This window comes from Gallinula chloropus (assembly GCF_964237585.1).
Source record: "Gallinula chloropus genome assembly, chromosome: Z".
Taxonomy (NCBI): Eukaryota; Metazoa; Chordata; class Aves; order Gruiformes; family Rallidae; genus Gallinula; species Gallinula chloropus.
Window position 1 is genome coordinate 30416164 of NC_140089.1, and position 70874 is coordinate 30487037.

The window sequence follows — 70874 nt, forward strand, 5'->3', positions numbered from 1 at the left end:
CCTGCCACATCAACTCAGTTGTGTAACCTCTCATCCAGGGCTCAGTCCTGAAAGACTGTTCCCCGGCTGTCACAGAGCTCAGAAAAGGAAGAAGCACTTGAGCAGAGCACTTGTGAGCTTAGAACATTCAGAACTGTGGTTAACATCTCAAAATCCCAACTTCTGTGGCAGCTTATTCAATTAAACCTCGCAAGTATCTCAGGTCAAGAGACTAATTATGGGGGCCAAATGCAGCACCTGCTACTCAAACAAAAGTACCTCATCTGCCGGGAGTGTTTTGTTCTGGCAGGGGGGGCAGACTTTTGTCCCTGCAAGATCTCATCCAGTAGATGACCTACTAAATACACAGCCAGGAAACAAGGCACAGCAGGCACGGACAGCCCTTTCTCCAAGGGGAGGACTGGCTGGCTGCAAGTCAGTCAGAATCGGGGGGTGCAATGCCAGGCGGGAGGCGCGGCTTCACTGAGCACGGCACGCAGGGCGAAGCGCTGCTTGTAAAAGCCGGACACAAGCCTCTGCCAGTGAAAGGCCATCAAACCAAATCAAGAGCTCGGTAGCTGCTCAACCCTTACCTTGAACAGTAAAGCAACACGAGGACCATTTGTCTCTGTGGGCTCTCTCTGGAACAAATTCCTCACTAACTGGGGACTGTGAGGCTCTGGGATAGCAGCTAACAAACTGGGAACCAGGTGGCTTTGGTTCAGGCCTTCAGATTTGCTGTTGTTCCGACAATAGCAAAGCCAGGACCCCTCCCATGGCCTGAAGCCTTCTAGGCCTGTGCTGCCTGCGGTATCTCGATGCCAACAGTCAAGCTAGACTCAAGCAGCCTCCGTCAAAGGTCCTACAATCGTAACCCGTTCTGCAGCCTTACCATAGATACTTCCATAGTTCTTCCTGCCATACTGAAGTGGAAGCTCTGTAGTGGCTGTTCTTGAGGAGAACTCTATTTTTGGTGCTCCTCCCTTAAAAAGAACAGTTAATGGGGAAAGGATTAAAAATATCATCACTGCATATACATTCCTCTTGTAATCAGAACACTTCAAGTCCTTCATTGCAACCACAGTGACTAAAGAAGGAATTGCAGTTAAAAATTTCATAAGCAAAGAACATATGTAAAGCTATTTTTCTAGGAAAATCAGTAAATTTATTTTAGTCTGCTCTCTTAGTAGGTATAAACTGTGCAGGAAAGGAGGAAAGATGAGGCCACAAGGCTAGCAAGATTACAAAATATGCCTGAGGCACTAGCACTGCCCCAGAGCATTTCCTCATAATGGCAGTACTTTGAAGAGAGGAGAGTAGAATTATTTGAAGTACAGAGAAAAAACACAGTTCTTTACTGTTTGATTATTAGCTCCATTTGCACACTAGTCTTGCTGGTGGATCAGGATGACCCACAGGACACTTTCCAAAACGGTGTGAAAAGGGAATGCCAGTTTGCCTTTCAAGGCAGGTAATGCCATAACAAACCCTGTAAAAGGCACTAATGATCTCTGGACTAAAAGTAAAAAGTAAAAATCTGTTCACTTGTCTTCAACTTTCAGCTGCACATCTCTACCAGTTCCTCCTTCTTCTACCAGAGTGACAGAGAAGTCACAGTACAGTACATTCAAGCAGTACTTGCCCCTACCTGTGTGCAATGAGGAGAAGCAGAAGCAGTAGTGATGAAGCAGCAAATACCTGAGCTCTCCATATGAAGGGAAAGTGATGACTTGTGAGTAAAGGAATAAGTGATTTGAAGACAACATCTGACTGGCTAGATCCAGACAGAGAAGCGAGGTGATACTGCCACTTGTCTGGCTGAATCCACGCTAGTCTGAGGGTACCCCCAAATCACCTATATCTTTACCAGTATGTCATCACCTGCTTTGCTTTCAGCTGGTTCTTAAGGACCAAGTTAAAGAATCATACAGTGTAACATTTGGTTAACCAGAGCTCATATTTCTAAACCTCTGTTTTAAATGTATATAAAATAGCCTTGTATTAGACAGAACTTTCTAGTAATTCTATACTAGATTTCTAAAATAGAATTCTAATTCTATAGTATTTTCTATACGTACAATTTATGCACAAATCCCCAGCTTTTTCTGTGAAATAATAGTATTCCTAGTTTGGAATTAAAAGACCTTTACAAATGAATCAATGCAAATTTGAGTCTACAAGAAGGATGCTCCTCTCTATTCTATTCTATTCTAAGCTGCAATAGACCCAGGTTAAAATTCAAGTCAGTTGCACTGTCTTTCTCACAATCCAATCCATAATGCAGTGAAAGGAATGAAAACATAATCATTTTAGGCTGCTATTCCTGCTTCAGGAAACAATGAACCCTAGAAAGAATAAGCACTGGAAGGATTACAATGAAAGACCCCCAAGAGATGAGTGAGAACAGTCAGAGTAAAAAAACAAGGTCTGTACATGAGGGAAAGAAAATGGATAGAAAGCTGGCATCTTCAAGGGCAACTAGTACAAAGAAAGTTGATTTTTTTTTCTGAGAACCTGGCCCTTTCACATGATCTTTGCATGGCCATACCTAAACAAACACAATATTTTCCTGTTAGGATTTCTAACCTGCCTATGCAGAGAGACTGTCTGTAACAGATTTGTTAGGATAGCACAAACCCAGCACATTTTCTGAGGCATCTTCTATTCAAAAGAGCACATGAGCATCTCCCTCTACTCAACAGGACCAAAGGGATAATCAAACTCCAGTATTCACAAAGTAGAATCACAGAATCACTAGATTGGAAAAGACCTTTAAGATCAAGTCCAACTGTACTAGTCCTCTACTACACCACTTCTCCAAGTACCTGATCTACACTTTTTTTAAACACATCCAGGGTTGGTGACTCAACCACCGCCCTGGGCAGCCTGTTCCACATCCTAACAACATTCACAGCAAGAAACATACACAAGTTTTAGGAATATGAAGTGATGTGTTGTTGAAGAACTTTTTCCTAACATCTAACCTGACCCTGCCCTGGCACAGCTTTGTGCCATTTCCCCTTGTCCTATCTCCTGTCACTTGGCTGAAAAGACCATTGCCCACCTCTCTACAACCTCCATTCAGGTAGTTGTAGGCAGTGATAAGGTCTCCCCTCAGCCTCCTCTGCTCCAGACTTTCAACCCCAGCTCTCTCAGCAGCTCCTCATAGGATTTGCCCTCCAGCCCCTTCACCAGCCTGGTTGCCCTTCTCTGGACTTGCTCAAGGACCTCAATATCCTTCTTAGAGTGAAGAGCCCAAAACTGGACACAGTACTCAAGGTGTGGCCTCACCAGTGCCAAGTACAGGGACACAATCACCTCCCTAGACCTACTGGCCACACTATTTTTGGTACAAGCCAGGATGTCATTGGCTTTCCTGGCCACCTGGGGACACTGCTGGCTCTTATTTGGTCTGCAGTCAACCAACACCCCCAGGTTCTTCTCTGCCTGACAGCTGTCCAGCAGGTCTCCCCAAGCCTGTAGCGCTGCATGGGGTTGTTATGTCCCATGTGCAGCTCTCTGCACTTGGCCTTGTTAAAATTCATCCCATTGGTCTCAGCCCATTGGTCCAGTCTGTTCAGATCCCTCTGAAGAGCCTCCCTACCCTCAGGCAGATCAACACTTCCTCCCAGCTTAGTGTCATCTGCAGACTTACTGAGGGAACATTCAATCCCTTCATCAAGGTCACTAATAAAGATGTCGAACAAGACTGGACCCAGGACTGAGCCCTGGGGGACGCCACTCAAGACCGGCCTCCAGCTGGATTTGGTTCCATTCACCACCACCCTTTGGGCCTGGCCATCCAGCCAGTGTTTAACCCAGCAGAGGGTCCACCTGTCCAGGCCAGTGGCAGCCAGTTTCTCAGTCAGAATGCTGTGAGAAGCCATGTCAAAGGCTTTCCTGAAGTCCAGGCAGACCACATCCACACCCTTCCCCTTGTCCATTAAGCGGGTCACCTTGTCATAGAAGGTGATCAGGTTAGTTTGACAGGATCTACCTTTTGTAAACCCATGTTGACTAGGCCTGATCCCCTGGCCATCAGGCATGTGCTGCATGATAGCTCCCAAGATAACCCTCTCCATGATCTTCCCTGGGACTGAGGTCAGACTGACAGGCCTGTGGTTCCCCGGATCCTCCTTCCAGCCCTTCTTATGTATGGGTGTCACATCTGCCAACCTCCAGTCGATTGGAACTTCCCCAGTCTGCCAGGATTGCTGTTAGATGATGGAAAGGGGTTTGGCCAGCACATCTGACAGCTTCCTCAATATGCTCCAGTAGATCCCATCCAGCCCCAATGACTTGTGGATGTCCAACTGCCCAAGTAGGTCTCTAATTATTTCCACACTGATCATGTGAGCTTTGTTTTCTCTCCCTCCCTGTCAGCCAGCTCATGAGGCTGAATATCCAGGGAATATCTCACCTTTTTATTAAAGACTGAGGCAAAAGAGGAGTTGAGTACCTCAGCCTTTTCCTCATCCCTTGTCACAATTGTTGTCCCTGCATCCAGTAAGGGTTGGAGATTCTTCTTGACCCTTGTTCTACTGTTGATGTATCTATAGAAAGATGTTTTTATTCTCTTTCACAGAACTAGCCAGTCTGAGCTCTAGTTGGGCTTCAGCCCTCCTGACTTTCTCTCTACATGATCTTAATACATCCCTACAGTCATTCCAAGATGCCCCCCTTCTTCCAAAGCTCATAGATTTTCCTTTTTTTCCTGAAATCTCCCCACTCAGCCAAGCTGGTTTCCTTCCTCGCCAGCTCCTTTTCTGGCACACAGGAACAGCCTGTTCTTGTGCCACCAAGATTTCCTTCCTGAAGAGCATCCAACCCTCTTGGGCTCCTTTGCTCTCAAGGGCTGTCTCCATGGAACCTTATCGAGCAGCTTTCTGAACAGTCCAAAGTCTGTCCTACGGAAGTCCAAGGTGGCTGTTCTGCTGACCCCCTCCCTTCCTTACTTCTCCTAGCACTAAATTCCTAAGCAGAGAAATTCCTTCCTTCTTCAGACACACAGAATAACTAACAGTTTGGAACAACTTACTGGGAAATGAGGAGTTTTCATCAGTAATTCTCTATCCACACCAGGATATGCAGGAGTCAGCTTGTGCTCTGGGAACAGAAAGTCTCATGTATTCTCTTCATAAACTGCCAGGTCATCCTCTACTGAAAGAACAAAAAACCACCACAGAAAAACAGCTTTCAGGGTTGCTACATGGAATTTTCATTAATGGCTGCACAAATGAAAATTCAGTAAATTATGAATGTCCTTGACAGAATGCTGCCCCTCTCATGCATAAAGATGCTGCCAGTAATAGGCAGTGGTTGGGACGTTAGTAGGCCTACTGTGGTACAGGAATGGCACACAGATTTAGAACCAACATTGGAAACCAACATTTAAAACAGCAGTTCCCTTTTAGTACGCTGTCCTACTCTCTGTCAGCAAACCTTCCAGTTCATCCTTCCTGAGGGCCACAGCAAATAAAACCACAGAAAAATGAGATAACCCAAACCATTTGGTTCTGTATTTGTATATAAGAAAGAACACAGAAACATCAGGTTTGTTTTTTCAGGTTCTTTTCCTGCTTCTCCAGCAAATGGCTTATTCACTCTATCTCCAGCAGTGTGACTATGTTGCACCTGACTACTTTGTCTTCTGAACATGAAATGAAGAGGGCAAAAGGGAAGGAAGCCATTTACATTTTTATAAGTTTTGAAAGGTTTGACTTAGAAGAGCAGCACTAGAGTTTGATGCTGTCGTCACTTTCCAGTCGTCACAAGTGCTCTGGAGTATTTTGGGGTTGGAGGTGACTGCAAGGTCTGAAAGCAGAAAGAAAAGAGTTACAGTCCAAAACAGATGATGTTTTCATAAGCTCCCACCACAGGAGGTAAGCTACAAGCCTTGTCCGGTTCCTGGCTTAGAAACTACAACAAGGGTTTTGCCTTCCTGAAATGAGACACTAAGGTGCCCACAATGCATACAATGCTATGAAGACTGCTACTGCCTTCACTTGGATGGGCTTTGTATGTTCACTTCTAACCAGACTGAAAACAAACCCTGCAATTTGGTGATTTTTAGCCAAAACAACAGCATAAGGAAGAAAATTTTCAGGAAAAGTTAATAATGAGAGTTACACTTTTGATGCTACCCAAAGGTTCATCTTTTATAATCATGCTAGTAAAGGTTGTCTGTCTAATGGATCCCAGCTCTATAGTCACCAGGAAAGACTCTTCTGTGATCTTTTGACACTACAAAAAGAAGGCAAATAGTCAGTTTTGCAATCGAAGTCTGGTTTCTGATCTTGAAGGACACAGGCAGGCACTGGTTGCTCTCACAAGGAACACGCTAAGGTTTTCTTTACCAATTTTTAATTTAGAAAGTTGAAAGAGGACAACATACCCCGCTGCACAAAAGGCAAGCAAAATCTTGAAGGCGCCTATGAAAGGGAAAACACTTGGAAGCTGGAGTCATGAAAGGACTGTAGGTACTATACAGAATAACAAACAGGTGTTCTACAGGGCCCCAACGTGCTGCGACTATTAAATCCTTTAGTGCTTTTTAAAAAAAGCCTCACTCCTTTTAAAGTTATCACTTAAGAGTCTTTTCTGTCCTAACACACACAGGGACAATTATATGCTACACCTACCTACATGACAGCATGCACAGAAGTAATCATGTGAGAAAATAAGCACCCTCTGGACTACCAGAGATCACACTTTTTGGGGGCCTTGTTTAAGCTTATATGTAGGGATAACAGTAGATTTTCTCATTGGAGTGTTTGCAACTTTTTTTTTCCAGTATCAACTTTTTTGAACCTGAGATGACATCACAAATAACCCTTTTATATCAGCAACCTTTAAAAGCAAAAAGAAGAAAGGGAAAGATGACTATCTGAAGCAAAACATTTTGAAAAACAAATACAAAATGTACAAGCAAAATTTATTACACAGGGAACATAGAGTATATTTTGAATCTTCCATTACAAAACCACAAACAATTTTAACAAATTACCTGCAGTTTTAGAACGCTCCGTAATGAGTGACCTTATCAAGAGCATTCATCTGTCACCTGGTGTCCATTTGCGTTTTCCCTCTAAAAAAAACCAACATCAAGTCTGCAGAAGACCAACACTACTATCTGCCAAGATGCACTCTATTAATTTGTTCTCTATCTGAATGTTACTAGCAAACTAAACTACTAAACTAGAATACTATTAGAAATAAGTAAATCAGGGTAAAGAAACCAAAGCGACACGACTGATCCTAATAAATTATTCAATAAGTCTAATCAGAAGAAGGGTTGTGGGTTTTCTTCTCCTCGTGCACACCCAGGAACATATGGGAAATGATAGAGGAGAAGGAAATAGCATTGGAGGAGGCCCTGAGATTTCCAAGGGAGATAAAGCTAGAGGACATGACATAAACCTAACACCCACTAATATCCTTTCCAGTCTCAAATTAACTAGCATGTGGAAAAATATTTACTTGCCTATTACCTGAAGGCAAAAGCTGAGTTAATTCGATATATATACAGGAAGGGCTGGTGGAAGGACAGCAAAGGAAACAGAAGAGCAGAGAAAAGACAGAAGAGAAAGAGGGAGAAAACTTTTAAATTAATACAACACCCCTCCTGTATGTATGACTGAAGAAGTCTGGCCAAAGGTTACTTGCAGTGATGAAACAGAATGTAGACAAGCTACGGGTTTTTTTCCCCTCTCCCCACACCCTCTACAAAATATAAGTAATATTTTGGCCCTTAAAAGACTGCCTAGTCATTAAATTAATGACTTCTCACAGACTTAAAAATAAAGAATTGATGATGGAAGAAATAAAAAGCAGACCTGTCAGGTCAGCCCTGTGTCACACTAGGTGTCAGAACATAGCCTGGCTTCAGAATAGAAAACTCACGTAATCAAGAGGAGGCAGTAGAAGTTGACACTCAAATGGCTCAATTAACAGCATTGTATAAAGGAACCAAGGTGTACCAGGTCATACACTGTAGAAGAGCAAGAAGACATACAGACATTGTGAATACATGGACTACTTTATCATTTTCAACTATACACACATTTTAAAAACCATACTTTCTTTAAAGCATTTAATCAACGGCAGCAGGACCTATGGTACTTTCAAACACCTTCAGGAAAACAGTACAAAGTAAACAAATTAATTTTAACACCAATTCATTTAATAATCTAGCATTCACAGGAACACCTATTCAAAATAATTCCCCTATTCTTTGTCAAGCTGACACTAAGCAAAATCAAAGTTAACTGATTATATATATATGTATGTATGTATGCTTGTGTACTTTAAGATGTCTTTTACATTCTTTTGGAACATACATGTTTCAAAAGCATACATGTTTCAGAAAAAACAGTTGAAAGCTGAAACTGCACATTATGGATCCATGTCTGCACTGACTTGAGAACACTCTGTTCTTGGTAGGAAGAATTATGGTGTTTACAGTACCACGCACGCAATTTTATGAACTGCGAAACCGCAGAACCACAAGTCCAATTAGGAAGTTTGGAAAACACTTGAATTCTTGACATATCTTGACTATGGGACACATCACAACAAAACCCAAAACAAACCAAAACAAATTAAAAGCTTTAACTGCAAGCATCTTAAAACACAGCTGATCCTCCGTGGGGGTTATAGACAAATGAGAAGGTTTGAAGAACTTTTCCTGTATGCTTCATGTATTATGTGAAGATCAGCCTAACACCTTGAAAATTTTTTAGATAATTAAGATATCTTCTATGAAATGTCTTTTAAGAAACAAATTCAAATGCACTTGCTACTCTTGTCTGTTTTACTACAATGAATTATGTCTTATCCAAAGATAACTCTATTTATGCCTTGCCTTGGACTGAAATTCTGACCTGTTTGAAGTAAACGGGAACTTTACCACTGATTTTACTTGGGCATTCATGCTGGGCATTTTACCTGCCTAAAGAAATGCCCTTAGCTGCACCTTGCTGCTTTTTTGTTTCTTTCAAATGTGCCAATGCCTTTCTTCAAATAGTATCAGTGGTTTTGGACAGTATCTTAGCAATAGCCTTTTTTAGGAGGGCTGTGCAAGGTCATGTTTTCCCTAAGAAAATACATTGCTTCATGCTAGTTAACACCTGCAAAGTTAACATGCAAGGTCACAGACACAGAAACACGTTACTGTAAGACAAAAAACAAACTCATTTTATAATATCTACTTCATGCCATTATGTCAAGGCTCCTCTTAAGACCAGGCAAATGTACAAGAAACTACTCTTCCAGAGAAGTCCTTTGTTACCCACTTCTGGTCAGAACTTGGCTATGGGCTTTCATTGCACAGAGACCAAAGAGTCCTGTGTTCAGATCTGTGTTTACCTTCAAACTGGGTAAAGGCATTAATGAAAATTATACATTGCAGCTTTCAGATGTATTAACTATGTAGTTTTCACTTGTGTCAATAATAACCACATGTAGAAACCTAAAGTAATCCTGTCCCTTAACCAGATGCCAATTTTAGAGAAACAGACATGTTTGGAAAAGAACAGATAAGTCTGAAAGAAATAGGGAAGAAAGATAAGTGTTCCTCTGAACTTCATCTATTCCTGTTTTTCAATGACTTCAGCATGGTTTTCTTGTCAATAGACATAGCCATTCTCTCTTATATCACTTTTAAAAAACAATTTTCAAACAAAAAGCACCATTCACCAGAACCGTACCCAATGAGCATACAGTAGAGCACAGGAAACACACGCTGAAGACTCCTGTTCTCATAGTTTCAGCTGTTAGTATAGCAAGTAAAATGGCAGCAAAACCATTTGAGTATTTATTTGAATCTTCATTTATGTCATGTGCCTGCTGTAATGACAAAAATCTTGAATAAATGATAGCTGTATTAGAATTGAGGTATCATATTGCTTACAGACCCATCATCTGAAATAGAACATACCACATATCCATTGCTGGCATCACTGAGATTAGGTAAGAACTGTCCGTGTGGAGATGACCTCTCATAACCACTGCTGTCAAAGCTCCAGAACATGAAGTCTTACAGAAATGCTAAAATTCCAGGAATTGGCCTAATACTCCGTCTTACATTGCAGTACATGTACAACAATAATAACCTACCAGTTATTATAGAAAAACAAGACTATTCATGAATTGCAGCCTTTACAAGGCTTGAGACATTAGACTTTCTAGCCCAAGGCATCTAGCGAGTGAAAGTCACCTTTTCAAAGCGTACTGTCTCATGAAACAAGAGGGAAAGCAGGAGGAAGTCATTCTGCCTCTGCACTGACCGAGGATGCACACGCTGAAAAAGATGTCATATTTCTCAGGCAGAACCAGAGGAGGAAATGTAACCTTAGGGAAATAAAAACCAAAGTTTCACATGAAACTTCTTAGTCCAGCCTTAGATACCAGCATCAGTCCAAGTCTGCAGGGCTCTATCTCAGAAAGACTCTCAGTAGGGCCTTGGCTTTATTACTGTCAATCTCAAAGGGGTGCCGGATTAAGATCCATCATTGGGAGTTTGCTGATTCTGTACTTTTGACTTTTCTCTTATGAAACGGGGACTGACTTCACAGACCTCAGCACAGGAGAGAAACGTTTGATACCTACAAGGAAACAAACGACTGAAACCCAACAGTTTTTTCTTCCATCTGATGAGAAGACCTGCTGTGAGCAACATACCAGCATGACCCACTTGCACAACAGCAGCAATCCCCTTCAATGCACAGAAGTCTCACAGCACGAAAACCTCTACATTTAATTTATTTTTTCCCTTTTACCCTATTTCTAGCAGGCTGTACAACCCCAGAGAACCAGCTCCTGTTGGGAGGAAGAGCTGAATAACCCAAGGATGAAAAACTACAGCTACAAGAAGGGCACACCCTAACCTTCCCAGGGGTATTACCCCTGGAAGCGTATGGCCCCGCTTTACGTTAACTTCCATTCCCAGAGGAGAACCAAGCTCTTCAAACCCGACAGCTGCCCAGGAGCGCTGACAGCTGTAGGTGCGTATGCACAGGGTATACACAGACACACACACACGGTGGGTGCACACCTGTTCACGCACCAGCGAGCAGTTTTGTTGTGCGGTGCGGCACTTCAGGGTCCCGAATAACCGCGGCGACAACCTTCCACCCCCCCGCGCCCCCGCCGCCCTCCCGCACCGGCTGTCTGCGGCAACCCGCTACTCCCTCCCTCCCTCCCTCCCTCCCTCCCGCCCGGGCTCCAGGCTCTGCCCGCCGCCTCACCGCGCCGGCCTGTAGCTCGACGACCACCGTCCGCAGCCCCTGAGCCGCGGGGCCAAGGCGGCCCGCGTCCCCCCACCCCCCCCCCCCGGACCGTCACGGCACCGCCCGCCAGGCGCCTGTCACACGGCACTCGGAGCAGGGACGCGCCAGAGCCTCTCGGCACCGTGACCCGCAGAGGCCACACTTCCTCCCAGGCACGGGGGAGCCCGGCCATAGCCCCGCCAGCCCAGCACCAGCTCCACACTCCACCCGGGCCCCAGCCCGGCACCACACTCGCACGAGCCCCGCCCCCCCCGCCCCCTCCCCGGCGCAGCTGGCGCAGGCCCCGCCCAACGGCGCCGGGGGCGGGAGCGCGGCGGCACGCTTAGATTGCCGGAAGTGGTGCCCGCCTCATTTCCGGTGAGGTGTATAAGCACCGCGGGCGGCTGCAGGCGGTCACCAGTGGTGCCTCGGCAGCGGAGATGGCACTGTGGCTCCCTCGCTCCCGGGCTGGCGGCTCCTCTGAGGAAGAGGACAAGGAGCACGGGCTCTTCCCCGGCTCCCTCCAGCGCCCGTCCGAAGTACAGGTACACGCTGCCGCCCGGCTGCTGGCGCCGCAGTCCGCCCCCGCTGGCGCAGCTTCCCCCCGTCTGGGCGGGCGCGGAGCGCCAAGCGGGTCGGTGCCGCCGGCGCCTCGGCTGCCCCGCGGCTGCCGGTCGCGCCCCGCCGCGAGGAGCAGACCGCGGCGGGTCGCGGGGTCGCTGCGGGTGTCCGGCGCGGGTCGGGCCGGGGGTGCGCGGAAGTGCCCGGGGCCGCCCCGGGCAGGTGCGCGGTCGCCGCGGGGAAGGACCTAGCGCCTGACGCCCAGCGGGAGCAGCGATTCCACGCCCGGCAAGCGGTGTGTGAGGCGCGGGGCCGGGATTACCCCGGCATCCTTAGGCCTAGGAAGCAGCCGTCCGGGCGGCGCGGTTCCCCGTTGGCTGGGGCAGCTCGGCGGTTCGGGGCCGCTCGCAGCGGGCTGCGCGTGTGCTCCGCACGGCGACGCTTCAGCTTGCCCTGCCGACAGAGTGAAAGCCGCTGCCGCTTGCGGGCGAGGCTGGCCCGAGAACTTCGGTGTAGCTACTCTAAAGTTTCCTTCAAATATTCGTCCGCAGCCCGTGTTGTCCTTCGCGTCCCTCTGTGGTCTCAGTTTAAAGACGGTGGTGCTTGAGGGAGCTGTTGGGTGTGGTGTGAGTGGTGTAGAGTGAGGAGCGGGCAGTGTCCTGGGTTTGCCCAGCACTTGAGGACTCTTCAGCTCCTTGGAATGCCCTACTAGCTAGAGAGCAGGGGGCATCCAGGCGACTGGGAAGGGGACACAGCCAGGACAAGAGACCCAAACTGGCCAGAGGGGACATTCCATACCATGACATTGTGCTTGGTATAAAAGGGGGCTGGTTGGGGAGGTGCAGCTGCAGGATATGTGGCGTGGGGACGCTCCAGCTTTGGGATGAGTCTGAGCTGCACAGTCAGAATTGTGTGGTTTGGTGGAAAAACTGCATCGTGTCTCACTAGGTGTGTATGTTCTGTAATGTTAAAGCCCTGTTATTTCCCCTCTCTCTGTGCTGTCCCAGCAACCTGCCCTTATCCCAACCCCTGAGGCTTGCCTTTGCCTTCCCGTTCTCCTCCCCATCCTGCTGTGGGGGTAGGTGGTGAGCAAACAGCTGCATGGTGCTCAGTTGCTGGTTAGGGCTAAACTGCAGCACTCTGCCAGACATTATCAGCACTACAAACTTAGTAATAGAGCACTGGAAGGCTCAGGAACTAGTGTGTATGGATGCTTATTCCCCACACTTGGTGGGAAAGCATGACATATGTTTTAGAGAATGATCTTTTAAGTTCCTGAGTGTGAATTCCTAGTGCTTACCTGGAAATAATACAAGTGTTGTTGCTTAAGAGGTCACTTTCCTAGATACGTGGGTGACCTCCTCAATAGATTATACCAAAAAGAGGCAAATGTTAGTGCTGAGCCACAGCTGCTTAACTTAAATTCTAATTTCGCTGTCAGTTCAAGGGAAGGTGTTGGCTATCTGTTAGATACTAACCCATAACAGAATGTAGGCAGCAGCAGTTACTTTACTGTTGTGATCTGACATCACAAAACTGATACTTTCTTCTCAGAAGTAAATATCCAGAGTATTCTCATCCTTGGTGGTTGTTAATATTGCAGCCGGAAGACAGCCAGCGGGGTTCCAGCTGTGTCAGAAGTATTTTTGCTGTCTGGAGAGTGTTACTGAGAGCAGCATGTGAGCCGTGAGCTGCACATTCACTTAGCACGGCTTCAGTTAAACATCTCTCTAAGAAACACCTAGCTGTAGGGTACCATGCTTCCTTAGTCCTGTGGCTACAATGCTGCATGTCTAACGTTCCTTCCAGTGCATGATCATTTGCAATTTTTGCCTGTCTGCATGCATACAAACTGTAAACTGTCACTTCTTCCCTCCATAAATACCATGTCTGATTTTCCTCACAGACCTACAACCAAGGGATTGAATTGGCATGTCAAAAGGAAAGAGAGTTTGTGAAGCACTCTGTGGAATGCACATGGAATCTAGCAGAAGCCCATCAAAAACTCGGTAGCTTAGCACTGCATAATTCCGAATCCTACGATCAGGAATTTGCTCAAGCAAGGACTGAAGCTGCAGAGTTGAGATGGAGAGAGGAAGAGTGGAAAAGAAAAGAAGAAGCCCTAAACCAGAGGGAAAGACAGAATCTATGGAACACCGATCCTGTTAGTAAGGAGGTATTTAATAAGGTATGACCTATACCAGTGTGGATGATAACATTAGCCTCTTTTAATTCTGCTTTTACTAGTCTTGTCTTCTGTCTTCAGTAAGCACAACCATGTTGTCTTTAGTTTTCTTACTTTGCCTCATGAAAGGGACCAAGCTGCGCTCATAGTACAAATCTGGATGACTTTCTCTACCAGAAGTGCAGATTGGAACCTGTGTGGGTTATCTAGGTATTGGTAATGAGCTAGCAAGGTGTACTTGCTGCCCAGAAAGCCACCTATATCCTGGGCAACATCAAAAGAAGTGTGATCAAGTTGAGGAAGGTGATTCTGCCCCTCTGCTCTCATGACACCCCACCTGGAGTACTGCGTCCAGCTCTGGGGTCCCCAGCATAAGAAGGATACAGAAGTGTTGGACTGAGCCCAGAGGAGGGCCCCAAAGAGGGGCTGGAGAGAGGCTAAGAGAGGAGAAGGTTCCAGGGAGACTGTACTAACCTTTTTGTAGCCTTTCAATACTTAGAGTTGTGTTTTTTTTTATCATGGTGTGCAGTGACAGGACAAGGTTTTAAACTGAAGGAGGGTAACTTCAGTTTGGATGTAAGGAATAAATTTTTTATGATGAGGGTACTGAAATACTAGAACAAGCTGCCCAAAGAAGTTGTGGATGACCCAGCACTGGTAGGGCCAGGTTGGATGGTGCTTTGAGCAACATGACCTAATGGAAGGTGTCCCTGCCCATAGCGGTGGGGGATGCTTAAATGTCCCTTCCAATCCAAAACAGTCCTAAGATTCTGTGTAGTGCAAGTTTTGCCAACTGGGCTGAACAAGTTTCCTCACTTGAAGAGTGTGTTTCTCTGTGCCAGTCTTAAAATGTAAAGCTGTTAGTTTGCTTCTAATAACGGCTACTGGAATACAGATTGCTTAGCACAAACTTTTTTTGTAGTGGAAAGCTTTATTTTTATAATTTATTTGAACAGCTAGCACATCTCATAATTTCACTGATTCAGCCACACCCCGGCTGCAATGTGTGTTTTGTCATTGTGACAGATCAGTAAGCTCCTACCTGAGGAGAGAAGCTTCTGAGTTCTTTGGTCAGTAGATAATAATGCTGTTTTTAAGCTCTACTATTTGATAATGCACTCTTTGAAGGAAATATGACATGACTCTAAAATTAGAACATAGCATTTTAAATAGTAACATACTAAAATATATTCCTGTGTATCACAAAAAGGTGTTTCTGTAATAATACAAATTTTCTCTTCCTTAGAGTTTGATTAATCGAAAAAGAAAAGAAATGGAAGATGATGTGTCTGAACCACTTATGGAAAAGCATGAACAAAAGATTAGACACTTTGGTGAGTGTGCTCTTGCCAACATTGTGTAGTTCAAATTTCTACAGAATTCGTGTGGATTTGCTCCTTATTGTACAGAATAAATGGTAACAAATTAAAGACCTGGGTAACAGACTGTTCAGCTTTATTTTATCAGGGTAAGTAATAATTTTAAAAGAAAGTAAGGTGTAAACTCTAGAAGCTTGTTTTGTTCCTGTGACCAGTAAGAAATTGAATTAAGAACTTAATATAAAAAGTAATACTTAAATGAGCTTAAGCCCTAAGAAGTAAAGTCCTAGCAACTTTTTCTGCTTTCAGTGGGAAAAGACAGGGCCATCCACGAAGTATTTCATATGTACAGAAGTGCATGCAATTGTCTAGCTGTCTCCTAATAAACGTTTTTCTGGTGGCTATTAAGCTACAAGGGTAATGACTGATTAAAAGGAAATGTCAGTAAATGTCCACTGAGAGTATGTGCATGGAATCATGTTTCTTACAAGAGTATTTAATTATCCACTAGGTGTCACCTCAGCACTGTTGTGGTTGTTGAACCCAATTAAGCTCAAAGCTGATCTTATAAAGTAATCTGAAATTTTGATGGTTCTCTGAAGTGCTTTCTGTTCTTAGTTACAGCCTGTTTTCAGACCATGGTATAGTATAGCCATATTTGGAATTCCAGCATAATCAAAACCAGGACTGAGTTGGAAATATTCAATTCTTTGTACAAATTCATTTTTTACGAAGCTACTTGGCATCTAAGGATCTTAAACTGTTTTAAAGAAAGCGTTTCTAGCTCTGGTAGCCTTAGCAAACCTTGCAGGTACCAAGTTGAGGAACCACTCAATCCGAGTATACAAATAGCAGTGATAGGCATAGGTTCTCTCAAATACCTTAACTGTTAAATGTAAAGGTAGCTGGATCAGAACCCATCCCCACTGCTCTGCATTTCAGTGGAAGGAAAGTGACTTCCTTGCAGGCTTCCTGGTTGAAAGTTGGGCAAAATTATTTTGTCTAAATTCAGATTAAGCTGTTATAAAAAAACACCTTATTACAGAATGTCATAAGTCTTTTTCTTGCCTCCTAAATTCAGTCATGTTTTTGTTTTAATTCAAAATACAGAAGCCCGTTGTAAAAAGAGATAGTACATTAATGGTCTTTTAAGTCCCTCATTTTGTGCTAGATCCTACCAAGGGGTAGTGTGGATGTCATTAGTCAGGTTGCATGAGTCCTGTTTCTGGATCCTGCTCTGCCTTCCAAGCAATAAATAACTTAATTGGAATTGTGCTCTCAACAGCCAAAAGAAATATCTTTAGTTACTAGTTTGCTAGAATTAAGTTTAGCTTAGGACATTACCACTGAATTATCTTTAGTCCAGTTATAATTATACTGATAGATGGGTGAAGCTGTGCATCTGGTACCTGTTGCCAGAAGTGACTTGACTGTCAGTGATACATGAACAGCAGTTTTAAGAAGTGGCCTGAGTACTGAGTTCTGATTTGTAAACTCTGCTCTTTACATGAAGGTAACATGCTATCACAATTCAGTCTTCTAGTTAGCTTCTAAGACTGATGTGGCTTTGCTCTTTGAGATCAAGCTGTTTCTGTAATCAAATCTAAATTTCCTTTTAAAAAAGGCAGTTCATGTGATAGAAGCAGCCATTTGCAGTCCAGGAGGTTCTTCCAGTGCATTGACAATAACTTCCTGATGCAAAAGGTGGATGATCCCACTAGGAGAGGATTATATGCTCTAACAAGGAGGATCTGGTTGAAGTGGTGAAGGTTGAGGGCAGCCTTGGGTGCAGTGACCGTGAGATGGTGGAGTTCAGGATCATGTGTGGTGGGAACAGAATACCTGGGAGTTCAGCAGGGCTAACTTCTTCCCTAGCAGTTGCTTGAGAAGGCCAATCCTGTGGGACAGGGTAGAAGAAGAGGCCTGAGATAATTGGTTTATATTCACAGACCACCTCAAGAGAGGGAGCCAGAAGACCTGCATGGTTAAACAGGAAACTGCTGGGCAAACTGAAGTAGAAGAAGAGTCTGTATGTCATAGGAGGGATTGACCACTTGGGATCAGTGATCAATAAACTTTCTTATAAGGTAAAAGGCTGAGAGAGCTGGTCTCTTTCCTTGGAGAATGTCTGTAAGTATGTAAAGGGCAAGTGACAGCAGGACAGAGCCAGGCTTTTCTCAGTGGTGGCCAGTGATAGGACATGGTGCAAGCTGGGGCACAGGAGGTTCCACATGAACATAAAGAAAAACTCGCAGTGAGGGTGACAGAGCACAGGGACAGGCTGCCCAGTGAGGTTGTGGAGTCTCCTTCTCTGCAGACATTCAAAACCCACCTGGATGCATGCCTGTGTGATTTAGTCTAGGTGATCCTGCTCTGGCAGGGGGGTTGGACTAGATGATCTTTTGAGGTCCCGTCATTCTGTGACTACATGGCTAGTGAATTGCAAAGGTGGTGTATACACTGGGGAATCAATGTAAGCTGTTTCCTTGCTGCATTGAATCATTTATCCATTTAGAGTATCTAACCTGTGCTTCTCTTACTAGGTATGCTGAGCAGATGGGATGATAGCCAAAGATTTTTGTCTGATCACCCATATCTTGTATGTGAAGAAACATCCAAGTATCTTATGCTGTGGTGTTTTCATCTGGAAGCCGAAGAGGTATGAAGACGTTTAAATTGTTTGATATTGTTTCCCACTTGCTGTATAGGAAAGATAACCAACCTGCTGAGCTGTTTAACTGTCTTACCCACATCTCTGCTTTATTGAAGAAAAGCTCTACAGAGTATTGTCACGTACCTGTCTAGTCATAGCTAATGATCAGTCCCCTTCCTTCTCTAAGCATCAGTTCTCCTCTACTTAAGAACTAGATCAAAGGCAAATGATGCTGAATTCTAGAAGTATAATTACAGGAAATATCTTTAAATTTGTAACTTTAACTTCCCTTTTTTTTCCCCCTCCAGAAAAGAGCTCTGATGGAGCAAGTAGCACACCAAGCAGTTGTAATGCAGTTTATTATAGAAATTGCCAGAAACTGCAATGTGGATCCAAGAGGCTGTTTTCGTCTCTTTTTCCAAAAAGCCAAAGTAAGTCAACTTAGGTAATGATGGGAGAAACTCTTGATGCTGTACAAAGGACCTACTGTTTTACAGGTTTGTTGCTGACCATCAGAGCCTGCATATTTTGCTGACTGGCTTAGGCTTAAGGGCAGGTGCTCTGTTAGCAATTCCTTTCTAGACAGACTATTTTTGTATAATTCTAATTCAGAAAATTAAAGCTTAGTAGATTTTGCTCTTCCCAGAGGGAAAGCAAGGTATAGCAGCTGGACAACAGGTGTTACAGACAAGTAATAACTAACAGCAACAAACAGAGGCCAGTTTAAGGACTGACTTTGGCTAATTACACCTGTATTTTTGCAGTGTACCTGGGTATTGACACAAGTAGTACACAGTAGGGCCAAAGATAATGTGCTGTTCTCATTACTGAAATAAAGAAATCCAGAGCTATGCAGGAGAAATGTGGGAACACTGAAGTGCAAATATAGTGCCCTGAGTACACCTCAGTGGAGCCGCTTTTGCCAGGCCCCTGTCAGAAATCTCGCTGTGGGCTGTTGAGGGTACCTACCTCTGCTGCCCCACGAAAATGCCTTTATACAAATGCACGTAGCGTGGGGAACAAACAAGAAGCATTAGAGATCTTTGTGCGGTCGCAGGGCCATGATCTCATTGCAGTCACAGAGACCTGGTGGGACAACTGGCACGCTGTCATGGATGGCTGTGTGCATTTTAGGAAAGACAGGCTAGGGAGGCGAGGTGGGGGAGTTGCTGTCTATGTGAGAGAGCACCTAGAATGTATTGAGCTCCACCTGGGGAAGGATGAACCATCTGTCGAGTGCTTGTGGGTTAGAATCAAGGGGCAAACTGGTATGGGTGACATTGTTGTGGGAGTGTGCTGTAGGCCCCCTGATCAAGAGGAGCAGGTTGATAGTGCATTCTGTAAGCAGTTAGAAACAGCCTCAAGATCCTGGGCACTTATCCTTATGGGGGACTTCAACTATCCAGATATTTGCTGGGCAAGCAACACAGCCAGTCATATGCAGTCCAGACAATTTCTGCAGTGTGGTGAAGACAACTTCCTGCTGCAGATGGTGCAGGAGCCTACAAGGGGAGGGCGGGTGCTGGACCTTGTTTTCACTAACAAGGATGGACTCATTGGGGAAGTGAAGGTTGGGGGCAGCTTGTGGAAAAAGGGTCTGAGCACCTGGGGAGAATACAGGAATGTGGTCAGGGCCTGTAGGGATGCAACTAGGAAGGCTAAAGCCCTCTTGGAAATGAAGCCAGCAAGGGACATAAAGGACAATAAAAAGGGTTTTTTAGATATGTGAATAGTAAGAGGATGACCAGGGATAATGTGGGTCCCTTGCTGAATGAGGAGAGTGTCCTGGTAACGGGGGATGCTGAGAAGGTGGAGATACTGAATGCCGCCTTTGCTTCAGTCTTCACTTCAAAGGCCCCCCGGAACCCACAGACACTGGATGAAAGTAATAGAGTTTGGGAAATGAAGAGCTTCCCTCTGGTTGAGGTAGGGGAGGTCCAGGAGTGGCTCAAAGGGATTAATGCACAGAAATCCATGGGCCCAGATGGGTTACATCCACGTGTGCTGAGGGAGCTGGCGGAAGTGCTTGCTGAGCCGCTCTCTATCGTCTTTGACAAGTCTTGGAGGACAGGAGAAGTGCCTGAGGACTGGAGGATAGCCAATGTCACTCTGGTCTTTAAAAAGGGCAAGAAGGAGGATCCCAGCAACTATAGGCCAGTCAACCTCACTTATGTCCCTGGAAAGGTGATGGAACAGCTTGTTCTGGATGACATCTCCAAGCAATTGGAAGAGAAGAAGGTCATGAGGAGCAGTCAGCACGGATTGAACAAGGGGAAATCGTGCTTGACAGGCTGGGTAGATGGAGGGAGAGCAGTGGATGTCATCTACCTTGACTTCAGCAAGGCTTTTGATACTGTCTCCCATGACATCCTGATAGCAAAGCTGAGAGAGCATGGGATAGATGAGTGGACAGTGAGGTGGGTTGAGAATTGGCTGTCGGACCGAGCCCAGAGGGTGGTGATCAGTGGAGCAGAGTCTGACTGGAGACCTGTGACTAGAGGTGTTCCCCAGGGCTCGGTGTTGGGTCCAGTCCTGTTTAATATCTTCATTGACAACCTTGATGAGGGAATAGCATCCACCCTCAGCAAGTACCCGATGATACAAAGCTGGGAGGAGTGGCTGACATGCAGGAACACTGCACTGCCATCCAGAGAGACCTGGACAGGCTGGAGAGCTGGGCAGGGAGAAACCAGATGAGGTTCAATAAAAGCAAGTGTAGAGTCTTGTACCTGGGAAGGAATAACTGCTTGAATCAGTACAGGCTGGGGGATGACCTGCTGGAGAAGAGCTCAGTGCAGAAGGACCTGGGGGTCCTGGTAGATGACAGGTTGTCCATGAGCCAGCAGTGTGCCCTGGTGGCTAAGAGAGCCAATGGGATCCTGGGGTGCATCTGGAGGAGTGTGGCCAGCAGGTCAAAGGAGGTGATCCTCCCCCTCTACTCTGTCCTGGTCAGGCCCCACATGGAGTATTGTGTCCAGTTCTGGGCTCCCTGGTATAAAAAGGACAGGGATCTCCTGGAGAGAGTCCAGAGAAGGGCTACAAAGATGATTAGGGACCTGGAACATCTCCCCTATGAGGAAAGGCTGAGTAAGTTGGGACTGTTCAGCCTTGAGAAGAGAAGACTAAGGGGGGACCTAATTAAAGTTTATAATTATCTGAAGCAGGGGATGCAGGGGGAATCAGCCAGCCCCTTTTCAGTGGTCTGTGGGGACAGGACAAGGGGCAATGGCTGCAAGTTGAAGCATAGGAAGTTCTGCACCAACATGCAGAAGAACTTTTTCCCAGTGAGGGTGACAGAGCCCTGGGACAGGCTGCCCAGGGAGGTGGTTGGAGTCTCCTTCTCTGGAGATATTCAAGACCTGTCTGGACACCTGAGTGAGCTGCTTTGGCAGGGGGTTTGGACCCAATGATCTCTTGAGGTCCCTTCCAACCCCTACAATTCTATGGTTCTGTTTTGTTTTCCTCTTTGCAGACAGGAGAAGGCTACTTTGAGGCTTTTAAAAGTGAACTTGAGGCCTTCAAGACGAGAGTGAGAATCTGGCTGCAATCACATGGCTTTCAAGCTATGCTACTACATGATTTCAGTGCCAATCCTGCTCTTGCAGGAGAGGTGGCATCTTCTTCGCAGGTAGGTTCATTACTTCTAGAAACTAATTTAACTGAAGTGGGATTAGGTTATGCCTTGAGAAATATAGGTCCTGCCTTTCTGAAATATAGAGAGGATTATTCCTAGTGCTCAGGATATAAAATGCATGTTACTAACGTGGGGTATTCATGGGCTTTCTTTTTGCTTGCTGGAGTTCAGCAAGCATCAGCATAAGGTCAAAAGAGTATGTTAGTCCAGTACCTTCACATTTTCATGCTGAAGAGAAACACTGCATCGCTAAACTGATCAGATGCTAGAAGTGAATTCACAGGAGTGAAACAAGCTTGAAATGACTAATCCTATCCATAGGATCATTTAGGTGAGTCAAGCCTGAGGAAAGTCTCTTGTTGTGGTACAAGGGAAATTGAGGGTATTTAGGTTTTTTTGTTAAAGTACTAGTGAAGGCCACACTCTGGAATGAAGAAGCAACTTGAGAGGTGGTCAAAATGTAGGTATTTTGGAAAGACATAGAATTGAAACTGATTACTTGAAACAATTTGATTAAAGTACCTCTCAAGGTCTACCAGCTGAATTCTAAGAATGTGTGACAATTGCCAGAAATGTTGAGACCAAATACAGGCTCTGTAAGCAAAATTAATTATTAGCACAGTAAAGTTACATCAGTTGACGATTTTTTTTTCTGAGCTTATTTCCTGGCTATAGCAAATTTGTGTTGTCTCAAGATGGATAACCTTGAGTCCAGCCTAAGCTAAAGTCTTGTTACTTTCGCTCTCCCCCTCCATACATACAGTTATGGAGAATGAAGCTGTCATCACTTTTTTTTTCTGTTGCAGAATACAGGTGATCTACAGGGTTTCATAAACAGAGATGCCTGCAGTTTGAACTCTGTGATACAAAGAGATGAAGAGGAATCTAAAATGATGGACATAATATAATACTGTTCATACTGAGGCCAATTATTCTCTTTGGCTTGTGTTTTTTGGTGGTTTTTTTGTGGGGCTTTTTGTTGGTTTTGTTGGGTTTTTTCAAAGAAACAAACATGGCTATTTTCTTGACACTTTTTTCTGGGTACTGCACTTTATTTTTGGTGTCAGATTTTCGTTGTTTTGTTTGAGGGGGGAGGGAGTTTGAAGGGTGGGTAATACAGAAAACCTTGTCATATTGTTTGAAAATGTGCTGCTAGGTTTTGGCTGTCCTTAAAGAGCAGGGTTCTTATATTGCTGAATGTGAAACTGGATGTGTTTTCTGCTACTAATCTTGCCTTTCCTGATTTTTAGAAGTAAATCTGCACAAATACGATGTTTACAAGAAGCAGTAGGTTCTTGGTAGAATCTGCTATTGTCTTACTACAGCTGTGGACATGTTTTACTCTACGCATATTGGAGATCACAACTGTATTCATGCTACCTTGCTGACATAAGCTCTCAAATCTAGTTATCACTAATAGCAATAAATCGCTGTCTAGTATCAGTATTTCAGATCTGAATGGATTAGATTAAAACACTGGCTTTCTACCTCTACTAAGGGGATATAAATGTTACATTGTGCTTTCATTAAACATAACTTGGCATTATCCAGAAGTGTAAGCAATGCTTGCCTAGATACGAGTGCTGGCTTGTATGATTTCTGAGTCTGACTCTTCTTGCTCATAAGCCCAACTTTGGTTTGTTTGGGTTTTCTTAAAGTCTCATGATGGGGGGAAGTGTGTGACACAGGGAACTTGAGGTACAAGGGTCAGGGTAACTAGGTTTCAGTTTCAACAAAGAGCTTTGGTGCAGTTCATATAGAGTAAGGTGTCAGGTGGAGTTTGAAAGGTATTTCATATGCCATTGCCAACTCAGACAATTGAAGTGGAAAATCACTAGAAGCTGCTGCTCCTTTGAAGGGATGGAAATCCAAACACCATTTCTAGCCAGGCCCATCCACCAAATCCTTGCAACACAATTCTACTATACTACTCCTATTACAGCAGTTGTGTTTCTAAAAAGGTATGCTGTAGTTGGAAGACTCCAGTGAAGTTTTAAGTTTTCAAGGGTCTAAAATTGGATTGTGTAGGAATAAATGTCAAATAAGGAGATTCCATCTCCCTTATTGCTAACTGCAACTTGTGTAGGTTGGCAAAAAAAAAAGGTGCTTTTTATTGAAATCACAATGCATAGAAGCAAGCAGCCTGTACCAGGGTTTCTCACTGTGATGTGGTAGCTGCTGGTATTTTGTAGCCATGTCTTTTTGGAGGAGGTGCATCTCTCTAAACTCACTCCATCTACAGCCTCCCTATAGACATTTCTCAAGATGAAGGGATGAGTTGTTGGCCTTTTGGCAAACGTTATTTACAATGTAAGCAAAGCTGCTTGCAGTGGCAGCTGCTGCCCATACTGTAATTTAGAGTAACAGGAAAACTTTGGAAGTTCTGCAGTGACCATTTCATGGACTCAAATGTGCCCTAATTATTAATAATACTGAAGTTAGATGTGCAAACATAATCCAAGACATGCCAACACCACATCTCTGTAGTAGTTTACTCACTGCAAAAGGCAAGTGGGGACTGCATCAGGAGGGCACAGCTACTTCAGACCTTCCCTAGACTGAGCTCTTTGTTCCTCAAGTTTTGCTGACTCTTCTTGAAATGAACTCATGAAAACCAGTCCAGTTGCTTTTCAAAACTTTATGGTAATACAAAGTTAATAATTTGACCACTGGAAATCCTGGTGTGGGCATCAGCGAGCAGTTGGGTTTTCAAAGATAGTCAAGATCCTCTAACTACAGGTTTAGCAGATTACACTTAATCTGTTCAGGATCTGTTGTGTTACTAATACAGTCTTTCACAGCTGCACCTCTACCAAGTGCATTTACATTACTGAAACCCATTTCCCATGCCTGAAGAGAAGGTCACTGCCTCTAAGGGAACAAACATAAAAATAAGGCACATAGAATCATAGAATGGTCTGGGTTGGAAGGGACCCCAAGGATCATAGAGCTCCAACCCCCCTGCCACAGGCAGGGACACCAACCTCCAGGCCTGGATCTACACAAGGCTGCCCAGGGCCCCATCCAACCTGGCCCTGAACATCTCCAGGGACAGGGAATCTACTTCTCTGGGCAGCCTGTTCCAGCACCTCACCACTCTTTCTGTCAAAAACTTCCCCCTAATATCTTATCTAAACGTTCCCTCCTTTAGCTTTAGTTCTACCCCCTTGTCCTGCCATTATCTGCTCTTTTAAAAAGTTGATTCCCCTCCCGCTTATAAGCTCCCTTCAGGTACAGGGAGGCTGCAATGAGGTCCCCCGCAGCCTTCTCTTCTCCAGGCTGAACAAGCCCAGCTCCCTCAACCTCTCTTTGTAGGGCAGCTGCTCCAGCCCTCTAATCATCCTTGTGGCCTCCTCTGAACCCTCTGCAACAGTTCCACATCCTTCTTGTATTGCAGGCCCCAGATCTGGACACAGGACTCCAGATGGGGCCTGAGGGCAGAGTAGAGAGGGACAGTCACCTCCCTGTCCCTGCTGGCCACCCCTCTTCTGATGGAGCCCGGGATACCATTGGCCTTGCGAGCTGCAAGAGCACACTGCTGGCTCATGTCAAGCTTCTCATCCACCAGATTCCCCAAGTCCTTCTCAGCAGGGCTACTCTCCAGGAGCTCTTCTCCCAGTCTGTACCTATGTCTGGGATTCTTCTGGCCCAAGTGCAAGACCTTACACTGGGCAGTGTTGAACCTCATTAGGTTCCCCCGGGCCCATCTTTCCACCCAAGCAAGTGTTAAGGGCAACTGAAAAAATCAGCCGCTCAGGGTTTGCATGCAAACTAACCACTGCAAGCACTGCTGAAAGAAAGTGAGTGCCTTCCACAAGCTCCACCTCTATGTATGCCCATATTCTGGTCTGAAACAGTTTCTTGTTGAGTGGTGGTCATGGGTCCTTATGGCTTCTACCCGGCCCCAACTAAACACGTTTGAGGAACATGCTTTCATACACTGAGGACCGCTTCACCCTGTGTTTCATGAGTGAGTAAATCAATCCATGTACTTTGTAATTAAACTCTATTCTGAAATGTGTTTCTGTCACCAGTCAATAATTGGAAACAAATATATTCTGAGTAAGAGTCAAGAGTAGCTGCTTTTGTTAAAGTCAGTTACTGTATTATAAAAATTAGATATTTAATTAAAAAAAAATACAGCATTAAAGTGACACCCACAGGCAACACAGTTTCATCATCATGTAAGTTAACAACGTTAGACTTCAATTACTGATCAGTGTGGCAGACTACTTAGAGAAATCCTTGACTGCTGAATCTCATGTAATCAAGTGCAAGCTATGACAGATGAGCAAAGTTAGACCTATTTTCACCTGGGAGTGGCAGCACCTTTCTGGCTCACATCTGGCAACTTGGTTTGGAGGAAAGCATAGATATGTGGCCAGATCTTATTGGTTTCTGTTCCAGAGAATGATTTCAATAACCCTCTTTCCCTAAGAAAGAAAAAGAAGAAAACATTACAGAAGTCAAATTGCTTAATTGTTCCAGGATATCCACCTCACCCTAAGACTGCCCTGGCAAGTGTGTGCCAATATGCGTGTAATTTAACACCAAGGAGAGCCCTATCTCTGGGAACGCAAGCTGGGCATGCATTACTCTCTTCCTCAGTGAGCTGTTGGCCACATCAGTTCACAAAACATAAAGCTGTCCACAGAGTACTTAATAACAAGCTAAGAAGGGTGAAACTAAGCAGCAATGCAGTCATGTAGCAGATGGTATACAGCAGTCACCCAAACAGCTGTGACTAACCCAGGTACTGTAAAGTTACACCTCAAGGATCAAAGAAGGTGCTTCAGAATAACTAAGGGACCCTGGCACAACCAAGTTATTCTGAATTAATTCTAGTGGCTTGTTTTACCTGTAAAGCAATATGTTATCAGTAATTATAATAATGGCTTAGGCCTGTGTCTTACTGGGGTGCCCTGAGGAGTTTTCACTTCAGAAAGCTACCAGAGTCAAGAAAATCACTGTCAATACAGACAGAACTCCTACTTTAAAAATTAACCGCCCCGAAGATGGAGCTTCTAGTCTTCTGCTCAGCAGTTCTGGTAGACCATAAGGGTGGTGGGTATGGAGATACAGGGTGGACAATCATTTCAGAATATTGCCAAAGAGAGTCTTAGTCTAGGCAAGATAAGACTACAAAGCTCTACACAGTGAACTAATATCTGTATATTAGCAACATGCTACTTGCAGCTTTATATTAAGAGAAACTTTGTGTCCAATTCTGGCTTTTAAAAGAACTAAGAATTTATTGTTCCACAATGCAAATGGCAGTATTCCCAAAGAGTATTGCTAGCAGTGCCCATCATAGTCGTGTCCTTCGAAGAGCCACTTTTAAATCCTGATATACAGCTTTTCTATTTCCGTATCACTTCCTGACCGCTTGCCCTCGCTCGGGGGGTTTCTACTTGCACATCCAGAAAATACTGCTCATCTCCCCCCCAAAATTAGATGTTTCTGCTACCCTACTAACCAGAGCTGTTCCTCAGACCAGTACTATACTGTACTGAAAGAAGAACATCACTCTTTGTAAAGCTAGATATGGCTGCAATGAAAGGCTCTTCCCCTAGCCAGGTTTCTGAAGAGGTTCCATCCAACAGTGGAAAACATACTTATTTTGCTGGGCAGGTTTCTTGGTGAGCTGGTGAAAGATACATTGCTATTCATACTGCATTCACTGCTGCAGCACCTCTGTAACTAAAACTTCCCCACTGTGCTAAGGGGGAAGAAGCTTTCAGAATGTGGAAGAAGAGCAGATTTTACTACTTACCGATAATATTCTAGAACAGGTTTTGTTTGGGCATCGTAAGCCTGCAGCCTCTTGGTGACTGTCTCCGGCTTATCATCGTCACGCTGAACAAGCGGCTCTCCGGTAATGTCATCAACACCCTAATTGTGGTTCAAAGCAAACACTGGTGTGTATTTATTTCTGTTTAAGTATGTTTTGTGTGATTTTTCTATTTGAAATATCATCAGTTTCCTGTTAGCCTTCGGCTTATAAAGGTTACTGCCCTTATCTTATCTGGAATATAAGATGTTGACTTTCCAGTAAGAGTTCACCAGTTAAAAATATTTTCCCAGTATCTCAGTATAATATGAACATCAGGTCATAGTAGCTTGACTAATTTGTCCCCTGGAACATTCACTGGGTATGGGAAATACAGACAAAGCATACATATATGAGGGAAACCAGCATCGTTGGTAATATGTTCCTGCATAAGAGGAAACAAGCAGGAGACTAACTGGAGCATTGTTTGACAACACTGAAATGGGGAAATAAGTTAATGGCCCTTCGATTTTATGGCACAAAAATGAAGAGCAACAGCCGTACAGAAAATGGTATAAAAGCCAGCCAAAGTTTTTCTAAGATTCAGTAGACAGGTAGGAACTATGTCAGCTCCTACTTTACTGCACACTTCACCTCAATTTACTGAAGTGCTTTAAGTGATGATGGAGCTTTTAAGCCCTGAAACCAGCAACAACTGTAGAAATTACTGACCACTGGCGTCTCTTACGAGGGACTAGCTGATAGCACGGAAGTTGGCTCCTTCAGTGCACTGAAACACTGTGCATCTAAGGACAGAATATGTCCCACCACAGATGAAAGGGACTCTGGGTTCTTTCCTCCACATTCATTAAATCCTCGGGAATTTTTATTTTACTAAAAGTTAAGTTTAAGCTGACATTTGGAGGGGAAATGAGTAATCTTGCAAGCACACTGCAAATCAGATCACAAAAATGTTTGCATGCTGACAGTCAGTTTCAGAACAATCAGTAACTGTTGGTGTTCAGTAAGCTGCTCTGTTCATGAAGAAAATCTACTCCAGAACATCTGTGTCATATTAAGAGATGCATTTATCGGGTCAAACTTACCTTGTTTGCATAATACAGTCATGTAAAACATTCAAGTGTTTCTAGCATCTGAGCAGGCAGCCATATTACTGCCTATCAAACATAACTATCTATCAAATATTGAGCCTTCCACCTCATATTAACTATAAAGCCATAATCTTTTGGATCTGTTGAGTAAATAAAGATTTTTCAGGTCTATTAGATAATAGAAAAAACTGTCTTTTAGCTGGTCAGCTCCACTCCCTGGTATTTTGGGTTTGCATGGCAAGGTTTTCATTGTGGGAGGAGGCTGCAGGGGTGGCTTCACCAAGAAGCAGCTAGAAGCTTCCCCTGTGTCTGACAGAGCCAATACCAGCCAGTTCAAGGACGGAACCACCACTGACCAAAGCTGAGCCCATCAGCAACAGTGGCAGCACCGCTGGGGTAACATTTAAGAGAAGAAAGAAAAACAAACCAAAACAAAAAAATAAAACCTGAGCTGCATCTTTGGATGTGTTCAAAAAAAGGGTTGATGAGGTACTTAGGGATATGGTTTAGCACAGAATGGGAATGGTTGGACTTGATGATCTTCAAAGGTCTCTTCCAACCTTGTGATTCTGTGATCTTTCTGGGGCCAGAGAAAGGAGAAGATGTGAGAAACTGTAGACACCCAGATCAGTGAAGGAGGGGAAGGAAGAGGTGCTCCAGACACCAGAGCAGAAATTCCCCCTGTAGCCTGTGGAGAAGACCGTGGTGAAGCTGGTGGAGACATATGGAGGAGGCTGTTGACCCCATGAGAAGCCTGTGCTAGAGGAAGCTCCTGGCTGGATCTGTGGCCCCATGGCACAGGTTTGTTGGTGGGACTTGTGACCCTGTGAGAGACCCACACTGGAGCAGTCTGTTCCTGAAGGTCTGCACCTCAAGGAGGAGACCCACACTGGGGCAGTTCATGAGGAACTGCAGCCCACAGAAAGGACTCACGTTGGAGAAGTTCATGGAGGACTGTCTCACGTAAGAGGGACCCCACACTGGTGCAGAGAAGAGCGTGAAGAGTCCTCCCCCTGAGGAGGGAGTGGCAGAGACAACTCATGACAAACTGCTCCCAACCCCCATTCCCCATCCCCCGTGCCACTTAGGGAGAGGAGGCAGAGAAACTGGGAGTAAATTTGAGCCCAGGAAGGAGGGAGGGCTGGAGGGAGTGTTTTAAGATTTGGTTTTATTTCACAGAATCACTAGCTTGGAAAAGACCTTTGAGATCACTGACTCCACCTGTATCTGCCCTGTACTAAACCATATCCCTAAACAATTTCTGTCATTGCTCTGTTCTGTTTTGATTGGGCAATAAATGAGATGAATTTTTTCTAAGTTGAGTCTATTTTTCCCGTGACAGTAATTGCTAAATTATCTCTCCCTGTTCTTATCTCCACCCACGACCCTTTTATTACATCTTTCCCCTGTCCAGCTGAGAAGTGACAGAATGGTTTTGGTGGGCCCAAACCAGCCAGCGTGAACCCACCACACATGGGTTCACTAAAATAGTGCAGTCTACTTGACTGTGTTGTGATATGCCTGCCCGTTAGTGGAAGGCAGAGTGGAGTGCTCCCAACAGCAAAGCTGTTGCAGCCAAAGCACACTCTTTGGTAGGTCTGCTAGTTCTCTGTGGCAGCTGGCCTATGCTCTTCTGCAATTAAAAATAACCATGACTTAAAACACCACATTTTAAACAATAGAAAGGCAGTGTCTCCAGTTGCTCACTTCCAGTGCTCACCTGCTGTTTCAGCTGGCCTCTTTTCCTGCAGCACTGAAGTCCAAAAACTGTAATGCCTGCTCTGCTTCTGGTGTAACTTAACAGAGCTTCCATGTGAAACGTGTGATGCCACAACAGGTAAGTTATTTAGTTAAGGATGAGATACAGCTTAAACTGAGTTGCACTAAGGCTAATCTGAGTTCCTCAAAAATCTTAAGGTAACAGTATACTAACATCTTCAAGGTTACTATTTTTAGGATATCTCAAGACATAACTTCCTTGCTCTGCTGAGCCGCTTCCCTGACTGGCAACTGTGATTTAGCAAAATGGCAACAGTTCCCTTTGAGATACCCGTCCTGGTTCCACACAGGGAAAGCGCTGAGTGGATTCCTCTGACCGAGGATGCTGTGTACTTCCTAGACACAAAGAATGAGTCTGATGGAGGAAAGAAAAAGAAACTACATTTTGGACTGCATGGGCTGCAGACTTGCAGAACAGGCTAAGAGCATGCCCAACTCCTGTGACAGTGTGCAAGACAGAGAGCATTCTAGATCAGTGAACAGCTTTAACGAGAGCTTATGAAACACCACGGTGTTTCATTCTTCTAGGAACACACACACTGTCCATCAGCCTGAGCTTCCACCAGGTCACTAACAGAGGCAGGATGTTACCAGAAAGGTTCTGTGCTCCTCATTGGTGAAATGAGTCTTCTGAGCTACTGTGTTTTGCAACTACATAGGCCAACAATATTGTTCTGTAATTACCAAACGCAGTGCAACATTTATTTAGTGCCAACACCAATGTGTGTTGCTTACCTGCACTTTGGGAGGGCTGAATTCAAGATTGTAGACTCTGCCACTAGCAGGGTGGATCCAGCGTGCTGTGAGCCGACACTTTATGGTCTCAAACGGCACATCCAGGTCAATCACAGTGTCTATCTGACATTCTTTATCCAGGGCTTCTGCCTGAGCAACCGTTCGGGGGAAACCTTTTTAAAGGAAACAACTCCATAAAAATCCAAATGCAGGAACTACCTGGATTCAGTCATTAGTGCAAATAATTGCCAAACAGGGAAAAAAAAAAAAAAAAAGCATTGTCAAACTGTAAAGACTGAAGAGACATCAGATTTTTCTGAGTATTTTTCATTGTATCATGGTATCTTAATTTGTTCAATGCCTCCCACTTTCCATTTCCTCGTTTCAGTTAATCATATTCCCAGAAGTGTTACAAATAAATGCAAAACGATGGGATGCACTAGACACAGTTACATTGAATAAAAACATTGGATACACATTTTGAACAACAAAAGCTACAGACAGTTCACTCAGAGGTCTGGAACAACCCATAAGCATTTATGACAATTCCTACTTCCACATTTGCTTAACTCTGGCTCAAGGAGGTGAGCATTACAAACCTGTTTTCCTCAGTTGCAGTAAGCCAAATGTATCTACCAGAGGTGGTCCAGGATTAGTTTTGCGTGAAAGAGGAGCTTTAGAAAGAGCTCTGGAAAGCCGAGTGCATCAAACTATCCCTGGGGGTGATGACTGTGAGAACACTCAGGCTGAACAGGAATCTGCCTCTTCACTTAAAAGACACTGCATTTTGCCCCAAAAACTCTAGAGCTCCAGTATCATGTCACATGTCATTACTAGAGAAATCTAGTGGAGCTTAAGGAGGGTGGAAAGGGGGCAGAGGATGAAACAGAGAACAAGAAAACCAAGGCTTCCACAAAGAATTTAAAATGAAAAATTGACCACATCAGCAGTCAAAGCTACTGTAGAACACAGTATTGAACAATAGATTCACTGGAATAATACCTCAACCCACAAAGCTCTTTCACAGTCTCATGTTCTTCTGTAATGTGTAGTTTTCATCACACTGTACAAGCAGACTTCTCCATAAAGTCAAGTACTGATAGGTACAAACTTGAGATTGCATAACATTGGTTGACAAGTCCACTGCCTGAGTAGGGAACCAGCCAAAAACTAACCTTACAACAGAAAAAAACCCCAAACTTTATGGTCTTAAAGCTATTGTGGCTTGCCTAGCACATCACAAAAGGAAAGAGTTGATTAACACAGAACAAGCACTTGCTTGTGCATTAAGTCTGGTGCACCTGGTTTGCATCAGTCACCAACTCCCCTCATTCTATTCCTCTGACGTTCGCATTATCTCATAGAAATCCTTCTGAATGTTAAGAGCAGAGGGGTAGCAAGGGCTCCAGCACTGCTGTTCTTCCTTAGTATTGACAAGTGAGTCAGCCACATCTTACTGGTGCAGCTGGAAAAGGAGTTTGCTTTGGGACTGAGTAATGAGAAACTTCAACAAATTAAAGTGGCTTTACAAAAGCTTTTCTTTGAAATTGAGCCAGCACTTGCCACATACACTGTTTTCTCAACACAGAAAAAATAATCTACAAGATGTGATGAATTACAAAGAATCCAGGAGCACAAAGTGCCCTAATTATACAGCACATAAATCTAAGCAGATCCTAACCACACACACAACTCATACTGCCACATCTGCTATGACTCTGGAAGCCACCAACCTATCGTAAAGCAGTGGACATGGTTACTTGGCTAAACGCACACACAAGCAGCAGCTTCACAGCTCTGTTCAGTCTGACCTCGCTGATCCCAGCTGTTTGTTCTGAGTTGCAGCCTCCAAACTAAAGACTTTACGGTTAATGTGTTTCAAGTGAACAGTATTGTTCCTACAGAGCCAATTATGCCAGAGCTCTCCCTACTGTAATTCACTGAGTCTCACTACAAATGCTGATGGCAGACAAAATTTCTGCTCCAAAAGTTTAAGAAGGCAGCATGTTAACTTGTGACAGAAACTGGTTTATTCTTGTACAGTCTCCACATCACCCTGCTGTTACAACTTGCCAGTGTGCCCAGCTATACTGCTACACATCCAGATCCAGCAGGCTGGAGCTGTGTGTGCACAGGACCTGGAGCTAGAGAAAAAAAAAAATCTGCAGATCTTTCCTTTACAGATTATGTCTCATTGGAACGGGTTGCCCAGGGAAGTGGTGGAGTCACCGTCCTTCAGGATGTTCCAGGAAAGGTTGGATAAGGCACTTGGGGACATGGTTTGGTTAGTAACACAGGTAGTAGGGGGCCAGTTGAACTAGATGAACTTGGAAGTCTTTTCCAACCTTAATGATTCTGTGATTGTGCTGCTCACTGTGGGAATTAACTCTTTGTCTTCACTAAGGAGAAACCTAACTGTGAAAATGTACTAGAACCAATTAAAACACAGCACTAAGGAACAGTGTGGATTTTTCAGTCCCTCTAAATAAAAAGTCACACCAACAACTTTTCAGTCTTATCTACTGAGACAGGTTGTGACTAGAACCTGGAAACACGAACATCCAGCATTATCTTTGCTCTGTGCATCCAATGGTGCTCCCACAGGCTGGGCTAACAAGGGCCATTCAGTTCATGAAGACAGGGCAAACGAGTTTTCCTGCTACTGTGAACTGAAGCAATAAGCTTACGCTGCAGAACTGCAGAACAATTCACTGTAGAGAACAGGGCCAAAGAGCAAATGAAAAAGACCTTTTAGAGCACTTAAGCAGTGCTTTTGTTAGTGATTTATTACGCTCTGCACTGCTGCAGTACGTGCTTTCCATACTTAACTTGCTGCTGCATCACACACCTATTTTTCTATTCAAATAACTCATCAAGCCCATTCTTCAGAAGGGTTCTGTTCCCCAAGGACTTTAACCAGAAAAGGCTTTAAAAACAGAAACTTCTCAATGAATATTTGAAAAGGTAAACAAAGAGTAGGAATTACCAGCTTTGAAATTTTACTGGAGTGTTGAACTACCCTTTTCAGCATGAACTAAACATCCCTGTAATGCTCTGGAACAGGGATGCACCCAAAGGATTTTACAGCCAAAGAAACTGGGGCAGACTGACTGCTGAAGGTCTTACAACAAACTGGAAAGAAAGCCTGTCCAGTTACTACAACTCAAGGATGGGTACCAGAGGAGTTACCCATAAAGTGGACAAAGCACTCCAAGCTTTCGAGTGCAGGTTTTCTTTCCATATATATAGTGATAGCAAACTTGTTAACTTACCATCCAATAGCCAGTTGCACTGATTTAGACATTTTAGCTCATCCAGCATTAGTCGTGTCATGATGTCATCTGGAATAAGACGCCCTTGATCAATGTAGGTCTTGGCAAGGATTCCAACTTCTGTGAAAGTAAGAGAACTTGCATTACACCATCTCTGACCTCCATCAAGTGGCAAAAAAAAAAGCCCACAAGCCTGCAATAAATGTGTTTTGACCAGGACAGCATAGACCAGCAAAACTGTAAACAAGACTGACAATATGCTTGTTGAAATTAGAAAACAGATGATCAGTTACAATCTGATCAGGCAAATACGTATCAGATAATTTGATCAGTCTGTAGTTCCATGGCTGGCAACAGGGCACTCGCACACATCTATCTGCACAGCTCCTGAATAATGTCACTAGTACATACTAGGTTCCAAAAACTGGAAGGTAAAAGAGTCTTCACAAGAAGAAACATAACAAGTTCATTAAGACACCAGCCCTCATGTTTCCTGTCAAGAAAGTTATTTTCTCAGTTTAGTGGCTGGTTAATAACTTATGACTTCAGTACAAAAAGAAATGCCTTTGGCATTTAGGAGAGCCATATGCAGTGGGATACACTGGCCAGATATGTATTTTTATGATTTACTAGAGTTACAAGAGGATGTTTATAGCAGCTCTAAACTATGTATGAGAGCACAGAGACACTAGTATTTTCCCGTGGAACCGACTAATCTTAATGCCACTCATTCAGCCTGCTGGCTCACTAAAATGCCATCCATGCACCACAGTTCTGGAAATCACACCACAGTCCTACATGACAGGCAGCACCACGTTGTAGTTTACCCAAATCGTGGGTATAGCCAGGAAGAAAATTAATTTGCCCAGACTGTGTCCTAGTTACAAAATCATCACGTAAGTCATAGAGAATAGCAGCTAGACGGGTTTTATTGTGGATCTGCAGAAGCTTTTACTTGCAGCCAACTCAGATCTAGTTACAGTAAACTAAACAGAAGAGAAAATGGGATGGACTGACATACCAACACAAGTTATAACCACTTAAGAGCAAAAAGCAATGAAAAATGCCAGTCCCATCACTTGGAACGTGAAAAGAACAGAGGCGGCTTGTCAGACAAGGCAGCTGAAAAGCCATAGATGCCCTCAAGTACCGCAAACAGTAGCTCTGGTGTTTTGGGGGCATGGGAGGGAGCAATAAAAGGACAATTTCCCCCTATAGAGTGTTCATGACTATAGTCAGGCTTTGAAAAGCTTGAAGACTATTTACAAATAGGCACCTTAGACTTCAAATAATGCTCACAACATGCAAAATAGTCACACTCAGGTGCTTGATTCCTCTGGCACATCACAAATGGGATACAGGGTGACAGTCTGCCTGGGTACCAAGAGTCTGTGATTTTCCCTACCTCCTTTCTTCACAGTCTGTAAGTCACACCTCATTATTCTGGTGCACTTTGAACTATGTACTGTGCAAAAGTAGGCTGGGAGGAGGAATAAATTACACCTGTTGAGACAGCTGAAGGAGTTCTTGATGCTTGGGTCTGTTACTGATTTACGCTGCAGTGCTGCCCTAGCCACAGTGACCTACGAATATGCACGAGGCAAGGTTGATAGACAGTGGTACAAACATGCTTGGGAAAGACAGATGAGCTTTTGGGCCCAGAGAGGTTTAGAGTACTGCAAGCTGCAAGGTCCTATTATTAGACCAAGAGAGCTGAAAACATGCTGCCTCTCTCCACAAAACTCAGGTTGTTTAGAAGGTCATTATTACAGAAGTAAAAAAACAGGCAGAACTATATCTGAATAGCTGTATGTTAGGACAAAAAGTTTATGTACTAGACCTTAGTTGCTTTGTTGTGTGTGTGTGTCCATGTCCCCTGTTGTGCAATTTTGTGAAGTTTTTCTGGTTTTATTTTGTTCTGTATTTTTTAAAGCTTGGGTCTGAAACCACCACAGGCATAGCAATATTTGGAATTAAAGGCAACACAGGCTTTTTTCCTGTTTAGGTAATAGCAGGTATCCATACCCCATGGTTTTGCAAAAGCCTGGCATGTCCTAACAACATCACAGCCATCAAACTCCTGGCCATATTCAGATGACAGGTTGCCTAGCCCTAGAGAGGTGGTCACAGAGTAGCAGAGCATGCTAGTAACTCTGTATTGCTAAGGATGCTCGCATGTTCAACAGGATTTCTCAACAGACAGATTCATTTTCACAAGACAGCAAATGCCAGAAATGGCACCCTATAATTAATTGTTATTTACATTTAATTTTCCAGGTGCTTCAACTGCCCAACTTGATCTAACATAGTTCCCAAAGAACAGGGAACTGCAGGATATTTCTATTATAATCAAAACTGATGAACTCATTGCCTCGGCCCTTCCTCCTCCAGTGTACTATCTGCTTGGTGTTGACATTAATCCTTTGGAAACCATTTCTGCAATAAGTGATTCACTTTCAATAAAGTCAAAAGACATCACCATCTGGGTTAATTAGTGAATGAAAAACTCTGTAGCAGGTTCTTGTAAAGTTCTACACTAGCTAATTCAGAGCAAACTTTATCATCTCTTACACCTTTCACTGGCTTCTCTCCTGACATACAGGGCTTTAACATGTCTGCTACACCTAAATTTCTTCTCCTTCATATTCAACTGTCCAACCCACCTAGAATGTTTTGATGAATCGCTTTTCTTTCCACTACTTCATGGCTCCATTGTCAAACCAAGTAATGCAGTACTTCTACTTCTCATACACCCTTCAGCTTGATTCTGGTGCTCTTTGATCTTCTTCCAAGGCATATTGAAAGAGCACAAAACCTAAAGTATTTAGTAAATAACATATTTCCTTCATCTTCTGGAACATCTCACTAGTTCTCACTTATACTGAAAGTCCACAACAGCAACAATTTTGGGTTTGTCACCCTCTGTAAATAAAAACTTATACTTGTGCAACCAGACAGACAGAAAAAGCACAAATGTGATCAGATATGCCTGCACAGCTGGTGCTCATTGCTCCCAGCAAATGTTTAACTTGTAGATATCAGCTCTAGTAAAAGTCGGTCAACTTAGCCAAAGTAATTTTCTTACAGAGCAAACAGAATTTGTGGGAAAGAGAGATGTGGAAATCACATCACAGTTGATTTCATAATGGAGATAATATTTCACCTTCAAGCATGCTAATAAGCTTCCAAAACCCAAGACTGCCAGTTACCTCACCGTAACACTGCAGCGATACTTACAAGTGAACGTAGCTCTCTGCATCTTCAGAGTGCTGGAAATAACAATACTCTCACTGTATGGCATGCAACATGATAGGGTTCTTACAAGGTTTTAAACCCCATCGTGAAGAAAAGCAGATGCTGAAGTCAGGAGGGGACCTTTCATCATTGCAAGAATCCACGGGAGAGAGCGGTTGTGGCACCTCAGCTGAGAACCAGAGCTCGAGCTAGGCCTATCTAGCAAGTGTAATTACCACCATTACCTAATACAAGCAGCTCTGCACACAAACAGGGGCCGTGCTGAACCCTCCGCGCGATACAGCAATAATGCTGATTTAACACACACGAGGTGAGTGGCTTGAAAACGAGGTCTGTTATTTTTGGCAAGCACCACCATGGTTATGCCAGCCAGCCCGGGACAAGGCCTTCTAATGTTTTGGTAATTCTAGGTGCCTCTACCCCTAGCCCTTTAACAGGGATCTGATCGCCCAGACGCCCACCTGTTAAAGACTCAAATATATTTTTCCCTTTTGAGGCGTTTCAGCTGGAAGACTATCAGAAACACCTATACAGACACACACACACACACACAAAACCCCCAACAAAACCCCCAAACAAACCAAAAATAAACCCGACCTCTGGGTGCTCAGGAAAAGCACCGAGATGAGGAAACAACCGGGCGTTACAAAACAAGGGGAACGGGATAAACCCCGGATAAACTGCCCCATCCGCGCTCACGAGGAGGATGCCAAGTGACAGCTCTGAGAGGGAGGACCGTCTGCCGGAGGTTATAGGCCCATTTCGATGACCTCTGGCCTCCAGGAAGAGCTGCGAGAAGACGCCCGGCCTCGAGTCGGGGGGGGGCGGGCAAAGGGGGTTGACAGGGGACGGGGAACGACGACTAGGATCCGTCAAACCTCCTCTAGAAGCCGTCTCTCCCCCACCCCCCTCATCCCCGGCGCTCTCACACGGGCCCCGGGGGGGGGTGGGTGGGAGAAGGGGGAAGGACTGGGGCGGGGAAAGACCTTCACCCTCCCGGCGGAACGGAGCTGTGTCACGCGGGAGTTTCCTGTCAGGCTGCGTGGGGAACCACACCCGGGGGGTCGCGGGGGGGAGGGCGGTGGGGACGATCCAGGGTCCACCCTGGATCGTCCCCACCGCCCTCCCCCCCGCGCCCCCCATCATCCCCCCCTTCCCACCTGTCCTCTTCTGCATGTTGTCCCTCAGCAGGTCGCCGCTGGAGAGGTGCTTCATCCCGAAGTGTTTTATAATCCGAGCGGACACGGTGCCTTTGCCGGAGCCCGGCGGCCCCATGATGACGGCTCGTAGCAGCGGCGGCACCACCATGCTGCGGCGGGGTAAGGGCTTGCGCGCCGCTGAGCGCCGGGCGGAGCGCGGCTCGGGAGGAGCACCGCCTTCCCGGGCAGCGCCGCCTCGGCCGACCTCCGCAGCACCGGGGAGGGACGGAGGGAGGATTAGGGGAGGGAGGTGGGAAGCTGAGGCCATTCCTCCCAGGGAAAAACAGCGGCAGCTTTCCTGGCTGTCAGTCAGGGGCAGGAGCGAAGGATGTGTTTTGCCTAACAGCAAAAAAAAAAAGGGGGGGGGGGGGAGGGGGGAGGGAAGATAGATAGAGACATATATATAAAAACAAAATAAAGCCCAAACCTAAAAATAAATTGAGTTTTAGGAAGTAAAGCATCTGTGCTGGTTCAGCCCCAAGCAGCAGCTCAGCAGCACACACCCCTCACTCACTCCAGGAGGAGAAACAGAGCCTCTGTAGGTTGGGGTAAGGACAGTTGACTGACAAAAGCACCATGAAAGGGGAACAATAACAGCCCGTGGCAAATCACACCTGGTGATAACTCAAAGTACTGCACAAGCAAAGACCCACTGCCTCAGCCACACTCAGACTGCCCTGGAGGCACCCCTGAGCACCCCTCCCCAGCCAACCAGCCCCTCTTATGGAGGAGTGATGTCAGGTGGTGTGGGCAACAGCCCGGGCTTACTCAGCTCACCTATGCTGACTGCTTGGGGAGGTTAACTCTGGCCTGGCTAGAATAAGACAGCATCAGAGAGCGTTAAGGCATCATTACCCTTACAGGCCCTGACCAACCTCCCACGACTCTCTGCCCAGAAGCCCCATTTCAGCTGCCCCTGGAGCCCTCAGTCCCTGTCTCAGCCTGTTTCCGTTCTCAATCCTGAACTGTAGTGAAGATTTCCCAGACTGACCTGGGACATCCCTCAGTTTGCTGGCTGCTGGGCTGCTGACACATCCTGTTCTTGTCACTGTCCTGCTCGGGTGCGATGAGGCTGTGGCTGTCCAGTGAAGGTGCTGACTCTGCTGTGATCAGCTCCGAGCTCACACAGATTCGCAAAGAATTGTAGGGGTTGGAAGGGACCTCCAGAGATCATCAAGTCCAACCCCTGCCAAAGCAAGTTCCCTAGCACAAGTCACACAGGTAGGCATCCAGAGGGTCTTGAATATCTCCAGAGAAGGAGACTCCACAACCCCTCTGGGCAGCCTGTCCCAGGGCTCTGTCACCCTCACTGTGAAAAAGTTCTTCCACATGTTGGTGCGGAACTTACTGTGCTCCAACTTGAAGCCATTGCCCCTTGTCCTGTCTCCACAGACAACTGAAAAAAGGCTGGCCATTTCCCCTTGTGTCCCACACTTACGATATTTATAAACATTAATGACATCCCCTCTAAGTCTTCTTTTCTCAAGGCTGAACAGCCCCAGCTCATCCACCCCCATGCAGCCACTCTGCTCTTGCTGGTCCCCAACAAATAATTTCCAACTGCACGGTAGCAGGCAACTGCATTTTTAAAAATCCATGTCTAAGCTTTATTTAAGATTCTTGAATGTGAACTGCTGCAGGTTGGCCTTGTTTTGAGTCATGTTCTTCCAAACGACATTCAGACATCCCTTTCCACTGATACAATTGAGTGATTCTTGGCTACAGCAGAACACAGTATTTTCCCCAAAACAGAAGACAGTACCACTTACTGAGTGTTCACTGCCACGTCCACAGCAGGAGTGAGCCTTCCTGCTATGGGTTCTGGAGATGCCGATAAGTCTCAACCACTGTGAGCTAACAGGGCCAAAGTGAAAAGTGATCTCATAGAAAGCAGAACTAAAGCCAAAACACTACTGAAATTCAGCTATTTTAAAAACTTGTTTAATTTCAAACACGATTTGCAACAGGAAGAAGAAAACATTCAAATAGACATATGGTACTATGAAAATGGGTATATAGCCCAAAACCTGTCCAGTTGACAAAATTAATTGTGTTAGCAGTTAAATATCCTAGCATCAAATGCTTAGTGTGAGTATAAATCTGGTGGATGAGAAGCTCAACATGAGCTAACAATGCATGCTTGCAGCCCAGAAGGCCAACCATACCCTGGGCTGCATCAAAAGGAGCGTAGCCAGCAGGGTGATTCTGCCCCTCCACTCTGCTCTTGAGACCCCACCTCAAGTACCGCATCCAGTTCTGGAGTCCCCAGCATAAGAAAAACATGGAACTGTTGGAATGGGTCCAGAAGAAGGCCAGGAAGATCATTAGAGGCTTGGAGCACCTCTCCTATGAAGACAGGTTGAGAGAGTTGGGCTTGTCCAGCTTGAAGAAGAGAAAGCTCTGGGGAGATCTTATGGTGGCCTTCCAGTACCTAAAGGGGCCTACAAGGAAGCTGGGAAGGATGAGGAGGAATGGTTTTAAATTAGAAGGAAGTAGATTCTGATTGGATATTAGGAAAAAAATCTTTACTACAAGGGTGGTGAGGCATTGGAACAGGTTGCCCAGGGAGGTGGTGGATGCCCTCTCCCTGGAGGTGTTCAAGGCCAAGTTGGATGAGGCCTTGAGCAGCCTGGTCTAGTTAGAGGTCCTGCCCATGGCAAGGGGGTTTGAACTAGATGATCTTTACAGTCCCTTCCAACCCAAACCATTCTATGATTCTATTACATTGAGCAATGTGAACCTCCACAACTGAACTTAGTAAGACTTTTATTCTGGAATACAGTAGGAAGGAGTGAAACTTTCAGGTATTTATGGATGTTCCCAGGACAACATCTCTGTCTGCCAAAGCACCACAGTCTTAGACAAAATTTGGCAATGAAAAGCCATTTAAATGTTTGAAGCCATGCTGTTTGTTCTAAACTCCACACTTCACAGACTTCTGTCTGAAAGGTGGAAGTCCACAAAATGGGTAGACAACATCTGAGTGTTCATAAAGGAAATCTGTGGGAAAATGGAAGGTTTTATATCAAATAAATATACAACAAATAACTGTATTTGTCAGATCATTAATCCTCATCTTTGAAGTCTCCATGTATAAAAAGCACAAGTAACTTACCTCCCTGTGTGGTGGTATGACCCTGACTGTATGCCAGATGCCCACCAAAGCCACTCTATCACTCCCCTTTTCAGCTGGACAGGGCAGAAAATATCTATTGGGAGGTTTAGGAGTCGAGATAAGGACAGGGAGAGATCATTCTGCAAATGATTAGGGGCAAAACAGACTCAACACAGAACAAAGGAAAGAAACTCTCTCATTTATGACACTACACTACACAGCCAGTGACACCAGAGTTGGATAATGAGAAATGTGACCAGATCTTAAAGCATCTCCCCCACCCCTCCCTTCTTAGCAGACTTCACTTTAGTCATGATTTCGCTCCCTTCTTCCCCCCTCATTGTGTCACAGAGAGGGGCAGGGAATGGAGGAGTGGGGGGTTCAGTCAGTTCCTCATGAGTTGCTTCTTAGCAGGGTGGGGGGGGAACATTCATTCCTCACACCCTTACCCTGCTGCACCGTGGGGTCCCACCCACAGGAGACAGTCCTCCGCAAACTTCTCCAGCATAAGTCCTTTCCCGCAGGGTTTCAGCTCTTCACCACCTGCCCCAGCATGGGTCACCGCTATGGGGTGCCAACCTTCAGGCCCAGACTGCTCCAGTCTAGGTCCCCCACAGAGCCACAAATCCCCCAGCAAACCTGCTCCAGCATGGGTTGTTCTCTCCACAGGCTGCAAGTTTCATTGCCAGGAGGTTGCTCCAACATGGGCTTCCCACAGGGTCACAGTGTCCTTTAAGTGTCTCCACCTGCTCTGGCATGGGGTCATCCATGGGCTGTAGATGGGATCTCTGCTTCCCATCATCATCATCCATGGGCTGCAGCCTGCCTTACCATGGTCTCCATGGGCTGCAGGGAAATCTCTCTTTCTGGCACCTGGGGTGCCTTCCTCATCCCACCCCACCTTTTAATTCCTGGCCTTGGTGTCTGCACAGTTCCTTACATCTTCTCACTCCCTTCTCTTGTGGCAAAAAACAGCTGCTTGCGTTTTTTTTCTCTTAAATGTGATTCCCAGAGGCACTGTGACCACTGATGGGCTCAGCCTTGGTCAGCAACAACTCCGGATGGTGTTTACTCTGTCAGGCCTGTAGAGAACTTCTGGCTGTTTCTTGCAGAAGCCCTGCAGCCCCCCTTCTCCACCAGAACCCTGCCACTCAAAGCAGGGTAAAATAAATGAGCTTGTCTATCCTTTCTGGAGTCCAAACCTTGTCCTAGTGGTTTTGCACAACAGCTGTTGCATGTTCAAAGTGGAAAAGGATGTCTTGGGAGGATCGGTAGTAGTGAAATAGGTCATTGGTTCCGTTGATCATATACAATGTTTGACACAGCTATTCTGGATTTAAAAGCATGCATGTGATTTGTTTGGGAGCTGTCATTTTGATGTTTGGAAGATGACATTTGATTATCTTCATTCAGGCTTATAGTCATTAATTTTTCATATCTTACAACAGTAACTAATGTTTCATTAATATAACTTGCACTGTATCCTAATTTAACATTTTTCTGCTTACAGACTAGATGCCTTACTCACACATGTTCATAGTGGTACAGGTTAAAAATCCTGATCTTGCTCAGTGAGCTTATTGAAGTTGCCCTCACAGTGGCTGAAGAGTTACCAAAATCTTGTTTCCAACAAGACTAACTGTTCTTCCAAATAGAGAGTTTCAGATCTATCAGCATTTTTTCAAACATAAATTCATTGAAGGGGCTTGATAAGACTTAAATTGTCAAAAGAGTTCCTCACATGTCTTCTCCTTAGAGATCTAAATCCTTCCTTCTGTTTTTGATATGGAATTCCTTTAATACTGTCAGGTAACTACTTCCAAGGCATATTTTATGGCAAAATGGTTTCTTACATAAGAACTAAGCTATAGTAGTGTGCTGACTTTGGTAGGGCTTCTGACATGGTCTCCCACATATTTTTTATACTTCATCTGGGTGGATAAAAATGAAACATGAAAAATTGGCTGGAATCAAGGTCAAGGTGTGGCAGTTATTTGTACCCTACCAAGAAGCTGCTGAGGAGTGCAGTTTGTTAGTCTACCCTGTGATCTTGTCCTGTTTAGTATCTGTAGCACAGGGAGGAGAGAGGGTCCACCTTCAGACTCTTTGTGGGTACACCAAGCCATGGCACCTTAGTTGGGCAGGCCCAAGAGCAGGACAACAGTTCAGCAGGATCAGGTGTGTCAGAGTAAGCACTATCAGGGGACAAAGCAGGAACCTCACAAAACTTCACAAAGGCAGGTGGGAGGACCTGCACCCACGGTGCTCTAACTACTCAGGAGCTCTGCCGAAAAAATCGGGGGACACTGGTAATCAGCACAGACAGCACAGCCCCAGCACATGCCCTGGCATTAGAGAAGGCCAATGACATCTTGGCCTATGCTAACGGAAGTATAGCCACTACATCAGGGTAACACTTATCCGTCTTCTATTAGGCACTCCTTGGCCCACATCTTGATACTGTGGCAAATACTTCTGGGCCCTCCAGTACAAGACAGACATTGATTAATTGGAGCAAGCTTGGCAGGAGGTGGCCAAGGTAGTCAGGGCCTGGAGAAGAGGCACTGCCAGAGGCTGGAGTCTGGATACTTGTTCAACCTGGAGAGAAGGGTTTAGGGCCACCTAACAGTCTTCTAACACCCAATGAAGAAGCTACTGAGAAGGCAGGGCGAGGCTCTTTACTATGATGTGCGGCAGGATTCACAGAGTCAGGCAGTGGAGCTGAAGTAGCAGAAGTCTCATACCTTCAAATTTTTTAAGACCCAAATGGATACAGCTCTGAGCAATCAAGTTTGGCCCTCTTTTGGGCCATAGTTTGGACTAGAGATCTGGATCCCAACCTGAACTAGGTTCCAATGTTTATTTTTTTAAACATGTTATTTCATTAATAATCTGCCTTTTTTAAAAAAAGGCATCAAGTACTTATCCAGAGAAGACTAGCATACATACACAACATAGATGCAAATCCTTTCTCAAAAGTGCATACCATCAAAACCATTTGAATGGCCAACTTTTATGTTTTAACTATATATAGATTGAAATACATGGTGTACATGGCTTCACTAAGGGCAAATTATGCCTAAAAAATTTGGTGGCTTTCAACAACAGGGTTACTGTGTTGGTGGATCAGGGAAGAGTAACTGATGTCATCTACCTGGACTTGTGCAAAGTATTTGACACCACCACTCACGACATTCTTGTCTCTAAATTGGAAGGATGTGGATTTGATGGATGGACTGCTAAGTGGATAAAGAATTGGCTGGATGATCACACTCAAAGAGTTGCAGTCAACAGGCCAATGTCCAAGTAGATACTGGGGTGAGTGGTGTTCCTCAGGGGTCATTGTTGGGACCAGCACTGTTGAAAATATTTGTCAGTAGCATGGACATGGGGATCGAGTGCACCCTCAGTAAGTCTGCCAACAGCACCAAGCTGTGTGGTGCAGTCAGCACACTGGAGGGAAGGGATGCCATCCAGAGGAACCTTGACAGGCTTGAAAGGTGAGCCGTGCAAAGTACATTAAGTTCAACAAGGTCAAGTGCAACAAGGTCCTGCATATAGGTTCAGCAATCCCAGCCCAACTGGAAAAAGGGAAATATAACCCCCATTTTACAGAAGGGAAGAAAAGAAGACCCAGGAAACTACAGGCAAGTCAGTTTCACCTCTGTGCCTGGCAAGATCATGGAGCAGATCCTCCTGAAGGCTCTCCTAAGGCACATGGAAAATCAGGAAGAGGTGATTGCTAGTAGCCAACATGGCTTCAGCAAGGGCAAATGATGCCTGACAAACTTGGTGTTACATCATCACTGGATAAAGGAAGAGCAACTGCTGTCAACTATGTGTACTTCTGCAAAGCATTTGACACTATCCTATGCAACATCTTGGTCAATAAATTGGATAAATACGGGTTTGATGGACAAACTACTCACTGGATAAGGAATAAGCTGAATGGTCACACTCAAGACAGTTGTGGTCAATGGCTCAATGTTCAAATGGAAATTGGTGACAAGTGGTGTTCCTCAGGGATTGGTACTGGGTCCAGTACTGTTCAACATCTTTGTCAGCAACACAGACAGTGGGATTGAGTGCACCCTCAGCAAGTTCATGGATAACACCAAACTGTGTGGCGCAGTCAACACACTAGAGGGAAGGGATGCCTTCCAGAGAGATCTGGACAGGCTTGAGGGGGGCCACGCCAACCCCATGAAGTTCAACAAAACCAAGTCTAAGGTCCTGCACCTTGGTTGGTGCAATTCCAAGCACAGATACAGGCTGGATAGAGAAAGGATTGAGAGCCACCCTAAAGAGAAGGGCTTTGGGGGCATCTGTTTATAAGAAACTCAATATGAGCCAGCAATGTTCACTTGCAGGCCAAAAAGTCAATCATATCCTGGGCTGCATCGAAACTGTGGCCAGCAGGTCAAGGGAGGTGATTCTGCCCCTCTCCTCTGCTCCTATGAGACCCCACCTGGAATACAGTGTCCAGCTCTGGGGTCCCCAACGTAAGAAGGACATGGAGCTGTTGAAGCAGGTTCAGAGAGGGCCACAAAGATGATCAGGGGCTGGAGCATATCCCCTACAAGGACAGGCTGAGCATGGTGGTTCAGACCCAGGCAGCAGCTGAGCACAATGTGCAGCTTTCACTCCTCCACTCCAGGAGAAAACAGGCAGTGACCCCATGGGTTGGGATAAGGACAGTTTACTGACAACACTGCAAAAGGGGAACAACAGCTGAGCCCCGTGGCAGAATTCACCGGGTGATAACACTGAGCACTTTACTGACCCAATGGGGCAATAACAATCAGCACTGAACTGATCTGAGGACTGACCCAATGCGCCAAATTCACAGAATCACAAATTGGAGGGGTTGGAAGGGACCTCCAGAGATCATTGAATCCAAACCCCCTGCCAAAGTAGGCTCCTTAGGACATATCACTCAGATAGGCGTCCAGACGGGTCTTGAGTATCTCCAGAGAAGAAGACTCCACCATCTCCCTGGGCAGCCTGTCCCAGGGCTCTGTCACCCTCACTGTGAAAAAGTTCTTCCACATGTTGGTGCGGAACTTCCTGTGCTCCCAACTTGAGGCCATTGACCTTGTCCTGTCTCCACAGACAACTGAAAAAAGGCTGGCCATTTCCCTCTGGCTATTTTCCTCCAGCTGCACTCGGCCAGCCCCAGAGCTGAGCAGAAGCACCCCTCCCCAACCAGCCCTTTTTATGGGGGCATGGAAAACAGCCCCAGGTCACCTGTGCTGGCTGCCTGGGGAAGTTAACTGTGCTGTCCAAAACTGGGACAGAGATTTGAGGTTATTCAGCCTCATGAAGAGAAGGCTGTGAGGACACCTTTCAGCAGCCTTCCAGCATCTGAACAGGGCCTATAGAAAAGCTGCAGAGGGATGAGGGCAAAGAGGGACCAGACAAGGAGAAATGACCTTAGGCTGAAGTAAGGTAGGTTTAGATTAAATATTAGGAAGAGTTTCTTCTCTATGAGGGTGGTGAGGCACTGAACAGATTGCCCAGAGAAGCTGTGGCTGCCCGCTCCCTGGCAGTGTTCAAGGCCAGGTTGGATGGGGCTTTGGGAACCTGATCTAGTGAGGGTGTCCCTGCCCATGGCAGGGGGGTTGCAAGTACATGATCTTTGAGGTCTGTTTCAGCTCAAACTTTTGTGTCATTCTATCATTCTATGAAATGTTGTTAACTTTATTGGTTTGCCTTAAAGCAGCAGATGCATGACTTTTTGCAAACCAAACGTACATCTGAGATTATTCATTTAGATTTAAATAATGTTTTATGCTTTGCAAAGAGGGGTATAACAGTATTGCTTCTGTGGTGTCATTCCTATCTTTATTAAAGTCTAATGCAGCATTCCTCCTAGATGCTGAGTATGACAAATTAACACCCATAACAGGTATTGTCCCAAAACTTGCTTCCTACCAAATGGATCTTCTTGAGACAGGAATTTACTATCTGTATACCATGCTTGTTAGACTCAAAACTTTATTTACAACAAAGATGAAACACACCTCAATTATAAAGTAAAAATTTGTTAGCATAATTGAAAGCTTAAGATCCTGCCTCAAGATTTATTATTAATGTAATTCTTACAGATTGAGAAAGGATATCTTTATGTTGATTATAATAATTATAATAATGATATAATTATAATAATGATAATTGTTAAAATTTTTGCACACACTTCTTAGTTTCTACCATTTACTCTGCTCCTTCCCTAGACCCCAAGGTCAGTGGTCTCATTCAGGTGAGGAGACAGGTGTTACATTAAGTCATCACCATCAGGAGTCCTCCACCCAGAGGAATATGAAATTCACGCTGCTGGTTTCTTCTTCTTCCCTAGAGGGTCCACTTGGGAGTTATTTTTGTGTGCTTGCTAACACGCTCTTACACCTTGCTTTTTCTTCACTGGTCTGCAGCTCCATATTACATCTGAGATTCCTGTATCCAGTGCTTTCCACATATACTACTAGTTTGTATTTGCTACACCTCAAAACAGTTTTGGCCAGCTCCATGTCTGCATTTCAGTAACAGATTACTGGTGAATTGTTTGTAGCAGTCATGTCTTCACTGCCAACTCTGTGCTCTGTCTCTTACCAGCCTATGCAAACTGTTTCACATCTCTCCACTTCTCAGGGCTCTGGTATTGTAGGAGGTCTGCATTTCTCTACATTAATTCATCATATTAGAGTCACAGATATTATCCAGACAGCGTAACTGCTTGTTACAATAACCTATTTAAAACTATCATTGTATGATGCAGACAAGAAAGAGAAATACATTAGCCATGGGAAGCTCATCAGCTGGGCAAACTGCTGTCACGGTTAAATGAAGCAGACAAAAAATGTTCAGGCAGAGCAAGCCTGATGAGCCTCAGTCCAGTGGTCTTGGAAATTCAGTACAAGGCTTATCACTTGTTACAAGCAATGGCAATATGGGACTTCACAGTTGCAAGTTGATAATGATCAAATGTAGTATACTGGTTCACAAAACATTTCTGTTTCCCCAGTCTTTCTTTTGAGATACATTCATGGTCTGTTGTTGTGGTTTTGCCTGGCAGGGTTCTGGTGGAGGAGCGGGTCTGCAAGTGTGGCTTCTCCAAGAAGCAGCCAGAAGCTTCCCCTAGGCTGCACGGCTGGGCTCAAGACTGGACCTGCTGCTGACCAAGGCCGAGCCCATCAGTGACGGTCACAGTGCCTCTGGGAATCACATTTAAGAAAAAAAAAAAATCCAGCAGCTGCTTTTTGCCACCAGAGAAGGGAGTGAGAAGATGTGAGAAACTGTGCAGGCACCAAGGCCAGGGGAGGGGGGAGGAGGCACCCCAGGGTGCCGGAGAGAAACATGCCCCAGCAGCCCCTGGAGAAACCCATGGTGGAGCAAATGCCCCCCCACAGCCCACGGAAGAGGCCCAGACCCCACCTGCAGCCTGTGGAGAGGCCCCATGCTAGAGCAGATCGTACAGGAGATGATGTGACTCATACTGGAGTAAGCCCCTGCCAGCACCTGCAGCCCGTGGAGAAAGAGGCCCACACCGGCGCAGGTTTGCTGGGGGACAGGGCTTGTGACTCCATGGAGGACCAGACTGGGGCAGTTTGAGCTTGAGAGACTGAGAAACATTCTATGATTCCATGACTGCACCCCATAGCAGTGACCCACGCTGGGGCAGCTGGTGAATAGCTAGAGCCCTGTGGGAAAGGACTCACCTTGGAGAAGTTCATGGAGGCCTGTCTCCCGTTAGTGGGTTCCCACAAGGCATCAGGGGAAGGGTGTATGGAGTAAATGTGTGTCCGCCCCCCTCCCCGTCCGCCAGCTAAGAAGCAAAACAACTCATGAGAAATGGATTTAAAAGTCTGCTAAGAAGGAAGGGGTGGGGGGAGGTGCTTTATGATCTGGCCACACTTCTCATTACCTGACTCTGGTGTCACTGACTGTGCAGTGTAGTGTCATAAATGAGAGAGTTTCTTTCCTTTGTTCTGTGTTGAGTCTGTTTTGCCCGTGACACTGATGACAGAATGATCTCTCCCTGTCCTTATTTCGACTCCTAAGCCTCTCAATAGGTATTTTCTCTGTTGTCCAGCTGAAAAGGGGAGTGATAGAGTGACCTCGGTGGGTGTCTGGCCTCCAGCCAGGGTCATACCACCACACGCGTGTAATGAAGGAGTCTTGCTTTCACATTACAAAAAGCACTCCTTGCAGATTGTTTAGACATCCACCAAAATACAGCTAATAGGAAGAGACTGTAAATTAAACAGAGGTTACATAGCTGTGTTTCTGAGGCTGTGTGAAAACACTTAGGAGATACGTGAACCAACAGAAACTTAGGAAACAGCATGATCTGTTTGGATACTTTGAGGCCTCATACACTGGCAGAGAGCAGAGCTCTCTCAGAAATTTCTGTAAAGACTATTGCTGTATTATTTATCTCAACAAGCAATTAAAATATCAGGACACTGTCATGTTCTCAACCGTTACGTTCCTGAAAATAAACATCTGTCCCAAGTATTAAATGCAAACCAGTGATAGCTTTACATTCTGAGATTAAATCGTAGTGACTATCCAGATCACAACTTTTACACATCTATCATCGTAGTGACTATCCAGATCACAACTTTTGCACATCTATCACCTGCCATTCAGCCTCTCTGTGACACCTCTGAGCAGTTTATAAAAATCTTTGTCCTGACTCCAGAAATCCTTCATCTCCTAGGACAAGCTACCACTATTCCCAAGGGAAGTAAATTCGTCTTCTATGCCATTAGATACTTCTATGACAGATATAACTCTCAATACAGGTTTATTTGAACTATACCAGCTGATTAGTGTTCTTCAGTCTACCTGCCAGTGATTGTTTTCAGAAGTATCAAGAAGTTGCAAGAAGACATTCTGTCTGCCAGTGGAGTCAGTTTAGAGAAAGGCTGTTTTCCTGATTTTGATTTCACATGCTTTGACATGAATCAGATACTTGCAAATTGTTAACAGGTAATAACGTGTCATCAGAAGTTACAGCAGAAGGGTCAGATGGACAGAACTGAAAATGCATGTATGGGAGAGCCAGGGACTACAGTAAGGAAGATAAATGAACCAGAGCAGAGCACCCATTTGAACTAGACCTACTGGACTGGACACTTCCTATGCAAATTAAAGGGTTCACTGATACGGGCTTCAGACAATGTAGTGGAAAACTTCCATAGCTCCAATAGCAGCACCTGTGAGCATTTTACACAGTTGCCTTCACAGAATAAAACCCTCTTGATTTCATAGTAAACTTTTATTTAACTAATATTCTGTAATTATATCTAAAAGGTCTGTGAATGAAGGAAATTAAAGGAGACAGAATTGTGCCCTGAAAATAGGGAACAGTAAGTGACAGGCTTCTTTTTCATCAAATATTAATTCCAATATAGCCTCCAAATTCTGAAACCTCAAAGAAATAGTGCAGAGATTTGGCTGAATTTATTTGTTGGGATGCAGGAAAACAAATGAGCAATGACCAAGGCCAGAGTCATTGCTGACCAAGGCTGAGCCAATTGGCAATATTTATAGTGCCTCTGAGAATCACATTTACGAGTGAGAGACTTTGGTGGGCATCTGGCCTCCAGCCAGGGCTAAAACACCACATCACGATTTTGCTCCCTTCTCTCTCTCCCATTGTGGCACAAGGAGGCGCAGGGAATGAGGGAGTCGGGTTTCAGTCAGTTCCTCATGAGTTGTTTTGCTTCTTAGCTGGGGGAGGGGGGCATTCCTCACACCCGTCCCCTGCTGCACTGTGGGGTCCCACCCATGGGAGACAGTCCTCCACGAACTTCTCCAAGGTGAGTCCTTTCCCACAGGGCTTCAGCTCTTCACCAGCTGCCCCAGCATGGGTCACTGCTATGGGGAGCAGTCATAGAATCAAGGAATGACTGCTCCAGCCTGGTCCCCCATGGGCTCACATGCCCCCCCTCCCCAGCAAACCTGCTCGGGCACAGATATCTCTCTCTCACTCATCTCTGTGTCTCTGTCTCTCTCTCTCTCTCTCTCTCTCCACAGGCTGCAAGTGCTGGCAGAGGCTTTCTCCAACATGGGTCACAGCATCTCCTGTATGTCTCCACTTGCTCCAGCGTGGTCTCTCCACGGGCTGTAGGTCTGGGCCTTCCATGGGCTGTGGGGGGACACCCACTCCACCATGGGTTTCTCCAGGGGCTGCCGGGGCATCTTTCTCTCCAGCACCTGGGGCACCTCCTTCTCCCTGCCTTCACTGGCCTTGGTGTCTGTACAGTTCTTTACATCTTCTCACTCCCTTCTCTGGTGGCAAAAAGCTGCTACTAGCAGTTTTTTACTTCTGAAATGCGATTCCCAGAGCCGCTGTGACCATTGCTGATGGGCTCAGCCTTGGTCAGTGGCTGGTGTTTGCTCTCTTGGACCCGCAGAAAGCTTTTATCTGCTTCCTGCAGAAGGCACCCCGGCAGCCCCCCTTCTCCACCAGAACCCAGCCACACAAAACTACAACAAATGGACAGTGGGGTGGGTTGAAAATGGGCTGAGAGACAGAGCCCAGAGGGTGGCACAGAGTCTAGTTGGAGACGTGTAACAAGTGGTGTTCCTCAGGGGTCAGTGCTGGGACCAGCCCTGTTCAATATATTCATCAGTGACTTGGGTGAAGGGACAGAGGGTACCTTCAGCACCTTTGCTGATGATACAAAACTGGCAGGAGTGGCTGACATGCCTGAAGGCTGTTGTGCCATCCAGTAAGATCTGGACAGGCTGGAGAGTTGGGCAAAGAGGAACCTCATGAAATTCAACAAGGACAAGTGTAGGCTCCTGCATGTAGGGAGGAATCACCCCATGCATCAGTACAGCTTAGCAGCTGACCTGCTGGAAAGCAGCTCTGTGGAAAAAGCCCTGTCATTCCTGGTGGACATCTGGTTAACCAGAAACCAGCAGTGTGCCTTCATGGCTAAGAAGACCAATGGCATCCTGGGGTGTATCAAGAAGAATGTGGCCAGCAGGAAGAAGGAGGTTCTCGTCCCCCTCTGCTCCACTGTGCTGAGGCCTTACCTGGAATATTGTGTGCAGATCTGGGTTCCCTAGTTCAAGAAGGACAGGAAGCTACTGGAGAGGGTACAAAAAAGGGATATTAAGGGGACAATAACATCTCTCTAATTAAGAGAGGCTGAGGGTACTTGGAACTTTGTAGCCTGGAGGAGACTGAGGGGGGATCTTAACAATGCTTAGAAATACTGGTGGGGTGGGTATCAGGAGGATGAGGTCAGTCCTTTTATAGTGGGGCACAGTGATGGGACAAGAAGCAAAGAGCACAAACTTGGATATAGGAAGTTCCACCTAAACATGAGGAGAAACTTCTTTACTGTGACAGGGGCAGAGCAATGGAACAGGCTGCCCAGAGATTACAGACTCCATCTGGAGACATTAAAACCCGCCCGGACGCTGTCCTGTGCAGCCTGCTCTAGGTTATCCTAGAGCCCAGGGTTCTAGAGCCCAGGGAATCCCAACCCCAAATTCTGCCAGGCTCTGATGATTCATTGCTGGGATCAAGTACTAGCTGGGCTTTGGCCTCCCTAATTTTCTCTCTGTATGACCTAATGAGATCCCTGTGTTGTTCTTGAGTTGCTGTTCCCTTCTTCCGAGAGGGGTCAACTCTCCTTTTTTTCCTGAGTCCCAGAAAATGTTCCCTGCAGTCCAGTCGTCCTCCCCAACAATTCATCTTACGGCACGTGAGGACAGTCGGCTCCTGCTTGCTCTCCTTCCCCTGGAAATCTGATTCCCTGTTCCCAGGCGTGTACATGCCACAAAGGCCACCTGCAGCCTATCGCACACTGCACAGGCCCTCCCACATGTGTGCCGTTGCACACGTGTGCTGTGGCATGGACCCTATGGTCTGGGGTGCCAGGCCCCTGCCAGCATGGACAGCTGTGCCTGGAAGCACACATGGGCACAGGGAGCTGAGCCAGGAGCTGCCCCCTCCCCTACAATCAGGCCACTCAGGCCTCCTCACACACCTCAGGCACCCCTCATGGCTCCCAGATGTAGTTGCACCCACGTAGGCCCCCTTTAGACCACATCCCCAGAGCCAAGGTGCTCCCAGAACGGAATGGGATGGAATGGGCCCATGCTCAAGAGATCACGACCCCATATCGCTGCCAGGCTCTGATGACTCCTTGCTGGGGCAGGATGCAGGGGTGGACCTTGGGACACAACAATGCAGTGCGATGGGCTGGGGGAGACTGGCTGGAGAGCTGTCAGGCAGAGAAGAACCTGGGGGTGCTGGTTGACTGCCAACTGACTATGAGCCAGCAGTGTGCCCAGGTGGCCAGGAAAGCCAATGGGATCCTGGCTTGTATCAAAAGTAGTGTGGCCAGTAGGTCTAGGGAGGTGATTGTGCCCCTGTACTCGGTATTGGTGAGGCCACACCTTGAGTACTGTGTCCAGTTCTGGGCTCCTCACCATAAGGACATTGAGGTCCTTGAGCGAGTGCAGAGAAGGGCAACCAGGCTGGTGAAGGGGCTGGAGGGCAAATCCTATGAGGAGTGGCTGAGGGAGCTGGGGCTGTTGAGCCTGGAGAAGAGGAGGCTGAGGGGAGACCTTATCACTACCTACAACTACCTGAAGGGAGGTTGTAGAGAGGTGGGCAATGGTCTCTTCTTCCAAGTGACAGGAGATAGGACAAGGGGAAATGGCACAAAGCTGTGCCAGGGACGGTTCAGATTAGATGTTAGGAAAAATTATTTTACTGAAAGACTTCTTGGGGTCTGGAACAGGCTGCCCAGGGGATAGCTGAGTCACCTTCCCTGGATGTGTTCAGAAAAAGGGTAGATGAGGTCCTTAGGGATATGGTTTAGCTTAGGATGGGAATGGTTGGACTTGATGATCTTAAAGGTCTTTTCCAACCATGTAATTCTGTGATTCTGTGACTGAGGCAAAGAAGGGCTACCAGAGCGCTGTTTCCTTTTCTTGGTTAGGAAACACCCCTGTGGGGGAGAGAAAGCAGAAAGCCTGAGGAAGGCTTCAGCCTGCGAAAGGCAGCTTTGTGAGGGCCTCTGGAAAGCCACACTAACCGCCACACTTCTCTGGTCTGCTTCTCCATTTGCCTCTTTAATTCTTTTTATGGGAGGTGTCCACATGTGTCTCAGTAAGGGCATTCGTTCCCACGGCCTTCCCGTACACCTGCACGCGATAAATGCAGGTGTATCCTGGTTTTCCCCAGTTGCTCTGGATGACAAGCTTCAAGAACCGAAAGGCTCTGGGGATCCCGTTCTGCAAAGAAACCGAGGCAAGAAGCAGTGTCACTCCTGGGCTGTAAAGACAGAGAACAGGCTCTGTGCGTCTTCTCCCACCATCCCGCACTGGTGCTCCGGGACCAGCTCCTGCCCTGGCTGAGGTGGCAGCTTCTCCCTCCTTCCCTCCTCCCACCCAGGCTCCAAAGGACCCCAGTGCCCATGCAGAGCAAACACATGGCCTCAGAGAGTGTGGCAGGCAACCGTGGAAACCTGAGGATGCCTGGTGCCAGGGAACCGGTGCCTGGGGAAAACCCTGCTGTAGGGGCCAGGTGCTGGGCACCATCCCTGCCACTGCCTGGCCAGAGGGTACAGCCAGGCAGCTCCCAGGTGGCTGTGGGGCAAACACCGCCTAGGTTCTGCCTTTGCCACCCTGCTTGATGCCTCTCCCTCCTGATCCCACCAATGTTGCTCTTGCCCAGAGTTGAGCCTCCACCTCCACGGGAACCGTCCACATTCCTCCTGCAAGCCAGACGCTGGCAAAACAGCATTTCTGCCCTGGGCTCTTGCCTGCATACCGTACCTCCAGCAGGAAGGTCTGGGTCGGCTCCTTTTGCATGACATAGGTGAATGTCCCCAGCAGCGTACGGGCCTTGCCTTTCTCATCCAGTCCCTTGGAGGTAAAGCACAGGGGAGCAGGTCAGGCTTGACCCAACCACGAGGAAATGCTCTTCCCAGATTGAGGCCTGTGCTCTGCACCCCCCTCCTGCAGTTCCAGCAGGGTCTGGCGCAGGATGCCGTGAGCCTGAGCCTCCTCCCTGTGTGTTGCTCAGGGGCCCACAGCTACCAGACCAAAACATGCTGAGCGAGTCTTTGGAGGGGTGAGGCCACCCCACTTGTCCCTTGAAATGTCCTCTCAGGGAAGAGCAGTGCTTGGGAGTACTCAGCAGACATGCAGAGAGCAGCAAGCCCCCATCAGAGCTTTCCTCCCTCCCCCCCCAGCCCCCGCCACAGCCACGTTCCAGCCCCCAGTTCCTGGCAGAGACTTACAGAGACAGTGAAATCTCGGGGGGCGCTACTGGCAGTCCCCAGTTGAGAAGAAATCTTTGAGGGGTGCAGTATGGTGACGGCTATTGGTTCTATTTGTGTGGGCAATCGGATCAGCACCTCGCTCTCAGACCCTTGGAAAGGCCAGCAGTATCCTGGGGAAGCATCCGGCTGAAAGCAGAGGGGAAGAGCAAAATGAATGCGCGGGCATGATCGGGCACACTGCACTCCTGTGCAGCCGGAAGCACAGGCAGCACCCTGCCTGTGGGCTGAGGGTTCAGAATGTAGTCTTATATTGGCAAGCGGGAGGTGGAGCCCGGCTGCCTTCCTGGCCTGCGAAAGAGGAAAACAGCCAGCCAGTCAGAAACACCTGATGCCCCACACTGCTGTCAGGGCTTTCAGGAAATGTCTGCTTACAGTCAGCAGCTCTGGAGCCTCCCCCCACCCTCCACTGCCCAACTGGGAGAGGGACAGTCAGAGCTGTGGCAGGGAAATGGGATACCGAAGGAGAAGCCCCTGCACTCAACACTGACCAGGGATGGTGGGCAGGAAGCCTAGCTCAGCTCAGCCCAGCCCCTTTCTGAGGGCAACTGCTGCTTCCTAGGGAGCCAAGCCCTGTTTAAGTCCTCAAGCATCAGGCACCAGAACAGTGCCATGGCCTTGAACAATACCACAGTCCTGAGAGGAGACACCCCAGGACTTGCCCCCAACTTTCTAAGAGGCAAGAGAAGCAGCAGCAATGGTTTCTGCTACCATACCTGCACAAAGGTATCCACATGGGGTGGAGCACACAGGAACGAAAACACCCTGCAGAGCCATGAAGGGCTGCTGCATGATCTCTGCAGGTCGATGGCAGCCCCTGAAGGGAGAAGAGAGCAGCTGACTGCAAGAGGCCCAAGGCTTGGAGGACCTGGTGCCTGCAGGCGACTCCTAAGGCTGCCTTCCAGCCCCACACACAGCCCCGCATCCTCGGAGCTGCGCCAGGAAAGGAGGGCATGCCCCAGCCCGCTGATGACTTCTCTCTACCAGCTGCACAAAGAGGTCTGCGGGTGCTGGGAGACAGCAAGTGCCCACTTGAAGGGGGCCTGCAGACACAAGCCAAGGCCTGTCTGTATGGACAGCAAAGGAAGAATGATCTGGCTGCTTTGCTCTCCTCCCCCTGGAAAGCTCAGTGGAGAGGGAGAGGGCCAAAATGTGCCAGAGGCTTGGCTGGGGCACCAGCGAGGGCTCTGACAGCAGGGCTTGGGTGAGCCCAAGGAAGCTGCTTGGCTGCAGTCATATTCTTGGGCTCTGTGATTTCTTCTCACCTCCCTTTCCCTCTGAGATCAGAGCCTGCAGCACGGCCTGCTTTTGGCAATACCAAGCACAAGCCTGATGTGACAAGGCCTGCCTGCCTGGACCTGAGGTCTGTCCATACCTGCACTCTTCAGAGCCCAGTTAGGTGTCTGTGTGGTTGCCAACATTGCCCCTTTCATTTGCCGAACTTCCTGGGAAAGGCAAAAAGAACCAGGGAAAGGACCATGTCAGCCCTGGCCAGGAGAAAGGGCTCTAGAGCAGAGCTCTACCAGCAGCCCCTGGCAAAGGGTGGCTGTGTGGGCTGAGCAGAAAAGGCCATCTGGCCCAGGCGGGGCAGGGCCTTGTGCCCGGCTTCCCAGAATGGACGATCACCTTCATCATAGCGCTGATCTCTGCAGCCAGGTGCACCACCTCATCCCTCAGCTGTTTCATCTCTTGGGATTGGTCCCACCCTTCAGTGAACGTGTTCCTGCAGACACACAGGGAAAGCAGATCTTGACAGATCTTCCAAGCTCAGGAGGAGCAGAGACACAGGTGCTCGAGACCCCTTTGCTTTCCCTGTCTTGCAAGTTCCTCCCTCCCCCTCCAGGCTTAGCAAAAGGCTCAGGCAGGAGAGGAAAGGCATGAGGCCTGGGTGCAGTGCAAGGGAGTGCCACGAGCATGGGCATGCCTGCCGCTACACCACCAAATGTGCTGCAGGGCTGGAGATAGGAGAGGGCTCTTACCGCAGGGACCTCAGCTCGGCTGCAGGCTGGTCCAGCAGCACCTGAAAGGGAAAGGCTCTCAGTCTGAGTCCCAGAGCTGCCAGGGCTTTCCAGCACTGGCCACTCTAGGAAGGCAGAGCAGAAGCTGCTGCCACTTCTGTGGGTCACTGCCTGGAACCTGAGGACTGGACAATTTACCCAGCCCGTGCCAGCAGTGCTCCTCTGCAGGACTTTCCTGTCCCACTGACCTGTGACCCGTTCTTTGCCCGCAGCTTCCACAACAGCAGCAAGGTCCCGCAGGAAGCACCAACTATAATTCACATCACCAAGAGAGAGTTACTTGACTGGGGTTTCTAACCATGCCCCTAGTCACACAGTCTGTCTCTTAGGGGGAGAGGGAGCAGAGAGGGGTTGCGGCTCCGAGCAAGGACTCTCTCCTTGGGCCTCGGGGCTCTGCATATCCCTGGCTACTGAGCATGCTTTGTAGCCCACAGCTACACCCCAGTTCCCCCACATGTGGCAAGCATCTTGCAGCCTCCCACCCACGCAGGTCTGTGAGGTCAGTCACAAAAGCCCCACAGTGTCCCACCGCCTTTCCCTCACATGGAAGCTTGCACCTCTGTGCCTCTGCTGACAGTACGTGAATGCTTACCGAGAGCAGCAAGGCTCATACAGACAAGGACTGGGGTGAGCCTCCCCTTTTTCAGGGTGATGATGTCTTTCCTGAAAAAAAAAGAGCAAGCCCTGATGTTTGCAGTGTTAAAGGACAGAGCCCTGCAAAGGGGGGTTTTCTCTTCAAATCTGAGGAGCAGCACTTTACGGGGGAGCCAGAGGGTCACCTGGCAGGGAGCACCTCCAACTTCCCGCTGCTCACCTTCAGCCAGTGGAACCCTCATCCTCTGTGTCCATACCAGACACGTGTTGTACTCACAGAGTTGAGATGACTGTGTTGAGGCATCTCTGGAAGGAGAGCATGGCCATGGCTAGGCTGTAAGCAATGCTGAAGACCAAACCTGGGCAAAGAAACCAGAGTAAGGCTTGAGGACTCTCACAATGACATGGGCATGGTGGCCAGCTCCACCACGGCCACATAGGCAAGGTGGCCCCAGGCCTCCATCGGGGCAGGACAGCACTGGTTCTGCAGGGCTGTGGGTCCTGGCCGAGCCAGGCAGGCCCGATGCAAAGACGGGGTGACTGGCAGCACTGAACTTACGCTCATTTTCTCCAGCACCGCAGTTGTGCTCTAGCCCTTCCCAGCAGGCAGCCTGGTCTTTCTGAGGGACAGTGCATCTGTGGGGGAAGAAAGAGAGAGCACTGCCTTGCTGCATCTCCATGGCACACGAGCCAAGGCTTTGGGAAGCCTCCCAGGTGTCGTCTGCACCACTGTTGCAGTTTTGCATAGCTGGGTACTGGTAGAGAAGGGGGGGGGCTGCAGGAGGGGCTGCTGCAAGAAGCAGCCAGAAGCTCTCTGCAAGCCCCAGAGAGTCAACATCAGTGGATTCAAGGCCAGAGTCATTGCTCACCAAGGCCAAGCCAATCAGCGACGGTCACAGCGCCTCTGGGAATCACATTTAGGAGAAAAAAACCAAACCGCAGGCATTTTGTCACCAGAGAAGGGAGTGAGAAGATGTAGGAAACTCTGCAGGCAACAAGGCCAGTGAGGGGGGCAAGGAGTGATAGAGCGACTTTGTTGGGCGTCTGTCCTCCAGCAAGGGCTAAACCACCACAACCATGACAGGGCAGAAGCAACAGCAGAGCAGGGTGGGACAGACCCCTTCTTGTCTGACTCCCCTGCCCACAGTCCCCGTAGCGCCAACCTGCCCACAGCGCTCACCAGCTTCTCCATTGTGTCTCCCCAACCCCCTTTAGACTCTGGGCGTACCTACCCACCAGCTGATGTCCCCAGGAGGAGCAAGCCCTCATACCTGTTCTCTTGAGCCTGTGTGGGCTCAGCCACACCTCTGTCTGTGCTGCAGCGCACCCTTGTCCTTGCCTGGGCAGCACTCTGTGCTCTTCCACAAGCCTTTCTCCTCATCTCGGGGAGAAATTAAGCTTCTCTTCAAGCTCAGGTATCCTTCTCACGCTGAGCAGAGCGTGCTCCTCCTAGAGCAGGCCACTTGAGCAGGAGCCCCAAAGCAGTTGCTGGGATAAGGCCTGCCATGGGATTGTGACATCACAGAGGGAGCTACAGGGGGAAGGGGGCAGAGGACAGGTGATGACACCCTGATACCCACTTCATAGATTCATAGAATATTTAAGGTTTGAAAGAGCCTCTAAAATCATCCAAATCCAACTGTCAACCTAACACCACCATGTCTACTAAACTATGTCCCGAAGTGCCACACCACCTGCACGGATGTTGACTCAACCAGCTCTCTGGGGTGACTATTGCAGTGCCTGACCAGTCTTTCGGTGAACAACTTTTTCCTAATAGCCAATCTAAACCTCTCCTGATGCAACTTCAGCCCATGCCCCCCTTGTCCCTTTGCTAGTTACATGGGAGAGAGACCAACACCTACCTCACTAGAGCCTCTTTCAGGTAGGTGTAGAGAGCGATAAATTCTCCTCTCTGACTCCTCCAGACTAAACAAGCCCAGTGCCCTGTGCCACTCCTCATAAGGCTTGTGCCCCAGACCCTTTACCAACTTTGTTGCCCTTCTCTGGACATTGTCCAGCTGCTCAATGTCCCTCTTCTATGGAGGGACCCAAAACCAAACACAGCACTCAAGGTGTAGCCTCACCAGAGGCTGATCACTTCCCTACTCCTGCTGGCCACACAATACTGGTTTTTATTACTTCTGGGAGTGGGCTCCAATTCTTTATTTTACTGTACTGTGTGATATCAGCCTATGATACGATAACATCAACAATCACGAGCTCAAGCCAGTATGTACACGAGGTTTTGTTGTCCCACCCAGGACCAGGAGGAAGAGGCAGAACTAGAGGTCATCACCCAATCCCTAACCCTGAGTGAGCTGCGAGGCATGCAAGAAGCTTACAGTCACCATCCAAAGGAGCACATTATCACCTGGATGCTCCGATGCCGGGATAATGAGGCCAATAGTCTGGAATTAGAAGGCAGGAAGGCCAAGCAGTTTGGATCCCTTGCTAGGAAAGGAGTCACTGACAAGGCGGTTGGAAAAAGGTCAGAAACTCTCAGCCTCTGAAGGCAACTAGTGTCAGGTGTGAAGGAAAGGTATCCCATAAAAGAATATATTGCATATCAGACACCCAAGTGGAACACCATAGCGAGAGCTGTCCAGCACCTGAGAGAATTAGCAGTACGGGAGATGATTTATTATGATCTGGACAACGCATGGTTACCCATTGATCCTGATGCACCCCAGCCATGTGGTGTAAGGTTGCAGGAAGCACACCAGCAGCATATGCCAATTAGCTGGCAATGACGGACTGGGGTGATGCAGATGCACCAACAGTATCTATACTGGCCACCTGACTCCGACACTATCACTATTTCTTTTTCCCAGAGCGACAGAGAAACCGGTTCAGTGCCTCAAAGATAACAGGTTCAACTCCCAACCCATACAGACAAGTGCTGCAGCTATAGGGAGAAAGCATCCCTTGGGAGTTATTTTTGTGTGCTTGCTAACACGCTCTTACACCTTGCTTTTTCTTCACTGGTCTGCAGCTCCATATTACATCTGAGATTCCTGTATCCAGTGCTTTCCACATATACTACTAGTTTGTATTTGCTACACCTCAAAACAGTTTTGGCCAGCTCCATGTCTGCATTTCAGTAACAGATTACTGGTGAATTGTTTGTAGCAGTCATGTCTTCACTGCCAACTCTGTGCTCTGTCTCTTACCAGCCTATGCAAACTGTTTCACATCTCTCCACTTCTCAGGGCTCTGGTATTGTAGGAGGTCTGCATTTCTCTACATTAATTCATCATATTAGAGTCACAGATATTATCCAGACAGCGTAACTGCTTGTTACAATAACCTATTTAAAACTATCATTGTATGATGCAGACAAGAAAGAGAAATACATTAGCCATGGGAAGCTCATCAGCTGGGCAAACTGCTGTCACGGTTAAATGAAGCAGACAAAAAATGTTCAGGCAGAGCAAGCCTGATGAGCCTCAGTCCAGTGGTCTTGGAAATTCAGTACAAGGCTTATCACTTGTTACAAGCAATGGCAATATGGGACTTCACAGTTGCAAGTTGATAATGATCAAATGTAGTATACTGGTTCACAAAACATTTCTGTTTCCCCAGTCTTTCTTTTGAGATACATTCATGGTCTGTTGTTGTGGTTTTGCCTGGCAGGGTTCTGGTGGAGGAGCGGGTCTGCAAGTGTGGCTTCTCCAAGAAGCAGCCAGAAGCTTCCCCTAGGCTGCACGGCTGGGCTCAAGACTGGACCTGCTGCTGACCAAGGCCGAGCCCATCAGTGACGGTCACAGTGCCTCTGGGAATCACATTTAAGAAAAAAAAAAAATCCAGCAGCTGCTTTTTGCCACCAGAGAAGGGAGTGAGAAGATGTGAGAAACTGTGCAGGCACCAAGGCCAGGGGAGGGGGGAGGAGGCACCCCAGGGTGCCGGAGAGAAACATGCCCCAGCAGCCCCTGGAGAAACCCATGGTGGAGCAAATGCCCCCCCACAGCCCACGGAAGAGGCCCAGACCCCACCTGCAGCCTGCGGAGAGGCCCCATGCTGGAGCAGATCGTACAGGAGATGATGTGACTCATACTGGAGTAAGCCCCTGCCAGCACCTGCAGCCCGTGGAGAAAGAGGCCCACACCGGCGCAGGTTTGCTGGGGGACAGGGCTTGTGACTCCATGGAGGACCAGACTGGGGCAGTTTGAGCTTGAGAGACTGAGAAACATTCTATGATTCCATGACTGCACCCCATAGCAGTGACCCACGCTGGGGCAGCTGGTGAATAGCTAGAGCCCTGTGGGAAAGGACTCACCTTGGAGAAGTTCATGGAGGCCTGTCTCCCGTTAGTGGGTTCCCACAAGGCATCAGGGGAAGGGTGTATGGAGTAAATGTGTGTCCGCCCCCCTCCCCGTCCGCCAGCTAAGAAGCAAAACAACTCATGAGAAATGGATTTAAAAGTCTGCTAAGAAGGAAGGGGTGGGGGGAGGTGCTTTATGATCTGGCCACACTTCTCATTACCTGACTCTGGTGTCACTGACTGTGCAGTGTAGTGTCATAAATGAGAGAGTTTCTTTCCTTTGTTCTGTGTTGAGTCTGTTTTGCCCGTGACACTGATGACAGAATGATCTCTCCCTGTCCTTATTTCGACTCCTAAGCCTCTCAATAGGTATTTTCTCTGTTGTCCAGCTGAAAAGGGGAGTGATAGAGTGACCTCGGTGGGTGTCTGGCCTCCAGCCAGGGTCATACCACCACACGCGTGTAATGAAGGAGTCTTGCTTTCACATTACAAAAAGCACTCCTTGCAGATTGTTTAGACATCCACCAAAATACAGCTAATAGGAAGAGACTGTAAATTAAACAGAGGTTACATAGCTGTGTTTCTGAGGCTGTGTGAAAACACTTAGGAGATACGTGAACCAACAGAAACTTAGGAAACAGCATGATCTGTTTGGATACTTTGAGGCCTCATACACTGGCAGAGAGCAGAGCTCTCTCAGAAATTTCTGTAAAGACTATTGCTGTATTATTTATCTCAACAAGCAATTAAAATATCAGGACACTGTCATGTTCTCAACCGTTACGTTCCTGAAAATAAACATCTGTCCCAAGTATTAAATGCAAACCAGTGATAGCTTTACATTCTGAGATTAAATCGTAGTGACTATCCAGATCACAACTTTTACACATCTATCATCGTAGTGACTATCCAGATCACAACTTTTGCACATCTATCACCTGCCATTCAGCCTCTCTGTGACACCTCTGAGCAGTTTATAAAAATCTTTGTCCTGACTCCAGAAATCCTTCATCTCCTAGGACAAGCTACCACTATTCCCAAGGGAAGTAAATTCGTCTTCTATGCCATTAGATACTTCTATGACAGATATAACTCTCAATACAGGTTTATTTGAACTATACCAGCTGATTAGTGTTCTTCAGTCTACCTGCCAGTGATTGTTTTCAGAAGTATCAAGAAGTTGCAAGAAGACATTCTGTCTGCCAGTGGAGTCAGTTTAGAGAAAGGCTGTTTTCCTGATTTTGATTTCACATGCTTTGACATGAATCAGATACTTGCAAATTGTTAACAGGTAATAACGTGTCATCAGAAGTTACAGCAGAAGGGTCAGATGGACAGAACTGAAAATGCATGTATGGGAGAGCCAGGGACTACAGTAAGGAAGATAAATGAACCAGAGCAGAGCACCCATTTGAACTAGACCTACTGGACTGGACACTTCCTATGCAAATTAAAGGGTTCACTGATACGGGCTTCAGACAATGTAGTGGAAAACTTCCATAGCTCCAATAGCAGCACCTGTGAGCATTTTACACAGTTGCCTTCACAGAATAAAACCCTCTTGATTTCATAGTAAACTTTTATTTAACTAATATTCTGTAATTATATCTAAAAGGTCTGTGAATGAAGGAAATTAAAGGAGACAGAATTGTGCCCTGAAAATAGGGAACAGTAAGTGACAGGCTTCTTTTTCATCAAATATTAATTCCAATATAGCCTCCAAATTCTGAAACCTCAAAGAAATAGTGCAGAGATTTGGCTGAATTTATTTGTTGGGATGCAGGAAAACAAATGAGCAATGACCAAGGCCAGAGTCATTGCTGACCAAGGCTGAGCCAATTGGCAATATTTATAGTGCCTCTGAGAATCACATTTACGAGTGAGAGACTTTGGTGGGCATCTGGCCTCCAGCCAGGGCTAAAACACCACATCACGATTTTGCTCCCTTCTCTCTCTCCCATTGTGGCACAAGGAGGCGCAGGGAATGAGGGAGTCGGGTTTCAGTCAGTTCCTCATGAGTTGTTTTGCTTCTTAGCTGGGGGAGGGGGGCATTCCTCACACCCGTCCCCTGCTGCACTGTGGGGTCCCACCCATGGGAGACAGTCCTCCACGAACTTCTCCAAGGTGAGTCCTTTCCCACAGGGCTTCAGCTCTTCACCAGCTGCCCCAGCATGGGTCACTGCTATGGGGAGCAGTCATAGAATCAAGGAATGACTGCTCCAGCCTGGTCCCCCATGGGCTCACATGCCCCCCCTCCCCAGCAAACCTGCTCGGGCACAGATATCTCTCTCTCACTCATCTCTGTGTCTCTGTCTCTCTCTCTCTCTCTCTCTCTCCACAGGCTGCAAGTGCTGGCAGAGGCTTTCTCCAACATGGGTCACAGCATCTCCTGTATGTCTCCACTTGCTCCAGCGTGGTCTCTCCACGGGCTGTAGGTCTGGGCCTTCCATGGGCTGTGGGGGGACACCCACTCCACCATGGGTTTCTCCAGGGGCTGCCGGGGCATCTTTCTCTCCAGCACCTGGGGCACCTCCTTCTCCCTGCCTTCACTGGCCTTGGTGTCTGTACAGTTCTTTACATCTTCTCACTCCCTTCTCTGGTGGCAAAAAGCTGCTACTAGCAGTTTTTTACTTCTGAAATGCGATTCCCAGAGCCGCTGTGACCATTGCTGATGGGCTCAGCCTTGGTCAGTGGCTGGTGTTTGCTCTCTTGGACCCGCAGAAAGCTTTTATCTGCTTCCTGCAGAAGGCACCCCGGCAGCCCCCCTTCTCCACCAGAACCCAGCCACACAAAACTACAACAAATGGACAGTGGGGTGGGTTGAAAATGGGCTGAGAGACAGAGCCCAGAGGGTGGCACAGAGTCTAGTTGGAGACGTGTAACAAGTGGTGTTCCTCAGGGGTCAGTGCTGGGACCAGCCCTGTTCAATATATTCATCAGTGACTTGGGTGAAGGGACAGAGGGTACCTTCAGCACCTTTGCTGATGATACAAAACTGGCAGGAGTGGCTGACATGCCTGAAGGCTGTTGTGCCATCCAGTAAGATCTGGACAGGCTGGAGAGTTGGGCAAAGAGGAACCTCATGAAATTCAACAAGGACAAGTGTAGGCTCCTGCATGTAGGGAGGAATCACCCCATGCATCAGTACAGCTTAGCAGCTGACCTGCTGGAAAGCAGCTCTGTGGAAAAAGCCCTGTCATTCCTGGTGGACATCTGGTTAACCAGAAACCAGCAGTGTGCCTTCATGGCTAAGAAGACCAATGGCATCCTGGGGTGTATCAAGAAGAATGTGGCCAGCAGGAAGAAGGAGGTTCTCGTCCCCCTCTGCTCCACTGTGCTGAGGCCTTACCTGGAATATTGTGTGCAGATCTGGGTTCCCTAGTTCAAGAAGGACAGGAAGCTACTGGAGAGGGTACAAAAAAGGGATATTAAGGGGACAATAACATCTCTCTAATTAAGAGAGGCTGAGGGTACTTGGAACTTTGTAGCCTGGAGGAGACTGAGGGGGGATCTTAACAATGCTTAGAAATACTGGTGGGGTGGGTATCAGGAGGATGAGGTCAGTCCTTTTATAGTGGGGCACAGTGATGGGACAAGAAGCAAAGAGCACAAACTTGGATATAGGAAGTTCCACCTAAACATGAGGAGAAACTTCTTTACTGTGACAGGGGCAGAGCAATGGAACAGGCTGCCCAGAGATTACAGACTCCATCTGGAGACATTAAAACCCGCCTGGACGCTGTCCTGTGCAGCCTGCTCTAGGTTATCCTACTCAGGTAGTAGGGTTCTAGAGCCCAGGGAATCCCAACCCCAAATTCTGCCAGGCTCTGATGATTCATTGCTGGGATCAAGTACTAGCTGGGCTTTGGCCTCCCTAATTTTCTCTCTGTATGACCTAATGAGATCCCTGTGTTGTTCTTGAGTTGCTGTTCCCTTCTTCCGAGAGGGGTCAACTCTCCTTTTTTTCCTGAGTCCCAGAAAATGTTCCCTGCAGTCCAGTCGTCCTCCCCAACAATTCATCTTACGGCACGTGAGGACAGTCGGCTCCTGCTTGCTCTCCTTCCCCTGGAAATCTGATTCCCTGTTCCCAGGCGTGTACATGCCACAAAGGCCACCTGCAGCCTATCGCACACTGCACAGGCCCTCCCACATGTGTGCCGTTGCACACGTGTGCTGTGGCATGGACCCTATGGTCTGGGGTGCCAGGCCCCTGCCAGCATGGACAGCTGTGCCTGGAAGCACACATGGGCACAGGGAGCTGAGCCAGGAGCTGCCCCCTCCCCTACAATCAGGCCACTCAGGCCTCCTCACACACCTCAGGCACCCCTCATGGCTCCCAGATGTAGTTGCACCCACGTAGGCCCCCTTTAGACCACATCCCCAGAGCCAAGGTGCTCCCAGAACGGAATGGGATGGAATGGGCCCATGCTCAAGAGATCACGACCCCATATCGCTGCCAGGCTCTGATGACTCCTTGCTGGGGCAGGATGCAGGGGTGGACCTTGGGACACAACAATGCAGTGCGATGGGCTGGGGGAGACTGGCTGGAGAGCTGTCAGGCAGAGAAGAACCTGGGGGTGCTGGTTGACTGCCAACTGACTATGAGCCAGCAGTGTGCCCAGGTGGCCAGGAAAGCCAATGGGATCCTGGCTTGTATCAAAAGTAGTGTGGCCAGTAGGTCTAGGGAGGTGATTGTGCCCCTGTACTCGGTATTGGTGAGGCCACACCTTGAGTACTGTGTCCAGTTCTGGGCTCCTCACCATAAGGACATTGAGGTCCTTGAGCGAGTGCAGAGAAGGGCAACCAGGCTGGTGAAGGGGCTGGAGGGCAAATCCTATGAGGAGTGGCTGAGGGAGCTGGGGCTGTTGAGCCTGGAGAAGAGGAGGCTGAGGGGAGACCTTATCACTACCTACAACTACCTGAAGGGAGGTTGTAGAGAGGTGGGCAATGGTCTCTTCAGCCAAGTGACAGGAGATAGGACAAGGGGAAATGGCACAAAGCTGTGCCAGGGACGGTTCAGATTAGATGTTAGGAAAAATTATTTTACTGAAAGACTTCTTGGGGTCTGGAACAGGCTGCCCAGGGGATAGCTGAGTCACCTTCCCTGGATGTGTTCAAAAAAAGGGTAGATGAGGTCCTTAGGGATATGGTTTAGCTTAGGATGGGAATGGTTGGACTTGATGATCTTAAAGGTCTTTTCCAACCATGTAATTCTGTGATTCTGTGACTGAGGCAAAGAAGGGCTACCAGAGCGCTGTTTCCTTTTCTTGGTTAGGAAACACCCCTGTGGGGGAGAGAAAGCAGAAAGCCTGAGGAAGGCTTCAGCCTGCGAAAGGCAGCTTTGTGAGGGCCTCTGGAAAGCCACACTAACCGCCACACTTCTCTGGTCTGCTTCTCCATTTGCCTCTTTAATTCTTTTTATGGGAGGTGTCCACATGTGTCTCAGTAAGGGCATTCGTTCCCACGGCCTTCCCGTACACCTGCACGCGATAAATGCAGGTGTATCCTGGTTTTCCCCAGTTGCTCTGGATGACAAGCTTCAAGAACCGAAAGGCTCTGGGGATCCCGTTCTGCAAAGAAACCGAGGCAAGAAGCAGTGTCACTCCTGGGCTGTAAAGACAGAGAACAGGCTCTGTGCGTCTTCTCCCACCATCCCGCACTGGTGCTCCGGGACCAGCTCCTGCCCTGGCTGAGGTGGCAGCTTCTCCCTCCTTCCCTCCTCCCACCCAGGCTCCAAAGGACCCCAGTGCCCATGCAGAGCAAACACATGGCCTCAGAGAGTGTGGCAGGCAACCGTGGAAACCTGAGGATGCCTGGTGCCAGGGAACCGGTGCCTGGGGAAAACCCTGCTGTAGGGGCCAGGTGCTGGGCACCATCCCTGCCACTGCCTGGCCAGAGGGTACAGCCAGGCAGCTCCCAGGTGGCTGTGGGGCAAACACCGCCTAGGTTCTGCCTTTGCCACCCTGCTTGATGCCTCTCCCTCCTGATCCCACCAATGTTGCTCTTGCCCAGAGTTGAGCCTCCACCTCCACGGGAACCGTCCACATTCCTCCTGCAAGCCAGACGCTGGCAAAACAGCATTTCTGCCCTGGGCTCTTGCCTGCATACCGTACCTCCAGCAGGAAGGTCTGGGTCGGCTCCTTTTGCATGACATAGGTGAATGTCCCCAGCAGCGTACGGGCCTTGCCTTTCTCATCCAGTCCCTTGGAGGTAAAGCACAGGGGAGCAGGTCAGGCTTGACCCAACCACGAGGAAATGCTCTTCCCAGATTGAGGCCTGTGCTCTGCACCCCCCTCCTGCAGTTCCAGCAGGGTCTGGCGCAGGATGCCGTGAGCCTGAGCCTCCTCCCTGTGTGTTGCTCAGGGGCCCACAGCTACCAGACCAAAACATGCTGAGCGAGTCTTTGGAGGGGTGAGGCCACCCCACTTGTCCCTTGAAATGTCCTCTCAGGGAAGAGCAGTGCTTGGGAGTACTCAGCAGACATGCAGAGAGCAGCAAGCCCCCATCAGAGCTTTCCTCCCTCCCCCCCCAGCCCCCGCCACAGCCACGTTCCAGCCCCCAGTTCCTGGCAGAGACTTACAGAGACAGTGAAATCTCGGGGGGCGCTACTGGCAGTCCCCAGTTGAGAAGAAATCTTTGAGGGGTGCAGTATGGTGACGGCTATTGGTTCTATTTGTGTGGGCAATCGGATCAGCACCTCGCTCTCAGACCCTTGGAAAGGCCAGCAGTATCCTGGGGAAGCATCCGGCTGAAAGCAGAGGGGAAGAGCAAAATGAATGCGCGGGCATGATCGGGCACACTGCACTCCTGTGCAGCCGGAAGCACAGGCAGCACCCTGCCTGTGGGCTGAGGGTTCAGAATGTAGTCTTATATTGGCAAGCGGGAGGTGGAGCCCGGCTGCCTTCCTGGCCTGCGAAAGAGGAAAACAGCCAGCCAGTCAGAAACACCTGATGCCCCACACTGCTGTCAGGGCTTTCAGGAAATGTCTGCTTACAGTCAGCAGCTCTGGAGCCTCCCCCCACCCTCCACTGCCCAACTGGGAGAGGGACAGTCAGAGCTGTGGCAGGGAAATGGGATACCGAAGGAGAAGCCCCTGCACTCAACACTGACCAGGGATGGTGGGCAGGAAGCCTAGCTCAGCTCAGCCCAGCCCCTTTCTGAGGGCAACTGCTGCTTCCTAGGGAGCCAAGCCCTGTTTAAGTCCTCAAGCATCAGGCACCAGAACAGTGCCATGGCCTTGAACAATACCACAGTCCTGAGAGGAGACACCCCAGGACTTGCCCCCAACTTTCTAAGAGGCAAGAGAAGCAGCAGCAATGGTTTCTGCTACCATACCTGCACAAAGGTATCCACATGGGGTGGAGCACACAGGAACGAAAACACCCTGCAGAGCCATGAAGGGCTGCTGCATGATCTCTGCAGGTCGATGGCAGCCCCTGAAGGGAGAAGAGAGCAGCTGACTGCAAGAGGCCCAAGGCTTGGAGGACCTGGTGCCTGCAGGCGACTCCTAAGGCTGCCTTCCAGCCCCACACACAGCCCCGCATCCTCGGAGCTGCGCCAGGAAAGGAGGGCATGCCCCAGCCCGCTGATGACTTCTCTCTACCAGCTGCACAAAGAGGTCTGCGGGTGCTGGGAGACAGCAAGTGCCCACTTGAAGGGGGCCTGCAGACACAAGCCAAGGCCTGTCTGTATGGACAGCAAAGGAAGAATGATCTGGCTGCTTTGCTCTCCTCCCCCTGGAAAGCTCAGTGGAGAGGGAGAGGGCCAAAATGTGCCAGAGGCTTGGCTGGGGCACCAGCGAGGGCTCTGACAGCAGGGCTTGGGTGAGCCCAAGGAAGCTGCTTGGCT

At 47.4% G+C, this 70874-nt stretch overlaps 2 protein-coding genes and 1 long non-coding RNA gene across 4 annotated transcripts; 1 reads left to right on the forward strand and 2 right to left on the reverse strand.

Annotated features, from left to right (window-relative positions):
• Positions 1–5701: 5701 nt before the first annotated feature.
• On the reverse strand, positions 5702–10278 carry LOC311203367. Its single transcript, XR_014617963.1, has 4 exons — positions 10196–10278; positions 7882–7969; positions 6986–7066; positions 5702–5793 (listed from the first exon to the last, which is right to left on the reverse strand). It is a non-coding gene; the product is annotated as an uncharacterized lncRNA (long non-coding RNA).
• A 1394-nt stretch (positions 10279–11672) lies between these two features.
• On the forward strand, positions 11673–23134 carry CDC37L1 (cell division cycle 37 like 1, HSP90 cochaperone). Its single transcript, XM_084278784.1, has 7 exons — positions 11673–11791; positions 13714–13995; positions 15239–15326; positions 17855–17970; positions 18273–18395; positions 21437–21592; positions 22405–23134. Exons 1-7 carry the CDS (start codon positions 11687–11689, stop codon positions 22504–22506), a joined length of 972 nt encoding a protein of 323 aa, XP_084134910.1. The 5' UTR covers positions 11673–11686; the 3' UTR covers positions 22507–23134.
• Positions 23135–25494: 2360 nt separating this feature from the next.
• AK3 (adenylate kinase 3) lies at positions 25495–38835 on the reverse strand. 2 transcript variants are annotated; one of them, XM_084278690.1, is made up of 5 exons: positions 38682–38835; positions 34267–34386; positions 30995–31167; positions 27372–27490; positions 25495–26031 (listed from the first exon to the last, which is right to left on the reverse strand). In XM_084278690.1, the coding sequence occupies exons 1-5, from the start codon at positions 38827–38829 to the stop codon at positions 25908–25910; spliced, it is 684 nt and encodes a 227-aa protein (XP_084134816.1). In that variant the 5' UTR covers positions 38830–38835; the 3' UTR covers positions 25495–25907. The 2 variants fall into 2 exon arrangements, with proteins under 2 accessions (XP_084134816.1, XP_084134817.1); XM_084278691.1 differs by lacking the exon at positions 38682–38835 and adding an exon at positions 37504–37516.
• Between the last annotated feature and the right edge of the window lie 32039 nt (positions 38836–70874).

Coding starts and splice junctions, on each gene's coding strand:
- CDC37L1 (XM_084278784.1), top strand. CDS start 11,687: ATGGCACTGTGGCTCCCTCGCTCCCGGGCTGGCGGCTCCTCTGAGGAA. Junction 11,792..13,713: donor AGCGCCCGTCCGAAGTACAG/GTACACGCTGCC, acceptor TTTTCCTCACAG/ACCTACAACCAAGGGATTGA. Junction 21,593..22,404: donor AGGTGGCATCTTCTTCGCAG/GTAGGTTCATTA, acceptor TTTCTGTTGCAG/AATACAGGTGATCTACAGGG.
- AK3 (XM_084278690.1), bottom strand. CDS start 38,829: ATGGTGGTGCCGCCGCTGCTACGAGCCGTCATCATGGGGCCGCCGGGC. Junction 31,168..34,266: donor GTGCAACTGGCTATTGGATG/GTAAGTTAACAA, acceptor TCCTTTAAAAAG/GTTTCCCCCGAACGGTTGCT. Junction 26,032..27,371: donor CCTGTTCTAGAATATTATCG/GTAAGTAGTAAA, acceptor TTTCTTTCTTAG/GGAAAGAGGGTTATTGAAAT.